A 72,089-nucleotide genomic window follows, 5' to 3' on the forward strand; every position below is an offset into this window, starting at 1 on the left:
CCCGGCGGGAGTGAGAGGGGCGGCGGGCCGGACCTCGCCTCCGCCAGATCTGGCGGCATGGAAGCGGCTGTGGTCCGGCGAGGGCAGGAGAGGCGGCGGCGTCGTCTCTTTCTCTCTCTCTGTGCATGGTGGGGAGGTGCGGCAGTGGTGGTGGTGGCGGACGTCATGGAACGCCGGTCGGGCCTCGCCTCCGCCAGATCCGGCGGTGTGGAGGCAGCTGCAGCCCGGCGGGGGTGGGAGGGGCGGCGGGCCGGACCTCGCCTCCGCCAGATTCGGCGGCATGGAGGCGGCTGCGGTCCGACGGGGGCGGGAGAGGTGGCGGCGTCGTCTCTTTCTCTCTCTGTGAATGGTGTCGGTTCTCCTGGTGATGCTAACCGAATAGGACTTGGTATAACAGATGGGAGTTTGTTTCCTATTTTTGTGGAATCGGACATATTATTTTTTTTTCCCGATGCCCGTGCGTTGCAACGGGTGAAAAAATTCTAATGATAATATACGTTTTTCATAAATAATCATGTCAATGACAATGTTTGTATTTTAATGAGCGGTTTATTTTTTACAAACGGTGTTTTTTTCTTGCGCGATTTTCTCAAACCATTCAGAAATGACGCATTTCTTTCTAAAAGATTTTTGTAACATGATCTTTTTGCTTTTTTATTTACAATGAAAACCATATTTTTCTCCATTTTTTGCTTTTCTTTTCTCGTGTGTTTTTTGCCTTTTTTTGCCAATTATTTTCTCGCGTGTTTTTTTGCTTGTTTTTTTTCAAATGTTATTTTTGTTGCTTTTTTTAAAAACAAGAGAATATAGACGAAATAAAAGCCGTGTAGTAGGTGGCAAAAAATCGATGGATCCTATCCGACTCAGAGCGATTTTTTTAATAGACGGTGTTTTTTTCTTGCGCGGTTTTTTAAAACCATTTGTTAAAATGGCGCGTTTTTTCTGACAGTTTTTTCCTTGCATGTTTTATTTTTTAAAAAAGTTACCGATGATGGAAATAATTTTCCTCGCGCGTTTTTTTATTTATTTATGGAAGATGGAAAACCTTTTTAGCGTGTTTTTTTGCGCTTTTTCTGACTTTTTTCTCACGCGTTTGTTTGAACCGTTTCTATTCTCTCGTGCATTTTTTTTAAAAAATAGTTAGATTATATTAGAGATAGAGAAGAGATATATATTGATTAGAAATTTCGCCCTTTCCATTTTTTTCCTGTGTGCATTTTTTATTTTATACGAACAAGCGTTTTATTTTTTACGAACCATTTTTTTCGCCACTTTCTTATGGAATCGGACAAACTTTTTTAGATTTTTTTCGCCTTTATAGTAATCCGACTTTTTTTCCTGTTTTTAACGGAATCGAATCTAGTATTTTTTTTTCACTTTTTTTTGCCTTTTATAGGAATCAGATTTTTTTTCGTTCGGATCTACGCTTTTTTTTTCCACATAGGGGAAACGGAACTTTTGTTGTTGTTGTTTTTCTTTTTTTTTTCAGCTTTCCTTTTTCTTTTTATGCACCTTTCTGCTTTTGTTCTCTCTTTTATTATTATTTTTAACAAAAACGGCCTCAAGTACCTTATTGCAAGATTACAGGAACTCAAATATAAATATAAAAATTATAGGGACTCAAAAGCAAAAGTACAAACCCAAAAATTAAAATCATATAAAAATGGAATGCTCTCGACCTGTAGGTTCTGTTTTATTAAACAGATCTCTAATCCGGCACATCATTTTGTTTCACCAAGATATGTGAGATATCACGGTATAGATTAAGAATCGGATATATAGTCGGACTTTTTTTCTGTTTCTGAGAGGGAATCGGATAGGAGTCGGACCTTTTTTTTTTTAGCTTTTTTTTTTTACAGACGAAGGAAACATCTTTTATTATTTTTTAAGTAGTAGAGACAGAGACAGATATAGAGATTTTTTTTCGCTTTTTTGACATGGAATCGGATTATTTTTTCGCCCTTTTTTTGGGATCGGACATTTACGGTTTTTTTTCTCGCTCGTCCGTTTTTTTGGGGCGGTTTTTTTGTCGCCCTTTTTCACAGAATCGGACTTTTTTTTTGCCCTTTTTTATTGGACAGTTACGGTTTTTTTCATTTGGTTTTTTTCGCCGGTTTTTTGTCGCCCTTTTTTTCACGGAATCGAATTATTTTTTTCACCGGACAGTTACGGTTTTTTTTGCCCGGTTTTTTTCCTCGCTCGCCCGGTTTTTTTGACGGACGATGGAAGCATATCTTTTTAAGTAGTAGAGAAGAGATAGAGATATATGGTTTTGATCTCCTGATGTGTGCTGAATAGGACTTGGTACGATTTAAACCAACTCCTGTTCGGTTGATTTACAGCCAATTTGGAGTGTTGATTTTTTTTTCTATAGTCAGATTTTTTTTTATGTTATGCTGAACCTTTTTTAGATGGAAACTTGTTTTTTTTGTCATGGTGGGGTATCGAATCGGTTTTCAAAGGCGGTTAATTTTTTTCCGTGTTGAATAGAAATAGGACTTTTTTTTTTTGCTGCGCCTCTTTTTTTTTTTGCATTTTTCTGCCCTTTTTTTAAATTTTATGGTACGATAGGAATAGGAATCAAATGATTTTTTGGGGCGCTTCTTTTTTTTTTTTTGCCTTTTTTACGTTTTTTTTGCCGCGTCGGAATCGGTCTTTTTTTGCCGTTTTTTTTTCTCGCCGCCCTTTTTTTCACCCTTCCTATTTTTTTTCGCGCTGGCCTTTTTTTTTTACAGTCGGACTTTTTTTACACGGACGAAGGAAACACTTTGTATTTTTAATAGTATATATATATTTTGCCCTTTTTTATTGGACAGTTACGGTTTTTTTCATCCGGTTTTTTTCGACGGTTTTTTGTCGCCATTTTTTTCACAGAATCGAATTATTTTTTTCGCCGGACAGTTACGGTTTTTTTGGCCCGGTTTTTTTCCTCGCTCGCCCTGTTTTGGTTTTTTTCCTCGCTCGCCCGGTTTTTTTGACGGACGATGAAAGCATCTCTTATTTTTTAAGTAGTAGATATATATATATATATATATATATATATATATATATATATATATATATGATGTATTTCAGCCAGGATAGAATATATAAATATATGCATGGAATAGATGGTTGAATAAATGGCAGCACAACTATAAACGATATCACTGACGAAAAGAAGAAACGACGGTGGATTGATTTTGGAAGCATGCCACTGTAGTATCATCATTAGAGGGCAATAATCACGTCATTTGCCGGCAGTTGATTTCCTATCGATGCTTCCATGGAAACCATGGACACGCACGTATGCTTAGAAACCAGAAATTGCTATGACAGGAGAATTCCACACCACGTACAGATTGCACGTATATACGAATATGAGGAAAATGATCCCTCTGTATCATTCCAAATTGGAAAGGAGATCGGCCAGTGTAACTCGGACGGAATCATGCTGAATAAAGATCTCTGTTAATTGGAAGAATCACATAGCATATGGAAAGAAATGCTAATCGCTAAATTAGGCAATTGGCTGATCACGCATGCACTGATCGAGCCATGCATGCACGTACTGGCTGGAACCGCCTTTCTTCACTATAAAAGGCCATGCCATTTCACACAACGAACACACACAGAAACGGAGGAACACACAGACAGAACAGACACACACGAAAGTTTCAGAGAGAGAGAGACACGTACCATTTTGGCCGGAGAATCTCGGCATCCGGCGGGAACACGTGTGCTCGGCGGCCGGTGACGTTGGCCGCAGTGCCTCGGCGTCCGGCGAGGAGGCGCGCGGAGGAGGAGACGATCGCCGGAGCATGTACTCAGCCATTGCCATGGGTATAGCTTATTAGCTTTCTTTTGTTTTTCCTGCTTTTTTTCTGTTCAGATAGTCATGCATGCACCACACGGCGACGAGGCGAGTTTCTGGTGCTGCCCGGCATGCTGGAGATAGCGTCCTCTCCGCCTGTCGGAGGCACTGCCGGCCGGAGATCGCGTCGCTCCCTCTCATCAGAGACGTCGGTCGCCGGTGACACATCTACCTGTTGCCGCGACGTCCTTGCCTCGCCGGCCACAACCTCTATCCCACGACGTCTTTACCTGGCGATGTGATGTCGCCGAGACGTTGGACGTCGTCGCCTTGCCGGTCGCAGCCTCCCCTACACTACATCACTGACGTCCGCTCGCTCTCGTCGACGTTACCATCTTCTTCGAACTCATCGGCTGGTTGCTCGAGGAGAATGCTGGCCGGAGCGTCACTACTCGGTGCCCGCAAGGCGTCACCAGCTCCAGTTACGTCGCAAGCCATCTTGTCAGAGTTGCCGGGGACGTCGTCGAGCCGCCTGAGTCCGTAGACGACGCAACGCTGCCAAGCGATGCTCGCCATCATCCGCTGCTTGCCGGAGAAGGTTTTTGTCATTTTGCCTCACCGGAGCACGCCAAAGGGAGTCGAGGCAGCCGCCAGGGCGCTACGCCGCAGAGCCGTCCTATGTCGCGGATGCTGACTGTCTTGTGCATGCTATTGTATACGGTGGCAAGCCAACAAAAACAAGACATGCATGCATGCTACTGTACACGGTGACAAGCAAAATGAGTTTGCAGATTCATACTCATTTGGGGCTGCTCCGTATTAAACTTCCGAGCCACGACCAATTCGGCTATTTTTCGCGTTGATCATTTTACTTTTATAATCTAATTCCGATGCAATTCCTACGTCGTCGGGTCATCTAAGCTACACAATTCCATGCATGTCTTCAACAATAATATAAACCAACACGTCGTCCAAGGCCGATGAGGCTAGACGACAGGGCGGGCGGAGTCGACATCAAGACGACGTCACCAACACCGGCGTGCGAACCGACGAGGCCGCGAATACCGCCAGCGCCCACTTACATACATCTACACCACCATCACCATCATGCATGGGAGAACGTGAAGCGAAGACAGAGACGACGACGACCAGCGTAGCTTAATCGGAGGTATCTGACGGGTTTAACCCGCGAGAGTAATTAACCAGGTGTCTTCCGAGACCCCGAGAACCAGGAGATCACAATCGCCAAGTCAGATCCACCTTGCTTATGAGCCGTGGAGCGCATTTGACCAAGGATTCTGTATTTTTGTAATTCTTCGAGAATTATAATAAAATGCATTTTTTCTTCGTCCACTTTATTTTTTTGTGTACTTAGTACACTGGCACGCCCGCACATTTTTTTTTATTTCCCTGGGCAGAGGGATGAAAAATTTAATTTTTTCTCTCTAAACACTCATCAGATAATTGATCTAAAGGATCAGCTGCAGATATTGTATTGTACTCATGGAAGGCTTGCTCAGACAGAGGGAGATTAAAACGCTGCGAAATACTCTTGGAAGAGGTTAAACTCACTGAATCCTTCAAAGAAACAGCATAAGAGTGAATCCTTGGGTACATTACTGACCTGACTTTATTATAAGTATAAATATGATTTATACTTTAATTTGATATATTTTGCTTTTTATAATAATTGGTCAAACGTTATTTTGAAAGTCGACGATGAAAGGGAGGTAATAGCTGCCTGCCTCCGCAAGGTTTTCCTGACCTACCGGAGACTCTGGCTCCAATTCTGACTCTGCGCGGGTTCGTGCACGGACACGGTACATATACACCGCGCAACCCTTGCAACTGTTACATCGATCGCCGCCGGCCCGTGCGCGCGCGTACGTGTTCCGGCCGTCGTGTGCGCACGGCACAATCTGTTACACATACACCGCGCGCCATGGATCCACCTGCCACGGATGCTGCCGGCCGCAGCGAGGGAGGAGGAGAAGAAGCCAAGGAAGTCGTCATCACCTGCTTCGCCGAGTTCGCGAGCGAAGCCAACCTCAACGGCGACGACGGCGGCGGCGACGCGGGGAGAGAGTACCGGCGAGGCAAGCGGGAAGACGAGCTGAAGCGGCGGTGGATCTCCTCCGTGCTGGGCATGGCCGGCCGCGAGGTGGACGCCGGCGTCGTCGACCCGGCCGATGGCTTCTACTACAGAAGCGTCTACCCCTCCATGACTCGTCCAGGGATCTCCGCCACGTCAGCAAAACCTATTCCTGGCATGATTTTTATAACATGAGCAACCTCTCACCAAGTAAGTTAATTAGTTCTCTCTCTCTCTTTGTTAGAGTAAGGTTAATATAATCTTAATTTTGCCGAAAGTCTATGATCAATTTTAAAACATGCACTACCTCCGTCCCATTTAGGATGGATGTAATTTATTACTCGTGCCGTTTCATATTATAAAGCATTTTGGATTTATCTAAGTTAAACTTCTTCAAATTTGTAAAGAAAATATAGCGATGTTTGTAACATTAAATTAATTTTACTAAATCCATTATATTACATATATATGCTATTTATGTTATACTCCATCTGCCCCAAAATATAAGTATTTTAAAACTTCGACATAGTTTTCGAGATGCTACTTCGAACAACAATATTTATAAAAGTATGATGTTTTAAATAAAAAGAGTTACATATTATGATAGTTTTTATAATGATAAATCTAGTAACATCAATTTTATATGGTTGATTTTTTTATTTTTTCTATTAATAGTTAAATTTAAAAATATTTGATTTGTCACTATTCTGAAAATGCTTATATTTTGGAATAGAGGGGGTATTTGTTTTGAGTTAAAAATTGTTTTTATTTTCTATACACTTATAACCAAACTATACAAACGGAAGATGACTTGTGGGAACGGAGCGAGACTAAGTCAAAATCTGTACGTTTGACGAAAAAAATGGCGTATGTTTTTTGACAAGTGGATATTGCACATAGATCGAGTCACTTTACTTATAGCTTGTACCACTTATGATGGAGAAATTGTTTTCGTCCCTTCTTTTTTTAATGTTACCTAAATAATTATAAATAAAAAAACAGAAAAAAATTGACGATATAGATTAAAAACTTTACATAAATTAACCTAAGAGATGACTTGGTCGCTCATCATTGATTTTTTTTCCCTTGTGCTATAGCTCCTCTAGGACCTATGGATCATTGGAATAATTGTAGTTATAAGGGTGACGGATGCAAGGAGGAACCATATGCAATGCTGCAAATATTTGATATCAAGGTTCTGCCCTTCACGCTGGATGTGACCCGTCCGGTGGAGGTTTATGGCATCATCGCTGTGCGGGACGATGTCGACGAGTATCGCCGAAATTACCTCTTCAATCGATCCAGAGAGAACCCAGTCATCATCACACCGGTAAGTGTACTGTATACTCTTTGTTTTCCTCCCTTTCATATCACAATATGTTCCGATTTTTTAAAAGATTAAACTTTCAATAAATTTATTGCTGGATATATTTTAAGACTATGTTTGTTTTATATTGAAAATATTGCTATATTTTTCCATAAATATATCAAAATTAAAATAATTTGACTTTTTAAAAAAGACAATAATATAAAACGGATGAAGTACTAACCAATTACAGTCAATGGATAATAACGACACTATCAATACAACTAAAGAAATGTGACCAAAGTTACTTTGCGGGTTTTTTTTAATCCACTGCACACTGAGATACACAGAGTCATGTTATAGTGGATATGTTTTGGTTTGTTTCCCAAATCAACTCTACCAAAATTTGGTGATATTGAAATATGTTTAGTTTATCGCTTTACTAAATTTAGGCATAGTTTTTAATCATGATAAACTTCCGGATACATTTTTTTTACGGGATTGCTATATGGTATTCGAATGAAATTTGGGAATGAAATCTTACAGATTTTAGACCATTGGATCCATGCCAAGATTCGTGCATCGGCTTCTCTCCTCCAACTCCGGCGGGCTCCCCTTCTTCTCCGGCGCCGGCGACACCCCAATTCCGGCGGGTTAGGGTTTGAGGTTAGGGTGAGGGTAGGAGGGGGGTTGGGGGAGGGGGAAGAGGGGGGGTTTCCTCGGGGCTTAGAGGGATGGCCGTGGGCGGCGGAGGACCGACGGTAGGCAGTGGACTCCATTGGGCGACGAGGCGGCGGCGGCGGCGCCGAAGCCGCGGGGATGGAGGAGGGCGGTGGGCCGGCGTCAGCGGCGAGGGCAAATCAAGGGTGGGATTAGGAGGCGGCGGCCGGTGGTGGCGGATCCGGCGGCGGGGAGCCGCCGGAGACGGGGAAGACGGCGGGGTGGGGGCACCTCGTCGTTGCGCCATGAGGAGAAAGTGAGGGGGGAAGGGGAGGGGGAAGGGGGAGGGGGAGGGGTTCGCCGGGGGGGCCTCGCCGGCGCCGTTGACCTTTTCCGGCCAGCCAGCGAGGCGGGCGGCGGCGCGGTGGGGCGGTGGCGGCAGCGGTTCGCGCGTGGGACGGGAGGAGGAGGGTGGCGGCGTGATCTGGAAACCGAGGGGAGGAGGAGGAGTTAGGGTTAAGGGGCTGCACGAATCTTAAAGCACATCCAATGGTCCAAAATTCGAATGATAGGAGGTGGGATTTTCTGTCACATGATATATAGACAGCCCCTTTTTTTATGGGGTGGCAAGGCTAGGATATGTTTGTTGATTTGTTGGTCCACCCAAAATTTTTTTATGGGGTGACAAGGCTAGGATATGTTTGTTGATTTGTTGGTCCACCTAAATTCGGTTGTTAAAATTTAATAGGGTTTGAAGGTGGCAACAAACCAAACAAGTCCAATAGGTTATCGATGCATCTAAGATTAGAACTATACTCCCTCCGTCCAAATAAAAACTAATTTTAGAACTGGATTTGATATTGTACTACTAGATTACGTCAAATCCAATCATAAATTGGTTTTTATTAGGACAGAGGGAGTAGCTTTCTTCATCAAGATGATCCATATATAACTCATGATCGTCCAAACACAATTATTTTAAGTACAGGCTTACGATTCACTGCCCCTGATGAGCCCAACGAGGGGGATGTCAATGTGGGAGGCCTGCTTGATCGAGACCGACATAAGAATCAAGGTGCAAGGAGAAGACGCCGCACGAGACCTGACAATGGTGGACGGCTGCGTGGACATCCAGGAGCACCGCTGCGGCTACGACAGCCACTTCAAGAACCGGATCGACGGCGAGCTCGGCGCCGTCCTCACCCACTCGATGGTCATCCAGGCCGCCGTCGAGGCCACCATACAGCTCGAATTCCGGCGGCTCCCCGCGGCGGCGGCCGGCGGCGGTGATTTCCGCGTGCGGATGACGGGCTACACCAGGGCTCGGCCGTCGGACCACCACAACCCCGACAACACCTACGTGTTCGCCGGCGATGGCCGTGAGCTGCACGAGATCGTCGTGCTCGCCGCCGGCGAGCTGGAGCACAGGTTCGTCGCCGCCGTGAGGCTGGGCGACACGCTGGAGCTGTCCTTCATGGAGGAAGGGCGAGAGCCTCTGGAGTTCTTGTCAGCTAGGCATGACAGGGAAGTGAAGCCATATCGCTTTCAGAATGGAGCCTTGGTGCTTGTTCAGGTCTCATGGTCAGTTATGGAATTAGGGCCATAAAAGAATAATGGAGCATTGAGCGTTGGTGAAGTCTTTATTCTTGTCAGTTACTTCACCGGATTGTTACCATAGAGTTACATATAAGGTCACTTCGACACAAACAAATTTGTGAAAAGATTACACTATGTCAGCCTTATAAATAAGGCATACCCAATAGTCTTGGGTTAGACTTAGCGGGACCCACCATAATACCAAGTTTTATATGGAATCATGCCTTATATATGAAAAGTGTTCCGGATAAAAAATGAGAAACATAGTTCAAGTTAGAAACTACATGGACGTACTCAGATCATGTCTATACTTTGTCTTCATAGCTCTACTTGAACAAGAGGACATCACAAGAGCCCTAGGAGGAGAGGGAAAGACACAGCACACACCAACATACGTGAGATGAGGTATAAGCCTACACAGACTCAATCGGGAGCCATAGAGGCCACATGAGGGATCTAGCGCTACCCTCTTTCTCGCCGAGTTCATATTCGAGGAAGAAAACCACCCTGCCATCGAATACGTGTGGAGGTCCATGTCGCCAAGTCAACGACAACTAATTAGGTTATCCTAAATATTATACTCGAGTGCTACTAATATATAATAGCACACCGATTTCTGTCAATAAGAGTAGGGATATTACCTTCCGAGGGGCCCGAACAGGAGTAGTGATATTACCTTCCGAGGGACTGAGGGATCTGAACCTGTGTAAAAATCATTGTCTTCATCTATTTTACTGATATCACGTACACCCTGTCACAAACGATCCATACCAGGGTGGTATCTGTTGATGTGGTCGTGTCCGGTTAATCATGGAGCCATGTGTTGAAAACGGACCGATTAAGAACGGGCACATCGAGTGTCGATCCAATGTCGCGCATGCGAGAGAGCAACCTAAACGGACCCAGCGTGTGCAGAAGCCAACTAAAATCAGGAGAGAGACGAAAATCAAAGGAGAATAGAAAACAGAATCCGATTGGGATACAGACGATGTATAAATACGAGATTCCTAATAGGCGATCGATCGCCTCTAGTGATCAGCCCTCCCCCACGTTGGTTTCCTTTTTTTTTTTCACCACAATACTTTCATATTTTAGTAAATTTATGCATCTAAAATTTGTACACCTTAAATTTACACATCTAAAGTTTAGAGACCCAAAGTTTATATATCCGATACAAATTTGAATTTGAATTCAACTATTTTTTATATATAGTATTTTCTATACATTTAAAGTTTATACACCTCAAGTTTATAGACCCAAAGTTTATAAATAAAAAAGTTTATATATTCGATTTAAATTTGATTTGAATTCAAATGTTTTTTATATATAGTATTTTCTATATATCTAAAGTTTATACACCTCAAGTTTATAGACCCAAAGTTTATAAGTCAAAAGTTTATATACCCGATTCAAATTTGAATTTGTATTCAAATATTTTTTATATATAGTATTTCTATACATAAATTTTTCTAACTTTGTTTTTATTTTTTAAAATTTAAGGTGTTGTAGGAAGAGAAGAAGGGGAGGAGGAAGGAGGAGAGTAGCATGTTAGTGGGAGATGGGGGTGATCGCTGTGGGCGATCACCCGCCCATTAGCAACGCCCGTATAAATATCCAGCGAAAATATTTTTAATTTTTTAGTAGTAGGGATAGGATACGTGTGTTCCCATTTGTAATGAGGGGCATGCACATGCGCTTAGATTAAAAAAAATCGGCATCAGCAAGCTGGAGGCACACGAGTCGGAGTTGGAGCGCGTACGACTTCCGTTCCGCAGCTGCGGTTGATGGCCTTCTTTAGTTCTAAAAACGTCACATTAAATCTTTGGACCCATGCATAAAGCATTAAATATAGATAAAAAAATTAATTGCACAGTGCACATGAAAATCACGAGACGAATCTTTTGAGCTTAATTAGTCCATAATTAGCCATAAGTGCTACAGTAACCCACATTTGCTAATGCCAGATTAATTAGACTTAATAAATTCGTCTCGCGGTTTCCAAGCGAGTTATGAAATTAGTTTTTTTATTTATGCCCGAAAACTTATTCCGACATCCGGTCAAACGTCCGATATAACTCCCACAAATTTTTCTTTCGCGAAAAACACACCCAGAACGGTCGAAGATTTCATCGAGGTGATCAGAACTCCGGTTCGGGATCCAAGAAAACGGCTCCGACTCTGACTCAGAGACTCGCGCTCCGGCTCAGCTCCAGCTACATATATGTAGATGCGGATCACTTTCGCCGCCGTACCTGTGCGCGTGTTCTGTCTAGTGCGCACAATCTGTTAATTAACACCGTCATGGATCCACTGCAAGCTGCCGGCAGCGTGGCCGGAGGAGGAGGAGAAGAAGCCAAGGCAGTCACCACCTGCTTCGCCGAGTTTGCGCGCGAAGCCAACCTCGACGTCGACGACGGCGGCGGCGACGACGAGGAGGAGAGGGAGTATCAGCGAGCCAAGTGGGAAGACGAGCTGAAGCGGCAGTGATCTCCTCCGTGCTGGCCATGGCCGGCCGCGAGGTGGACGACGGCGTCGTCGACCCGGCTAGTGTGTACTACTACAAAAGCGCCGAAGTCCTCTACGAATCGTCCAGAGATCTCCGCCACGTCAGGAAAACCATGGATTGGCATCTGTTTTATAACATGCACGTCCTCTCACCAAGTAAGTTCTTTCTCTGACGGTGTGTATATGTTTAATTGAAGGAAGCATTAATTTTATTCATCATCATTTTTTATTAGAATAATGTTAAAACATCTAAAAAATTTATGGAAATATGTTTCATGATAAATCTCATATACATACGGCGTTTATGTTTCAAACTATCAAGTTTTAAAAAATAATAGTCAAAGTTTTAAAAGTTTAATAAAAAAAACAGACCGATCATGTGTATAGAGTGAACTTTACATATAATCCCTAGTTTTTCGTGAGCATGCTTATCAATTCTACTAAACACTGTATTTCTTTAAAACTTCGTTTTTAAGAAGTCATATCATTTTTTAAAAGTTTATTTAGCTACTACTCCCTCCGTCCCAAAATTTATTTTATATGATTGATTTTTTAATTTTTTTTACTACCAATAGTTAAAGTTAAAAATGTTTGACTTCACACTATGCTAAAAATACTTATATTTTAGAACAGAGTAGTAATTAATCAATCGTACGTTAATTAGCTACCCCGTCTTACGTGGATGGAGAAGCTCCCAACCGTTGTTGTCGAACGCAGCCTAAGATGATTTGGCTGCTTAATTATCATATTGACATTTATATTTTTCTCATATATAACAGCTCCTCTAGGACCGATGGATCATTGGAATAATTGCAGAAATAAGGGTGACGGATGCAAGGAGGAACCATATGCGATGCTGCAAATATTTGATGTCAAGGTACTGCCCTTCACGCTGGACGTGACCCGTCCGGTGGAGGTTTACGGCATCATCGCTGTGCGGGACGATGTCGATGAGTATCGCCGAAATTACATCTTCAATCGATCCAGAGATAACCCGGTCCTCATCACACCGGTAAGTACTGCTCTCTCCATCCTAAAATATAACAAGTTTTAGTTCTTAGAATTTATCATAAAATATAAAAAATTTTAGATTTTGACACGGTATTCGAGATGCTATTTTGACCAACAATATCTATAAAAATAAAATATTTTAAATAAAAAAAGTTGCATATTATGATAGTTTGTTTAATGATAAATCTACTAGTAACATCAATTTACATGATTGATCTATTTTATTTTTTTGCTATTAATAGTTAAAGTACTATGTTAAAAATGCTTATATTTTGGGACGGGGCAGAGTATATCATTGCATCAAACAAATTAAATGATAACGGCACCTTTCTTCATCGAGATGATCGATCCATATAACGCATGATGATCAAAATGCAATAATTTTACAGGCGTACGATTCACTGCCCCTGATGAGCCCAACGAGGGGCATGTCAATGGCGGAGGCCTGCTTGATCGAGACCGACATAAGAATCAAGGTGCAAGGAGAAGACGCCACGCGAGACCTGACAATGGCGGACGGATGCAGGTGTCTCCAGGACAACCTCTGTTCCTCCTTCGACTACCACTCCAAGATCCGGATCGACGGCGAGCTCGGCGCCGTCCTCACCCACTCGATGCTCATCCACGACGCCGTCGAGGCCACCGTACAGCTGGATTTCCGGCGGCTCCCCGCGGCGGCGGCGATTTCCGCGTGCGGATGACGGGCTACACCAGGGCTCGGCCGTCGGACCACCACCACCACCCCGACAACACCTACGTGTTCGCCGGCGATGGCCGTGAGTTGGACGAGATCGTCGTCCGCGCCGCCGGCGAGCTGGAGCACAGGTTCGTCGCCGCCGTGAGGCTGGGCGACACGCTGGAGCTGTCCTTCATGGAGGAAGGGCGAGAGCCTCTGGCGTTCTTGTCAGCCAAGCATGACAGCGAAGTGAAGCCATATCGCTTTCAGAATGAAGCCCTGGTGCTTGTTCAGGTCTCATGGTCAGTTACGGATTTAGGGCCTTAAAAGAAGGGAAAATTGGATCCGCCATTATAATTTTGTAAAATTTAAGATATACCATCCTAACTCATATGTCATTGACTCATGTGGGTCCTATATATCAATAAGATACCGATAATATATCTCAAACTTTACAAAATTATAATGGTATGGTTCCAATTTACCCTTAAAAGAATGGAGCATCGAGCATTGGAGAAGTCTTTATTCTTGTCAGTCAGTACTGCACCGGATTGTTACCGTAAATTATTTTCTCTGTCTCTAACAGTACATTTTATAAAAAATAGTTTTAATTTTCAAGGCATTGTTTAGATCACTTGTTTTAAACTACTCCCTTCGTTTCATATTATAGACTGTTTTGATCTTTTCTCTAATCAAACTTTTTTAAGTCTGATCAATTTTGTAGAAAAATATAGCAATATTTTTAACAAATATATTCAACATTACATCTAACAAAACTAATTTGATATTATAGATGTTGCTAAATTATTTTATAGCTTGGTCGATCCTAAAGAAATCTGAGTATAAAAAAAAGGTCAAAGTGATTTATAATATAAAATTATTTTATTAAATTAATTTATTAAAATATTTAATCTATCGCTACGATGAAGTAAATAATCCACAACAATAATTTTTCTAATGTATCTCAAATGGGGCCTTAGCTCAGCAGCTTGTCTGAACCTGTATTTGTTTTTATTCACCAATATCTGTGTCAACCTTTTTAGGAATTGCATTATTATCCTTTGCTTTTAAGGAATTTTGTCAACTCCCTTGGTGTCTCAGTTAAATTAATCAAACTTGTCAAAGACTGAAATAAAAGCACAACGCTAGCTTAGCCCCCTTGTGAATTTCACCACAGTAATTAAAGCCCCAAATCATCTCGAGAGTGTGCAGCTTTGCCAGAATGTTCAGGATTATTTTATTTTCGAGAGTGTGATGTAATCTGTCACACCTCAATCTGATACCGCCATACAATGGTACCAGACAGAAGCATGTCGTTTTGAAATTTATCATATACTTTTAAGAATATGTTAACCTTACTCTAACAAAGAGAGAAAATTTACTTGGTGAGAGGATGTGCATGGTACAAAAATAATGCCAGGGATAGGTTTTTCAAGAGAAATTTGCATATATGCCATCGCAAAAAACTGGCTTTGCCAAAATATCATCGTTAAAATGGGCTTCAATAAATTGCCACTATCGATCGAAGTGAGTTCGCTAAAATACCATCGTGGATGGTATTGCTCTTAAATATTCTTCTTCCTCCCTCCAACTCCGGCTATTCCCCTTTGCGTTAGAGGAGAATCAACGGTGTTAGAGGGAGAAAGAAAAAGATTCAACGGCAATACCGTCCACAATGACATTGTAGCGAACATCCTCAATTCGACAGTAGCAATTTATCGAAGCCCATTTTAACGATGGCATTTTAGCGAGACCAGTTTTTGCGATGGCATATATGCAAATTTCTCGTTTTTTTCTGACATGCCGGAGATCCTTGGACGATTCATGGAGGACGTACAAGCTTTTGTAGTAGAAGTCGTCATCCGGGTCGACGACGCCGGCGTCCACCTCACGGTCGGCCATGGCCAGCATGGAGGAGATCCACCGCCGCTTCAGCTCGTCTTCCTGCTTGGCTCGTCGATATTCTCTCCCGTCGTCGCTGCCGCCGTCGTCGCCGTCGAGGTTGTCTTCGCTCATCGCGAACTCGGCGAAGCAGGTGACTACCTTGACCTCTTCGTTCTCCTCGCAGCCGACGCTTCAGCGATCCATGGCGCGCGGTGTAACAGACTGTGCATGCGTACGCGGCGGAACATGGCCGCGGCGGCGGAAACATGAGCCGTTTTTGGTTGAGTGAACATCACGTACGGGTTCTAGCTAACATTTTCCATGGCCCATGGGCCGGAAGTTAAGGACACAATTATAGATTTTAGTTCTGATAAAAATGAGTGGAATAAGTTGAGTCTGAAATTCGTCCCTACACTGCAATACCAGATATGACAAGTCTCTCAACTCTAAAATCAGTGCAAATAATTTTACAAGACAGTTTGAATTGTGGTTTCGGCTAATGTGGCGTCTAGGTGGTGTTGACGTGGTATTTAAAGTAAAAAAAAACATAAGAGCCACATGCCAGTAACTGCGCAATTAAAAACAAAAAAATGTAGTGGAACCTATGTCTCCTCCTCCCCGTCTCCTCCGCCTAAAGATTTCGCGATCGAGCTAGTCATCGTCAACCCGAAGGATGAACCAAAACATCAGACTGCAAAATGATGGATGAGACCGCTCCATTTGCTAGGCTTAACGAGCACCGATTCCCCGCTGGTGCGGGCAATTTGCCGCTAGTTAGGCTCAGTTGAAAAATACACAGCAAATCATGTCATAGAACAACAATCAAACTTGCATGAGCAGATGGGAAATATGCTATGCAAAATGAGTCGGTGTAGTAGCTCACGAAGGGAAAGAAGCGGCCTTGTGATGGCCTTGTGATTTGCCCAATTCGCACACACTTTCCTAACGCGCAGCGACTCGAGCTCGACGGCGAAGGGAACAGCTGCCTATGCATTTATCGAGTGATTTTTAATAAGAAATCATCTAGATTTTTTCTACCCTTGGATTTATATATATCCAACGGATTATAAAATAAAATAACTAATACAAATTTACTTACACAACATTTTTATCAAAATTATTACTTACATGTCATATCAACTAAATTTACATATGTAATTTTAGTTATATAGGACTGTAATTTTATATTTTAAATAAAATAACTAATACAAATTTACTTACACAATATTTTTATCAAAATTACAGTGCACTTATATGTCATATCAACTAAATTTAAATATGTAATTTTAGTTATGTAGGACTGTAATTTTTTTTAAGATAATGATAGAACTGTAATTTTATATTTTAGTTTTAAATGTCTTAATTTTTCAATAGTTAAAGAAATCAATTTTTATTTAGAAAAGAACCGGGCCTAAGTATCCAATGCACGGCCTTATCCACGCATGCAGCCCCACCACTAATTTTTGCATAAATCTTAGCACACATATGGTGCGGCTAAAAAAACGTGAAATGCCTAAGAAAAAAAATCACACGACAGATATGTAGCAAAAACGTATGGGTAGATCCAGTTGTATCTCTAGGTGCGGCAAGGCAAACCACGACACGAAAATCTATGGGTTACCACTTATTCGACATATAAATAGGTTCGCGAGTCGGCCCGCTTGCATCCCTACTCTAGATCGATGGCCCCGCGCCACACCTACCGCTATAAAAGTTTTGTATTTACGCAAGTTTTCGCTCTTAAAAACTATACCAAAATTTGCTAAGACTACAAACCAAACACATTTTAATACCACCACAATTTATTTATTTTTTGAACGACTCGCACGAGACGGTGCGAAGTTCTATTGATAGAGCAGGAAAAAAAAACAAGATTACAACCCTGGAGGTCGTAACCAGGAAAAAGGAAAAAATATACCACCACCCACACATCGACAGCGCCAATACACAACTCAGGAGAAGGCTAGCACCGGAACCAGCCGCCGCTAACCGTGACCGACCGCCGCTAGACCAACAAAGGAACACTGACGAGATCGCCCCCTAGGGGATGCCAAAATGACGTCTTGAAGAAGAGATGCGACGGAAAAAACCGCCGTCGCCGTCCATCGGGGCTCAAAGAAGCCAAGACTAGGCTTTCGCCCGGCAACTGCCGTTGAGGGGTGAGACAACACGACAACACCCTCAGGAGGGGGAATGTACCATCGTTGTCGGCCCGGCCAAGGCCGGGTTGGGTTTTCACCCGCCGCTCACCACCAGCAAATCCATGACTGACGCACCGATGCTCCACCACCACTCCAGCTCTGCCGACATGTGGGACCCCTATACCGGCGTCCACCACCGGCCAGCCTTCGTGCGCCGAAGACCGCGCCACACCCATCATCAGCTCCTCCTCAAACCAAGGTCGCCTCCTCCACCGCCGGCCGTGCCTCTCGCGCTAAGCCGGCCTCCTCCACTGGACGCGCCAATCAGGCCTCCCTCCATCGGTCGCGCCTCTCGCGCCAAGCCGGCCTCCATCACCGCCGCCCGCGCCTCTCGGCCGAGCCAGCCTCCGCTGCCATCAGCCGCGCCACTATTCGCCAAGCCGGTCTCCGACCCCTCCTCCAAATGATGCCGCGCCAGCCAGATGCACCCGTCTGCCACGCCCTCAGTTAGCCGTCCGAGGCCGTGTAACATCCTGAAAATTCCCAACAATAAAAATCACTAAAATTTCAAACTTTTTAAAACTTTTGCATCATGCTGGTTGTTATGATTCCTATTGCTTGCCAAACCGTAAATGATCACCAAGAAGGTAAAGAAAAGAACTACATTTAAGCAATAGATATGATTTATGAGAATATAATATTGTTAACCCTACAAATAATTACGCACAAGAAAATAAAGCCAGACAAACGGAAGGTTAATTACTAATTTAAATTAGGGATTAAATACTAAATACGTGAACCATGTGTTGCGTGCTATGACGTCTAAATACACATGAAATGATGACCATTTATAATGGAACTCTATCTATAACATAGTTTCACTAGGAGTAATTAATGGGATATTACTAAACTCTAATGGTCTATATAAAGGTAAACCAATTCACATGAAATAATGGTCATGTAAACAAATTAAGCTTTATACATAAATAAGAATGCGTTGGTGTTTAACTAAACAATTAGATTAATAGTGTACCGAGTCTAAATTTGCTATTTGTAGAATAAATAGATTAAAAATATCCGTGTAAAATATAATGCTACACAAAGAAACTCGACCAATATGCCATTGAATTAATAAGGACACATCGTTATATTCCGATATTACCCGAAAGTCTTCAAAAATATATAAGTTCACTTTAGGGCGAATAATCTAGATTAATCTAAAAAGGACTCATTTGTGCGATAAATAAATAAATATGGGTAATATTAATCTAGGGTGAATACATTGGTTAGAATAACACAAATATTGAGTAAACTTCATTTGTGTAAAAATTAGGATTTATAGAATAAAATTTATATAGGAAATAGGCTTAAATAGGGTTAAATAGCCGGCTAGCACTGTTCATTAGCCCCTAGGTGTTCGACGTGGTCCCCTAGCCCTAGCCCCTCCTCTGCCACGCTGCCTCGCGCCCCACGCGCCGCGCGCCGCTCCGCCTCCCCTCTGCTGCGCCGCTGCCTTGCGCCCCGCGCCGCCGCGCGCCGTCTTGTCGCCGCCGTCGCCCTGCCGCGTCGCCGCGTCATGTCGCCGTTGCCGCGCCGTCTCCATCCCGCCGCGCGCCGACGCCGTCGTCGGTCGCATCCTCTCGAGCCCCACTCCTCCGCGCGTGCCGTCGTCGTCGCCGTCGCATCGACATCATCGCCCCGCCGCGCGCCGTCGCCATCGCCGTCGCGTCGGCTTCACTGCCGCGTCGCGCGCCGTCTCGTCGCGCCTCGCGCCCCGCGCCGCCAAGCCATGTGCCGCTGCTGCGCCGTCGTCCGTCGCGTCGCACCACGCCGAGCCCCGTGTCGCGTCCCGTCGCCGCTTCGAGCTGCGCGCCGCCGCTACCCCGCCGCGTCGCCGTCGCGTCGCCTGTCGCCCCGCGCGCCCCGCGAGCCGTCGCCATCGCCGTCACCGCGCGCCGCGCGCCATCGTCGTCGCGCTGCCGCACCCTCGAGCCCCGCGACCCGTCGCTGCCGCGCCGCTCGCCTGTCGCCGTCGGCCTCGCGCCCCGAGCCGCCGCGCGCCCGTCCCATCGCGCCGAGCCCCGTGCCGCCGCGCGCGTCGCGTCGCCCCGCCTGTCACGCCGCTCGCCGCCTCGAGCCCCACGCGCCGCGCCGTCGCGTCGCCATTAGGGCCGGCCACCCCTCCCCCGCGCCCTATAAAACCCCCCGGCCACCCCCCCTTTCACCCCACACCATCCCCACCCATTCCCCTCTTCCTCTCCTCCTTCCCCTCTTCGTCCCCTCCACCGCGCCGCGCCGCCGCCTTCGTGTCGCCGCGCCGTGCGCCGTCGTCGCGCCGCCCTCGCGCCGCCGCACCGCCGCCTTCGTGCCGCCGCGCCGTGCGCCGACGTCGTGCCGCCGTCACCGTCGCCGGTAAGCCGCCGTCCCTTCCCTCGTTCCGTCGCCGTCGCCGCCCGGGTGGGAAGGAGCCGAGAGAGAGAGGGAGGAAGGAGCCGGGAGTAGGAAGAGAGAAAAGAAAAGAAAAGAGAGAGAAAGAAAGGAAGAGGAAAAGAGAGGCCGACAGAGAGAGAAAGAGAGAAGAAAGGAAAAAGGGAGAGAAAGAAAAAGAAAGGAAAAGGGAAAAGAGAAAAGAAAAGAAAAGAAAGAGAGGGAGAGAAAAGAGAGAAAAAGAAGGAAAGGAGAAAATAGAAGGGAAATTGGGGGAGAAATTAGGAGGATTTAGGAAATAAAAATGGTCGGGGTTAATAATAGATTATTTTTGGAAATTCCTCGAGCGTAATGGTATTTCGATCGAAATTCCGAGTTAATTATAAATATATGTTTCTTGATCAGATTAGATTAAAATTGGTAGTAATTTAGATATAATTAATAACCAAACAATTAGATGAATTCTTATAGATTATTATAGATTATTTTTGGTAATCTCTATAAGTCATCGGTTCATGGTAGAAATTCGGATTCAATTACTAGGAATCTTAGCCGTGTATTATATTTAATCGTTTAGTCATAGACTAAATTAAATTCTATAATATTTCTAAGATTTCGTCCGATATTTAGCTCGTAATAGAAATTTCTAACCTGTTATATGGATATAATGCTCGGGATGAGTAAATTAAAAACTTATGACAACAAAATATTTATACCCGCAAAATAGTTTAAATCGAAATTGGGTTTGCCGTAGTTCGCAGATAGTAAAGTTAATAAAAAGGAATCGACTTTCGCATTCGACTTTTACTCGGATTTAAGTGAAACTTGAACCTAAATTCATCTAAATTCATAAGCTTTCCAATGATATATAATTCACTATTTAACAAAATATATTTATAATTATAAATTAATTAATATCAAATGATTAGATAATAGTTAACCTAAATAGTGTGCCAATGAATAAAAATGGATATTGTACAGTAGCATAATTATCTTTAACATGTATTGTATAGCTTACAGTAAAAAGCAACTACTCAAATATATGATCCAATAATAAGATATTGTTGCTTACACATATACTATACATCCCATTATAGTGGTACGGTATAGTATTAATTTGCGTGTTGCATAAATTAAATTAAGAGGGAGAGTATGACAAACATGTATATTAGATAAATACTAGTTATAAATCTTGACCTCATATAATTATAATTATAGTTCAACTGTAAATTAGGATTATTCATTGTAAAATTATGTGATGGGATAATCTGTACCCATAATATGATTAACCTGAACAACTCTAACATACAAAGCATGGATAATTATTAACCTTTTATAATTTATTGTGACAAGTAAAATATGTTCATAATTAAAGTAAAGCTTCCATCAATAAAATAATAATACAAATGATTCACTATAACTATTTGATTGATCCTAAATCCATCTAACAACAGAACCTCTAGTAAATAACCGTCCTATGTAGATAGATGCATGCTTAGCCATAATCCTTCCATAGCCACTTGATAGACTAAACCACTGATTAGCCAAATATATATGTATCCCATAAATGCTATGTAGGTTAACTCCTAAATAGGCCACGATGACAATAGAAAGATTAAGAAACTTTAGCCTTAGCATGATTGGGATCCATTAGCAAACACGAATAGTACATTTTGTTGTGCATATTTGATTGTTGTTTGAATATTGGTTTTTCTCGCGTATTATAGACCTTGTGTATCGGTTAGTCGTGAGGCAACGTCTGCAACTTCCAGGAGGTTAAGGTTGATCAAGATTATATCAATAATAAGGATTATCCTGAGCAAGGCAAGTCATCACTATTCTTTGAACATGTTGATCCCAATTGCGAAATTATTTTGTTTACCAATAAAATTGCATACAATGATGAACATCCTACTTGTGATTATACCATGCCTTGATTATTGTTCACCTTTAAATCTTTGTAACCATAGATACGTACGAGTCCCTAGTCAACTATGACACTTGCTTAGAAATGCTATTTTAGATTCATGCATACTCATATTTATCAAATGCTATATGCTTGGGCAATTACCTTTGGGAAGGTAATTGAGATGCGGCATGTGGAGACATGAGCGCTACGTTGCCATGATATTGATGACATGATTTATGAAAGGAAAATAAAGTAAAACAACTGTTTTCGACTGGGCGGCTGGAGGACTTGGGTGGTGTCCGGAAAAGGCTAGTGCCGTCCCTGGTCAATTAAGGACCGAGCCATGAAGTTAAGCATGAAACGACCCCCGTACAACCGTACTTCTCGAATGGGTATAGACCTAGCGGATTAGATAGCTGAGCGGAGGCAGTATCCATGCATAGTGGTTTCTTGATGTGTGAGGCAGGGGCTCTACGGTGGGGCAGCCATTGGTAGAACCGCGAGGCGGGTGTCTACAGTGGTGTCGTCATTGGTAGGACTGCCATGTGAGAATCTAAAACATAACTATAACTTAATGCATGTGTGAGTCTTCCCTTCCCGGGTGCACCAGAACTCCTCTCACTGCTAGAAACCGTGTACGCCTAGAGTGCATGAGGATGAAAAGTTCATGGAGCGGGTACTGCCAATGCGAGGTTATCGAAAAGCTTTGCCGTGACGCGTCTCATGTGTTGGGACGAGGCTCATGTGTTGGGCAGTCGCGGAGTGCGGGTAAAGTGTACATCCACTGCAGTGTGAGTAAACCAAATCTATTCGAATAGCCGTGCTCGCGGTTATTGAGCACCGGGACATGTATTACACTTGGCTAGACTCTAAATTCTTAACTTGTGGGGGATGGGATATTGCATGATGAATTTTATGCTGATGGAGCCACTTCCCGAGAGGAGGGAAGGTGGACATCCTCAGAAAACCATGACGATTCAATGGCGGGAAGCTATCCTTGGGATCACAATGGATGGTGGACAGAACCGTCGTTGTTTAAAGTGAACACTGGTACTAAAATTTGATCAGTCTATGCTAGGTCTTAGGCTTGTGAAAAGAATTGTAAAATTAGCTTTATGCAAAAGAACCTGAAGCCATTCCTTGAAAAACCCCCTATCATATGCATTGTTGTTGTGGTGGCTTGCTGGGTACGGTTGGTACTCACCCTTGCTATTCATATATCTTTTAGGAGAGTGTTGAAGAGAAGCCCTTGTCGGTACGCTTGCGTATCCCACAAGATGATCGGAGTGCGGTCTTGTTCTAGGTCTCGTTCCCCAGTCGACTGCCTGTGGCATGTTAACCGGGCCCTTATATTATTTTGTCTTCCGCTGTTGTTCTCTGATAGTTGTTGGCCTACCTGGCCCTAATGTAAGTATTTAACTCTTTTAGCCTAAATTCATTCGTGATATGTTGTGATCCAACTATGTATGTGTGTACCAACTACTGATCCAGGGATTGGTACGGATAAACACAGAAGATTTCCGATTTCCAAAATCGGGGGTCTACAGGCCGCCATGCCTCCGATGACCACGGTCACCGCCACCACAGCCGCTGCTGCCGAAGGCACCACCGTGCCACAACAGCCGCTGCTGCCGTCGTCCAGCCGCTGACGCCACCGCTGCGACGAGCTCCAAGACCTCTGCCTCTGCACCGTCAGCCACCGCCGCTGCCACCACGGGTGTTGCCGCTGCTGCCTCAGGCCACAGCCACGGCTGCCACCGGCACCGCCGCCGTTGTCCATCACCAGCCGCGTGGCCGGTCACCGCCGTCCGTGAGCCTCGCACCGCCATCGCCGTCGTGCTACCGCCGTCGCTCGCCCCACTGCCGCCAGGCCCGGCGGCGCTGCAACCGTTGCTCGCCCCGGTGCTACCAAGGCCCGGCGGCGCGAGCTCTGCCACCTGCGTGCATCTCGCCGCCGCCAGCAGCTGTGCAAGCATCGTCACTGGCGCGTCGTCACCGCCGCCTCTGCTGCCAACGCCGCTTCCTCGTCGCGCCGGCGTCGCCGCCCTTGTCGTGCCGCCGCGCCGCGGCCTCCTCCGCCGCCAACACACCCGCTCAGGCCGGATCCAACCAGGGGATGGCCAGATCCGGCGAAGGCGGCGCCAGATCCACCGTCTCCTAGCAGTGATGGGCCGCCGCAATTTATAGGCGTACATGTACAAAAATCTAATAAGATGCTTGTAGCCAGGGTCGTCCCTAGGCCCATACGGGCGTGTCACCGCACAGGCCCCTAAATCCTAGGGTCCTCCAAGTTATATTATGCACTCTAGGTATGTAATGTTATAATGTTATAATGAGCTTCCTTTCTACTATTTTTACAGTTCAATTGAGTTTTTTTTAGCTTACAATTAGCCCAATCTCACTCCATCTCTCATTGTCTCCTAATCCGTGGGTTCTAATTCTACCCTCGCTTGCTGGTCGCTTCGCTTATGCTCTTTGTGTCGGGCCGATTAGTATCGCAGCACAGGAGGGATGCAGCAGCAGCAGCAACACTGAGCACTCGTGGTCGTCATCACTGCTCTTAATTTTCTTAGAAACTAGACTGTAGCCGACACATATACAAGCAAGAGAAAGTTGCTACTGCAGCGGTCACAGAGACAGGTGGGAGATTGGCCGTGGGAGCGACAAAGCTTAGCTTCAATGTTCCAGTATATAATCGAGTCTCCAACTTTGAGTCCAAGCCTTATTTTTCCACCATTGCTTTAGCATTTTATTGTTCCAACTTGCAAGAAAACTTAAATTTAGGCCCCTTTTAAAGTTTCGTATAGAGCCCACGGAATTTTCCAAGACGGTCCTGCTTGTAGTTCAAAATGAGAACGATCGAAAGAAGCTACAGCTACATCTAACTTGAGAATATAAATCATGAATAACTCTCAAGTTGTTGTGTTTGAAAATATAAAAATTATATGAATAGATTTGTCTTGAAAAATACTTTCATAAAAGTATATATATATATATATATATATATATATTATATAGAAACAAGAAGTCAAAGTTGTGTTTTGAAGACCGTGTCGCTGTCCAAAACAATATCCTTTACGAGTTCGGTGGGAGTACATATTTACGAGTACGGAGGTCGGAGGGAGTATATGATTGTAGCCTGTATGACTGTCAATAAAATTTAAATGTGACAAGAAAACTAACAGGCACACTAACATACAGGAAAAAAATAATCAAAAGAAAATCCTATTACTAACTTTCTTCCATCCATATTTAGCATAGATCTGCATGAGTGCATGTCCATCGTCTCTAACCACGGTCATGCACGACACGAAGTCACTGTTATCCTCAAATTGGAACCTTGTGATCAAACACTGCCGGTTCGGGCAACAGTGTTGCCGGCCTACTAGCTGCCGGATATATAAACCGGCATAACGTACAGGCAGTTCCGTGGTAGTGACAAACATCACTTTTAGGGCATGCATTCAGAGTGCACACACATGACGTGTGGGAATGTCTATCCACGTAGGCAGATTGCGTGCGTGGAGGAGAGAGGGGGTGGGGCCCATGTTTTCACCGGGTTCGCGTACGTGTATTCTTTTGGCTTCGAGAACCTCATCAGAACAGAACAAATTTTGTCAGATAAAAAGGAATCATACCGCATCCACCATTGGCCACAGAGCGAGAGCAAGAGAGAGAGAGGGGAGAGGGGGAAGAAGCTCGCCGGAGAAGCCGCATTCACACCGCTGAGTTCTTGCCTACTTCAATCCGTGCCGGAGAGGGGAGAGGAGTAGGGGCGCAGAATCCGAGCCAGATCCGCGTCGAGTTCACCATCCCATCCGGCGGCGACGACAGAAAAGCTCGCCCGCGGAGGTGGTGAAGCGGTGGCGCCATCACTGGTCGATGCCTCCTGATCCACACCGCCGACCTCCCACCGTCCCCGCTACCGCGCCGCCAGCCTCGCTGTCCACCGCTAACGCCGCCGCCAACCCATTCACCGCTACCGCGCCGGCCGCCGACCCGTCCACTAGTACTGCGCTACCGACCTCACCGTCCCCCGCTACCGCTCGCCGTTGTTTCCCGCAGCCAGGGTGTGGGGGTGGGGGTGAGAGGAGGGTGGTGCGCTGGCGAGTGCCAGGCCCCACCGGTCGGCGCCGTATCTGCCTGACACTCTCTGCAGTGGGGAAAGGAAGACGGGAGAGAGAGGGCCAGAGGGGAGAGAAAAAAGGTGGTAAAATGATAAAGTTGGTACTAATGGAACCCACTATAAATAATTTGCACTGTATCACATGTATAGCTAAATATATATTATTCCTGATCCAGGTGACGTGCGAGGCTCTGTGCCGCACTGTGAACGCCCTTACCAGGCCGAACGATTGAAGTGCAGATGCCACTATTAAAATCTGTCATTTGATGTTAGAATCAACTCCCGTAAGCCACGACCAAACATGTGAGTACTACTATTGGTTGGCATGTGGCACAGGAGCTGGAGGTAACTTTTCGTAATTAAGATTCCAAAAAAATTTCATGGGATTTATAAGCACAACCTAAACCCAAAGCTTAATAGGAATATCTCTTGTCCTTTCTTAGCCTACGCGTTTATTTAGTGCGTCAACATGGCCGACATGGACGTTCTGGACTAAAGCATATATTATGCATGCCACTAGCTACTGGCGCACATGTCAAGGGCAATATGTGAGAATTGTACAGTACTATCTTTTTCTTTTACCTATGACAGTACATGGTCATGTGATCCCTTTTTAGTTTTTATGTGTGTGTCGGTCTTAAAGCTTTTAAGCAGTAGATGGACATGTGTGCACTAAAATATATATATAGTAACAAAATAAATAGTAGTAGTACCGTTTAGAGCAAGTTTAATAGTGTATAGCCAACTACTAACTCCAATTCATCTATAGCCAATCTAGTAGCTCATTCATAAATAGTTACATACTACACTATTAATATCTGGTCCTACCTGTCATAAACACATTGCGTCTTGGAGTCCGTGCTACAGCTGATTACAAATCTGTAGCCCGCTGCTCTTCTCTCTTCTTATTAATTTATCTCCTTAAAATATGTTTGCAGCTGGCTTATAGCCTGCTATTGTACCTGCTCTTAGTGATGCTTATATATAGTATCATACAAAATTCAAATGAAACCAATTACTCCTCAATATCCTTCATGATACATCCTCCATACCACACCACCGATGCTTCCTACGTGATTATTCATCCCGGTATCAAAATATGTTACCAATTTCATTCATATACGTATCTAGATTTTGAACCTGGTAGCTAGGTATCAGGTTTGGTACAACATGTACCATGTTTAAAACCTGAATATATGTATTAGACCCGGTACATATAGGTATCGGTCTAGTACGTAGTTATCTGATATGGTAGGTATCAAACCTGATACAGGACGTGTATTAATTACTCGGTACCTCAGAGTATTATCGTGATATGTTTGAGGTATCATATCATCATATGTAAACATGTCAATACACGCATACTAGCAATATGATTTTATGTTAAAAAAATGAATTTGGCCTGACCAAAGAAGCTGAGCTTCTCTCATGTATCAACTTTCCTCATGTGATGTTCCTTCATTTGGTTGGCCTAATCAAATGATGCATGCTCTCTACCTAGAAGTATACTATCTCCGTCCCATAGATTTGCTTTTTATAAGATGGAGGAAGCAGTAGCTAGGTGGGCGTAGTCACCTGTGCCTACAAATGTGTACTCCTACCCTAGATCCAAAAGAAGGCAAACTAATGTGCTAGTGGTTGCCCTAGCCTGGCTATGTGTGTCGCTATAACAGAGTTGTAAGAGCCCAAGTGTCACTGGCGTATGTGAGGTGCACCGCTCGTGAGGTCGTCCCCATTATCTATCCAGTTTGAATGAGACTAGTTTTTCTATAACAAGAAAGCCATTAACACATGATTGGTTGCGTTTCAATTATTTTTAACTTTAAAAATAAATTTATCTGATATTTTAAAACAACTTATACATATAATTTTTTTCACGAAACACACCGTTTAGAAGTTTGAAATACATGCTAAAACAAACGAAGGTAAAATGTGTATATGCGTCGGAGCAAGGAGCTCTTCTAGCGGGAAGGCAAAATACCCTCACTTGAGAGTTCAGCCAGGATGCGGGTCTAAAGTCTGTGCTCAGGGCACACAGGAGAACGTGAATAGAGAATGTATACAGGTTTGAGTTGCTTAATTGGAAGTGTAATACCCTCCTCCTTGATCTTACTATCTGAGTGGGAGTATACAAAGAGATTTGGAAATTGTTTCTGAGTGAGAGGAGATGAGCCCTTCTTTCACTGTGTGTCGCTAGAACCTAACTCAGATAAGAGTATGTGAACTCACTGGTTTCCAACCCCTTATTTTGTAGCATGGATCCTCCTTTTATACGTCAAGGGGAGTCCACAGTGCTCATGCATGTATACAAAAGTTAGACCCATGCCAGCTTACGGACTCACCTACCAGCTAGCATGTGGAGTAGGGTAGCTGAAGTCTTCGTTCCCATAGTCGTCGGGCACACCGGTCAGCCCCCAAGCCGATTTTTTTTTTGGGGGGGGGAGGAGGGGGGGTGTCCCTTAGGTGTGCATGGAGCAACGTGGGTGCATAAGGGAGGGCATGCAACACCACGTCCCCGATGTCGCCCGTGATCCGTTCACAGGAACCGTATCCCATGCCGCAATTAATGCGGAATGATAGGGTGCAAAACCAGGTCAAATATCCTTAATGGAGAGGATTCACTCCGAGAGACCTCATGTTGGATTACAGCTGCATGCGAGGAGCCGAGGAGGAAGACGCCACCGTCCCATGCCAACTTTTGCCGGATCCAACTGGCGATGGCCACAGCAGGGGGCAGGGCTTCCGATCTTCTTCGTCACGTAGCTAGACCGCCACAACAGCAGGGTGCTTCGCGAAGGGGGATAGGCTTTACTCCCTCCATCCCAGTTTGTTCATCCCTTAAGCAAAGGGCACCAAGACTAAGAACACCAAAATATTAATCCTTGTTGGTTAAAGTGCTCCATTGCTTCTTGACTCGTGAATCGCTCATGTTTTAAATACTGTATACCATTTGAAATTAATCTTAATTAGTTAGTTGCGTACAACACATTCAATCACATTTACTCTTTTTATAAATAAACAAAGAAACACTTGCTAAATGATATTATTTTGGGAAGATCTTAAAAACCTTGGATGCTTAAAATGAGATGTTAGGAGTATTATTTGTGTGTCACGCTGTGTCTTTCGTAAAACAAAAACCTCTGGTCTTAATTACTCCATGCCTCTACTGTGTCTATGTGGGTGTGGACTCGCAGACGTACGCTTGCGGAGTGGCGCCGTGGCGGCAATTAAGGCGAGGTGCTCGATCTGGTAATTAAGCTACTGTGATTGATTCATGACTGCATCGTTCGGCCTTTAGGATTTGCATATATGCATGCTGAGGGAGATGAAGAAAATGAAGTTCAAGGAACATAGCACGTTGTTCATCATGGCAACATACGCGTCGGCACCTTGCCTGAACAATGCGGTGGGCGGGCATGTCAAATATAAGATTTGAACACGGATGAACTGGTTCCACTAAAAAACTTCGCTTCCTTGTTGAGTTTCGTAGTTTCTTTCTGTTAGTCGGAGTGCAGGGGAATATTGAGGTGAGTGGTTAAGTAATCTTCGGTCTAGGGTATTAATTTGGCGTAAAAATAGGTAGCACGGTTCACTACTGGAGAAACTATCTTTGGTTGGTTGGAACCGGGACTAAACATTTTTTTCCCCGGTTGAAAAGCCCAACGCCACTTTATGATCTTATCAACCGGGACTAAAGATCATTTTTAGTCCTGGTTTAAAAAACGTCTGGCCCCCTACTATATTTAGTCCCGGTTTGTATTACCAACCGGACTAAAATTCAACACGTGGTATATAATCCCTCGCACTTATCCTCTCTTCCTCCTCCTCCCTTTCCTCCTCTCTCTTTCCTCTCTCTTATCCTCTCATTTTCTTTTTCTCGCTGCCCTCTCTTATCCTCTCCTTTTCTTTTTTCTTGCAGCAGCAGCGAGGAGCGAGTGGCGGTGGCGGCCCTGCGGGGGGTGGGAGGGGGTGTTAGCGGCGCGAGGCGACAGCGGCCGGCGCGGCGGTGGAGGGAGGCGGTGCGAGGAGACGGTTCCGTCTGTGATTTTGTTGATTTATCTATGAATTTGTTGATTTATGTTGTCTTTGGATCTATAAATTTGTTGATTTGTGATGTCTTTGGATCTGTAAATTTGTGATGTGAATTGTGATGTGGATGTGGATGATATGTTTTTATGAATGTGGATGATTTTATTGTTGAGTTTGGTTAGAAATCAATATGCAAAAAAAAAACAATGAAAAAAAAACTTTTTTCACCAACCGGGACTAAAGATAGATTTGGTGTCGGATTCGTGGTCTTGGTTTGTAACCCGGGACTAGATAGGGTTGCAAACCGGGACTATAGATGCATTCTCCATTAGTGGTTTACAGTGCATTAACATTAATGTGGTGCTTATTCTGCCATAAATATAATAAAAAAGCACCAATGAATTTAATCATTAAGTTTATTCTAACAGCATGCTTTTATAAATGTTGAAAAGGACATAACTGAAAAAAAAAAGAACACCGGACAGATCTTAGTTTCATCGAGTGGAGATATATGTTGTGTCTGATCCAAATTTTAGTCCTCCCGTTACAAAGCACGGTTACTATGCTAGTGATATCTTAAATTACAAAACCGAGATATATATTAATTCATATGATCATATCCCCATGCGGAGAAAAATGCGTCGTCACCCTGGCACAGCTGGCGATACAAATTGCTGAAATCGACGAGCCTGTCTGCTCGTTGCCTCGATCGTGGGGGGAAGCCAACACCCATGAACTCTCTGCTGCCAGTAGAGGTGGCCAAATGGGCCGGGCCAAACGGGCGGCCCGGGGCACGGCCGAACCTGTAGCAGGCACGGCCCGGCACGGCCTGCTACAGTAACGGGCCGTGCCGGCACGGCACGAGTAGCCGTGCCGTGCTTGGGCCGCTGGCCGAGCCCGCGGGCCGGCACGGCACGGCACGGCTACTGTAACGGGCCGGCACGGCACGGCCCGCGGCACGGCACGCCGGCGGCCCGTCAGGCGCGGACAGGGCGGGCGGCGGTTGAATGGGAAGGCGCCACGTGGCACTAACGGCTATTTGACCGTTCAAATTTGAAAATAACCGTTGGGAGGCTAAAAAATTCATAAAAATTTCGAAAAAATTCCAAAAAATCTCAAATTTCGCCCTATAAATAGGGCATGAACCCCAGCCATTTCTCCTCATCCCACACTCCTCATCTTGTGCTCTCAAGTGTTTTAAGTGCTCTCTTTGTTCTCAAGTGTGCATTTTTTTTGATTTTGACAAAATTTGCTCAAATTTTGTCAAAAATCAAAATTAGTTTCGTAGTTCAACAGTTTGATCGCAGAGGTTTGAAGAGCTCGCGGTTGGAAAGATGTAAGTAATATTCAAATTTGTGTATTATTTGTATTGTGTTTGTGAATTCAATAAATATTCGAAAATTTGTTTATGTCGGTTTAAATTTTCAGAATGGATCCGAACTTTCCATACCAGTCGCCGTCGTTCACCTTGGGTGATTTCGACCCCAACTACATGTCGGGGTTTGACGATGCCTCCGGATCGGCTCCAACTCCACCATCTGTGGAGGAGGTACCGGTTCATACGGCTGTCGTTGAGGAGGTACCGGTTCAGGCGGAGACAGCTTCGGAAGGATTTTTCGGAACCGCGAGCGGAAGTGTTTCGACACACACCGGCTCGAAGAGATCGAGAACCTCCGGTGTGTGGCAAAGCTTCGACGAGATAAAGGAAACATGCCCCGACGGAAGGGAGGTATCGAAAGCCCGTTGTAGAATATGTAGGCAAATTTTATCTGCTCGTTCTTCTGGTGGTACAGGTCACCTCAAGCGCCATGCGGAGTCGTGTGCCAAGAAGCAAGGAATACAACTCCGGCAGCAGCAACTTATGGTAAACCCAGACGGTACGGTACGCAGTTGGGAGTACGATCCCATGGTTGCTCGGGAATCTCTTGTCCGGTTAATCGCCAGGCAAGATTTACCCCTGAACTTTGGGGAGTCCCCTGCTTTTGAACATTACATTCAGCAATCTCATAACCCTAGGTTTAAAGCTGTGAGTAGGCAAACATCAACTAGAGATTTAGAGAATGTTTATCACAAGGAAGCAACTGCACTTAAGGAACTGTTTAGTACATGTACTTTCTCTGGTAGTGTTACTTCAGATATATGGAGTAGTAGAGCTAGAGAGGATTATCTTAGCGTAGTTGTTCATTTTGTTGATGATGATTGGCAATTATAAAAGAGAGTTTTAGGGCTTAGGTTAATAGATGTCTCACATACAGGAGAAAACATAGCTGAAAGAATTAGGGAAGTAATTAATGAATTTAATCTTGCTGATAAAATATTTGCTGTCACCCTAGATAATGCATCTGCTAATTCTAGGGCTATTGAAATATTGCAACCTTTATTTTGTGTGTATGCTCAATCTTTTCTACTCCATTAGCGTTGTGCATGTCATATAATTAATTTGATTGTTAAGACTGGCATGAAGAGGGTAGGTGACCACATCGATGCTGTTCGTCAAGCAATCGCGTGGTTAACTGCTTCTAACCCGCGGATTGCTGCATGGAAGAGGTTTTGCAATGCGGCCGGTGTGAAAGCTCGTAAGTTTGCCACCGATGCAGAGCATCGGTGGAATGCAACGTATTTAATGTTAAAAGTTGTTTTACCTTATAGTAGTTTACTTTCTGATTTTGTTCAGTCACGTGGTGGCCCAAGAAACAGTGACGGGTCTTCAGTACTGAACGAGCATGTTTGGGCAATTGTCCAAAATTTTTACCAATTTCTAGAAACTTTTTATGATTGTACTCTAACTTTGTCACAAGTTTATTATCCAACTGCTAATATAATTTTGCACAACCTTCTTGAAATTGCTACTTTATTTAAAGAATACGAAAATGATGACGTTCTAACTGAACCTGTCTTTCACATGAAACAAAAATATTTGAAATATTGGAAAAATATACCTATGTTGTATGCTCTTGCTTTTGTTTTAGATCCTAGGTGTAAATTAAGGGGATTGTCTGCTATTTTATCACTTGTTGGAGATACTATAGGTGTAGATTATAGTTCTTTTTATACTGAGGTTAGACGTAAATTATATGAGGTTTTTGGAAGATATGAAGTAAAGTTTCAGGAAGTTCGCCAGCAGAGACCCCCTCCTATCCCCACTACAGGTAAGAAGAAGATACAGTGGGGTAGGATTTGGGGTGGATCGTCTTCAAGTTCAATCCAAGGTGGTGGCAGTTCGTCGGCTACAAGTGGAGACGCCTCTTCGCATGTTGTGGCCGAAGAGTTGTCTGGTTATTTGGACAGCGACGCCATCCACCACGAAGCACAAGATTTCAACGTCCTCGGGTGGTGGAATGACCACAAGATAACATATCCTGTGCTTTCAAAACTAGCACGGGATGTGTTGACGGTGCCCGTGTCGACGGTGTCCTCCGAATCGGCCTTCAGTCTATGCGGCCGAATCATCGAAGACCGGAGGACGACTCTGCGCAGCGACCACGTCGAAATGCTACTAAGCGTTAAAGACTGGGAGCTTGCTCGACAACATGCCCAATACACTGCGGACAACCAAGAATTGGCCGCCCAGTTCGAGCAACTCTACCTGGATCCAGACCAACCCCAGTAGAATTTTGTTAGAAGTAGTTCTGACCTTTGAGCTGTACTCTTTTCTTTGTCATGGTTTTCTCATTTTCCCCTATGAGTTTTTACATGACAAAGTTTTTAACGAGGCAGCATGTATCATTGTATCCTGTAATGATATAAACATCAATAAAGGTCATTACTATTTTTAACAAATTCTTTTGCAATATTTTCGCAAGTGTGGATTTATCTTCAAATTATTTCAAAATAATGAATCACAATCTATATTTTTAAATTTTTCAACACAACAAAAAAATACCATTTTTTCTTTTTTTTAACATTAGCAAATCATTACTTTTTTAAAAAACTTTTATTTCCATTTTTTAAATACCATTTTTTCATTTTTTAACATTAGTAAATCATTACTTTTTTTTAAACATTTTATTTCCATTTTTAATTTTTTTTCCTTATACATTTCCTTTGCTTTTTTTTTTAAAAAACACTGTGCACTGCAGGCCCGTGGGCCGCCGTGCCCCGAACGGCCCGTGGGCCGCGGGCGTGCCGTGCCGGCACGGGCACGGCCCGGCCATCCATGGGCCGTGCTTGGGCCGGCGGCTCGGCACGTGGGCCGGCACGGCACGGCCCGTTTCATCAGCCGTGCCTAACGGGCCGTGCCGAAACGGGCCGTGCCGGACCCGTGCCCGTGCCGGGCCGGGCCGTGCCGCCCGTTTGGACACCTATAGCTGCCAGTGGCATCTTCATCTTCATTCATACTGCTAGTTGCATTTATTAGAGTACTGGTTGCCGTGCAGATGCAGCGATCCTGTCCGGGGATCCTGATATGAAAAAGTACGAATTACCCCCTTAACTATCCCCTAAACTATAAAAATAAGATATATTAAATCTCGAACTATTGATACCAGACAAATTACCCCCCCGACTCAATCCAGACAGGTTTTTCTCATACGTGACATTAAGTGGCGCCGATGTGGAAACCCAATCAGCAAAAGAAATAAAAGAAAATATAGGGCCCACATATCAAATTATATCACCCCTTTCTCTCTCTGTGTGCTTGGAGGCGAGCGGACGCGGACACGACCGTGGGACTCCGGCCGACAGCGGGCACGACGGCTGGGTGGCTCCGTCTTCGGCAAGTGCGGATGGGAGAGGGGAAGTGCGCGGTAGCGGCCGACCTGCGCACACGCTCACCACGGAGTCCGCTTTCTCTCTGTGCTTGGAGGCGAGCGGACGCGGGCGCGGCAGTGTGACTTTGGCCGACAACGAGCGGTGGTGGACGCGGCGGGAGAGGGAACCAGTCAGCAGCGAGCGGCGGAGGGCGCCGCGGTTAGGTGGCTCCGTCTGCGTCGGGCGCGGATAGGAGGGGGAAGCGAGTGACAATGGTGGCCGAACAGCGCAGACGCTCGCCATGGAGGAGATAAGGGTGGGGGACGAGCGCAGCGGCCGTTCACAGCGCCAGCGGGGGAGAGTCGCGGGAGGACCTCCGCTGCCGGCCGCGGAGAAAGAGGAGAGAAGTGGATAAGAAGAAAGAAGGAGGGTCGCTGGGGTAGCTCGAGACGGCAGCAGACTCGTCGATTTCTTCCCGCGAGCTCCGTCGTGGGCTGCGCCGCATGCTGCCACCACACCCGCTGCCGGCCTTGGGGTCCGGTCTCTCGACGATGACACACACACACAAAGAGAAAGAGAGAGAAGAAGTGTTGCTCGTTGCAGTTGTCGCCGTTCGCCACAGTCGCTGTTGTGGGCCGGGCCACGTGCCCTCGCCGCCCCCACCACGCCCGCCACCGGCCACTTGGTCTCCGCTCCCGATGGCCAGAGAGAGAGAGAGAGGGGTGGGCAACGATGATGTCATTCACTACTTAAAATAGGGTTTTTTTTCTAGCGTCACCATTCTTTTTCTTAGGCGGACAAAATATAAAACGCTAGTGAAAATACAATCGGAGATCCCTAGTTAGTAATCGCTTGCAAAAATATGACTATTTTTACGAGCGGTGCTTTAAGAGAGCCGCTTGTGAAATCGATTTTTTTACTAGTGGTCCTCTTAAGCAGCCACCATAAAATAATAAGTGGGGAACAGGTACAATACTATAAAACCCTTATCCTTCTTCCCTTATCACACCGCACATGGATCTCTCTCTCTCTCTCTCTCTCTCTCTCTCAAGATACAGGGGCTAGCGGCAGCAAAGGGTGGCGGGCCCGGCAACGCCGTATGGTGGCAGCAAAGGGGTGGGGGTGATAGCCGGCGGCGATGAAGGGGAGGGATGGCACGGTGGAGGGAGCGATGGAGCTCATCAACGGCGGTGACAAAGCCGTATCCCCTCCCTGTCCCAATTATAGCTGATAGGGATAGAGGAGTCTAGCGGCCGCAACGACAACAGAGTGAGCAAACGGTGCCAGATTCCTTGCTCTTCTCCCTTCCCTCTCCTAGATCTGGCTGGAGGGAGGAGGCAGGCGACGACGGTAGCAGCAAAGGGAGCTAGATCTGGCAGCGGACGGCTCAAAAACGATGACGACGACGGCAACAACGGAGAGGGCGGGACGATGAGGGCTACCACTGCAAGGGTTGCAACCGAGGTTGGGCAAGGCGGATCTGCCTTCACAAGGTCAGGAGAGGTGGATCCACCATCGCTGAGCTTGGGAGGGGCGCATCCACTGTCATCGGGCTCAGGAGGTAGGAGGTGATGGCGGTTAACGATGGTGGAGGAGCCGTGCACCTCGGCCTTGACTGCTGGGGAGGGAGAGGTGGATTCGGGCCTCAGCGACGATGTCGATGACGATCGGTGGACGATGATGGCTGCTGTGACAACGACGACGGGCGGTGCACGGCGATGAATCTACGACAACAACGACTTTTGTGATTTGTGATTGGGGATTTTGGGGTTTTTCTTTTGTAGGAATGTGGATTTGTGGGATGTGTGGATTTGGGATTTTGAGGGAGATTTTGAAATGGGAACATGAATTTGGATAATTTTGGTATAATTCTTTTGCCCCAAAAATCCCAAATCACTAGCAATCAGCTTAATTTCTCTGCTAGTAATGTTTCGTTTTCAATGGCGGCCATCATAAGCTGGCCACTTATGAAAAATGGATTTCACAGGTAAAGAGGCACCTGCCAGTGAAAAGTTTGTATTTTCACTAGCCCTTGGTTACTAGTGGTGTTGTTGGCCACCAGCAAAAACCAATTTTCACCGCCGGTGTAAACCCATTTTGTAGTAGTGATTAGGCACTGTGCTCCCCTTTTGGGGTGTTATTGAGCTGCCACCTCTTCCTCCCTGGCATGACTATCCTGGTAAATACTTAGTCCAAGGATGGACAAGCGACGGTGGTGCCTTCAGCTCATGACCTCCCTGGAGGCACCACCGTCTAGGAGGTCTCGTTTCCTTGCCTTTATTACATTTTCTCAGCTTGGTTTTCACTGTCTCTCGGTTATTGTCATCAGGCCGGCTTGAGGATGAGCGGATTTTTCTCTCTTGCGCTCACCCTCCTCAATACTTCTCCGTGAGGATGGACGGTCTGATTCTTGGAGTTGCCTCCCTCTTGCCTTCTAGTATTCTGTGAGAGAAGTTGCTTGCGCAACTCCTCTTTCTCAGATTAGCTTTGTGGTTCTTCCCCTAGGCTCCCCTTTCTCCTTCCGCCCCTCTCTGCCCTTGTTCATCTGGATTTGCTCGTTGTGCGGTTGAGCAAGAATGGTGATCCATCACCACTTCAGCAATCGATTGATCTCTAATCTATGAACTCGCTAGACCCTAGCTGTAGCTTAAGCGCTTTTCCCCCTTAAAACGAGATTTGAAGGGTGAGACATCCCTCCAAACATTTTTTAAAAAGAAATTGTGAGCGTGCTGTGGATTGAACATAGGACCTTGAGATTAAAACTACACATCCCTTGTCGCTGCAATCAAGTGTATCTCCCCTTACCCATTAACCACCTGGGAGAATCTAGAGCAGTGTGGACTTGACTTACTTGACCGTGGGGCAAAGTCCTCCAGAAAAAGCCATATGGCTGGCGGCTGGGTATCACAATAAAGCATCCAAGAAATAACCATTTGAATCACGTGTTGGTGGCATCATCATCGTAATTGGATAGTTGCATTTATTTATTTATTGCCTCAACTACCTAGGATATATAAAATGTGTCGTGTAGATATATGCGCGCCAATCCATAGGTGGATTAAGAAATTAACCAAATGCCATTTAATTTAGCACTCCATGACAACGATCTAGATCTGATCATCTTCCCTATCGCTCGCCTTGGTAGCTTGATGTAGTCTGATGAGTTGACCGCTCATCAGTCATCACTGTGTGGCATAACTGTCTACTCTAAGGGCTCTCCATTGAAATACATGATTAAAAAAATAAGAATAGAGAAAAACACAGGATATTACATAAATACAAATCCACAGTAGAGGACTGTAAAACTTTATATGAATCTGATTTGCAAAACATAAGAATAATATAGGAATGGTTGTTTGAATAAACTGCAGATAAGAATTGGATGAAAAAATAGACTTGAATGAAAATTTCTAAGATGTTGGAGCTCTTGCTACCATTCCTTAAAAATCTCTATAGATTATTCATTACATAGAAACTTGAATTTTGAAAGAAAAGGATATGATTCTATCATTTGTTTTAAGGGTTAATTGTATCCATGACATTACAACTTCTTTGATTTTAAAAATTATCATTATCATCCATCTATTTGGAGACATGTCATTACAGTTTGATAAAAATTAATGATATAACATTACATACCCCTTCAATGTATTTATATAAAAAAAATAGACCAAATTACCGCTGCTTTTACCTTCACCACTTCTTCCTTCTCCCTCTCTCCTCTCTTAACCAAGATCCAAATAATGAGGCCACGACCACTGGTGACGGAGCTAGTGGCGGTGTGGTTACCTAGAAGGGGCAAGTCCTTAGGGCAGTCCCAACCCATAGTGTCCATAAGCGGTGTCTATAGTGCCAAATCAATAAGACATCATAAAAAAAACTACACTTTACAACCTATGGTTTTTTAGAGTGGGCAATTAATAAATACATCATCTCTCTTCTCTAGCAATCATATTTATTCTTCATCTATTATGAAGACACTATTATCTGCCAATGCAAAACTTGATAGTGTCTAGTGCATAGGTTCTCGTGTTGAAGGTGTGTCTTGCATAAGACCCAGTTTCTTCCTCTCTTCACTCTCTCTCTTAATTAATATATATAGTGCCACATAAGCTAAAAGTCCTACATTGCAATGTAGTTAATGCCATAGATACCATCCTAGGTGGAGGGTTGGGACTACCCTTAGTGTCCGGTGGGAATCGGAGCTTCTCACACCGACTGTGCTGCAGCACAGTGGATGAGCTGTGCGACGTACTGGCTGTCATGCCCCGAAACCCCGCCTCCCACGCACCAATGGAGGTAGCCAGGCTGGCGGGTTCGATGGGGATTGGACCGGTGGAAGAGATGTCATATTAGAGAGAAGGAGAAGGAAGGAGGAGATAATTTGGTCTAATTTTTATTATAAATATACTGAAGAGGTATATAGTGATATATTTTCAATCTCTGACAAATTGTAATGACATGTCTCCAAATAGACAAATAGTAATAGTATTTTTCAAAATCGAAGAAGTTGTAATGGCATGGATCCAATTAACCCTTGTTTTAAAGGCATTCCTATAAATTTTTTCTATAGGATTAAAATCCTCCGAGTTTACCATGTCTTTCTACAAATCAAAGTGGCCACCTAAGAGGTTTTTTAATTAAACCCGGTTATTTGTAGTTTAAACGATTCAATGATGTGAAGCAATGGTTATATTGAGAACAATTATGTCCTTAGATAAATCATTTTGTTTATACTTTGGATTGAATATAAATATTTAAATTGTTTTAATTTAGTATATAGACTTGTTCATATACAAGGTGAGTCTCAGAACTAAATAAGTATCAAATGGGGGCACGGAGGCACCTTTTAGACCAAGTAAAGTAAAGGTTTAAATGGTACTGATTAGATAACAAGGTGAAAGAGATAAGTGAGAAGAAAGATGATGAGCCACCTCTTATATAAGAGATAACAACTACATAAACCTTAAGAAAAATGTAGAGAGAGAGAGCACGAGATAGTGTAAGAGTAATTCAACAAAAGAAAATAATTAGGATTTACTCCCTACGTCCCAAAATATAAGGGATTATATACTCCTTTCAAAAATATAAGAGAAATCCCTTATATTTTAGGATGGAGGAATTAGAAGTATATATTAGAGATAATACGTTATTCTATATGTTGCCTCTTAATTGATGAGTAAACTAGTAACAATCTCTCTATATAAAACTCGCTCTTAAAATATTCATACTGTAAAAGATGCTAGGAAGCATGTGAACGGCGCGCTCTGACTACAATAGCTCGTCCGTCGTCGAAGTCACATAATCAATGGCACAAAACGGAGGTTGGCAGTAGTATAGACTCACATCCCGTGCGGAGAAGAATTCACCGCCACCCAGCTAGCTAGCAACTCCCTCCCCCTAATTAACTGAAAACCACCACTCCAAGCAGCCGCCGATCGAGCACCCAGCCGGCGGAAGAAGCAGGTGGGGGGCCATCAGCCATGACTGAGCTCGCGCCTGGCGCCGTGAGCGCACTGCTGGTGGTCATCCGCAACGAGGCGGTGCTGCTTCGCGGCGTCCGGGACGACGTGCAGACCATCAAGGAGGAGATGGAGAGCATGGACAGCTTCCTGGCGCACCTGGCCAGGAGCGCCCCGCCCGGCGGCGAGCACAACGAGCAGGTGCGCACGTGGATGAACCAGGTACGGCTGCTCGCCCAGGACTGCAAAAATTGCATCGACCTCTACCTCTACTACAGCGGGAACAAGGACATCTACCGTGCCAAGGGCAGACTCCAGCGCGGCCTTTGGTGGGTTTACTGGTCCATGCGCAAGATGGTCGCGCAGCACCGCGCGGCCGTCCAGCTAAGCCAGCTCAAGGACCGGGCGCGGGGCGTCGGCGACCGACGGCTGAGGTACGGCGTGGAGGTTCCAGCCACGACCAAGGCTGCAGCTGCACCTGATGCAGCAGGTGGCTTTGCTGCTGGAGACGATGGAGGAGAAGACTGTGAAGATCAACTTGCTGTGGCAACGGTGATCCATCATTCTGCTCGAAGGGCCGTCTTTGAGGCCCCTACTTTGGACGACTACCTGAAGGCAAAACTATTGGAGTGGATAGAAGAAATTCCTGGAGGAGCCACCGAGACGTTGTCCATGGCCATTGTTGTACCAAATGCACATAATAAGGAAGTCATTGCTCTTGCACATGAAACTTTGGTTGCTCCAAACTACTACCGTCGCAGTATCATTGTCAACGTACCGGCCATGCACCTGGATTCTTTACCTCTACGACCCAAGGAGGTTCTCTACTACATCTTGCAGGAGCTCATGCGTGCCAAAGTGGCCGGATCACAGAAGCAGGCCACTGATCAAGGACAATGGGAGGAGGATCCTGACCCTTGGAAAGATTACGTGAAAAAATGTGGTAATCACCGTAGCAAAAAAAGGATGCTCCGTAAAATTAAAAGGAAAATAGAAAAGATGAAAATTTATGAAAAGTTTGAGAAGATTAAGAGTGATATTCAAGATGGACAGCAGAAGGGCGATAAGACGCTGCTGCTTCAGCTACAGAAGAAGGGTGTGCATCGGGTGGACCTGCATGTACTCCTTCAGCTGTTGCTGTTCCAGTCTCAGCAAGACCAAGCGTCAGCAGTAGACATGTATAAATTATCAGAGTGGAACGGCAGCATCATCATGAAAATAGCCAGGAAGCTTAAGAGACATATGGAAGCAGATGAAAAGACTAAGGAGTTTAACAAGCAAATTGGAGTAGTAGAAGAAATAACCAAGCAAGGAGGAGAGAGGAAGGAGGAGGAGAAAAATGAAGGGGAAGAAGAAAACGGAGAAGAAGAGGGGAAGGAGAAGGAACTCAAGGGGAGGAAGGACAAGGAGAAAAAGGAGAAAGGAGGACGAGAAGAGAGGAAGGAGGAGGAGCATCACGAGAAGCAGGAAAAGGAGAAAGAAGAAGAGAGGAAGGAGGAGGGGCAAAACGAGGAGAAAGAAGGAAGAAAAGAAGTAGGAGAGGAGGAAAAAGAAGACGATGATGATGATTATGATGATGATGATGACTACGACGATGATGATTATGATGATAATGAAGAAGAAAAAAAATATGATGATGATGATGATGACGACGACGACGACGATGACCCTATTCATCTTCATACAGCTCAATACATGCAAATCCTACAAGAAGTGTTCCTAAAGACCATCAGCTGCAAGGCCCAGCAGCAAGAAAGATTGGCGGCCAAGCAAGCTACAAAGACTGCAACGACTACATTGGACGAGGAACGAATCAAACAAATGATCAACGAGGCAAAACAAGATATCTTAAGGGAGCTGCAGGGAGGCAAACCTGATAAGAATCAAGCAACAGGTGAGCATACAAGTGTTTCAGATCAAAACGAACAGGCTTATTTTGAAGAGATAGAGCAGATGATCGAAGAATTCAAGCGAAAACTTAAAGATCAGCTGAAAATAAAAGGGGTCGTGGACAAGATCAAACATCACTTACAGGGTGAGTGCCCCCTTATTATTCTAAAAGTTGACAAGATGATGGATGGATCCAGATGGGAGGAGATAAGAAAGGCTTTGAGCCTGTTAGAATGCAGTGCCGATGCACTGATCTTCACCACAGAGAGCACCGAACAGGCTAAAGGATATTGCTATCCACCAAGAGAACCTATAGACTATTCTCTTGTTGGTTTATACCATTATACAGTGCTTGAGATAACTAGCAAGCAGATAAATGAAGACAACTATAACCCCCAGATTTTTCGTGACATCTTGGAGAAGTGTGAGGGGCATGAATTCTGCATGAAGATCTTCACTCATGCTCTCTATGCTAACCCCAAGAGGAGCAATAAAGAGTTAAGCAAGCTACACAGCACCTTGCAGGCTTCACATAAATCACTTGACGCCATAGCTAAGACGATGTTCATGTACTCTTACAATGATCTGCCTAAAGAATACAAGTCCTGCTTGTTGTACCTAGCTATCTTCCCCAAGGGTGAGAAGATTAGGCGGTCAACCTTGGTTGGACGGTGGGTTGCAGAAGGGTTGACATTCAGGGAAGATTGGCCCAGTTCAGTGCGTCAGGCTAACCGATGTTTTGATGCCCTCATCTGTCGATGGCTTGTTTGTCCTGCTGATATTGGTGCCACAGGAAAGATCAAGAGCTGTGTGGTAGGTGATCCAGTTCATGGGTTCATTACCACAATTGCCAAAAAACAACACATTATGCATACACGCCTATCACATCACTTGGCTCGTCATTTCTCCATTTTCAATGATCTCCAAGTCCGTAGCTCTGATAGAATTGACACATTCTTCCAAAACCTCTCACGATCATCTCAAGTATCCCTACTTAAGGTGCTAGATCTAGAAAGTTGTCAGTGCTTTGGTGGCAAGAACCAGCGGTACCTCAAGGACATCTGCAGCAAGATGTTACTGCTCAAGTATCTGAGCCTAAAGGGAACAGATATTACCCAGCTGCCCAGTGAAATCAACTATCTCAGTGAGCTAGAGGTATTGGATATCCGAGAAACCAAGGTGCCTGCAAATGCAACAGTTAAAGTCCTGCTCTTGAAGTTGAAGCGTCTACTTGCTGGTCACATTGATCCAAGTCCAAGTAATTTTGGCAGTAGTGTTCGGATTCCTCGCAGGATAGACAAGATGATAAACATAGAGGTATTATCTAATGTCAAGGCCCAACGCCATGATGATTTGGAAGATATTGGAAAGCTATGGCAGCTGAAGAAGCTAGGTGTGGTTATTGATAAGAAAAGTCACCTTGTGAATTTGCTTAAAGCAATCAGTGACCTACATGAGTGCCTGCTTTCTCTGTCAATCACTATTCCCACAGCCACACCCGAGGGTTCTCCTTCAATCCTAGAGTTACCAGATGATATTGGCTCTTGCCTAAGACACCATGCCAATATTCTTGAGAGTCTAAGCATCAGCGGAGCCATGCATCTTTTTCCATTATTGACCAAAGGTGGCAATAACAAGCTTGCCAAGGTAACTCTATGTAGCACACCACTGAACCAAGATGATCTGGAGGTCCTCGCCAAGCTACCCAAGTTACAGTGTGTTAGGCTCCAACACATTTCATGCACAGGGAGCGTGCTCATCTTCAAGGAAGATGATTTCAAATGTCTCAAGTACCTTCTTATTGAGGGTTTTAACTTGACTAATGTCACTTTTGAGGATGGATCAGCCTGTGAGCTCGAGAAGATGGTTTTATCTTCCACCACCATAGAGTCTATCTCTGGAGTTGATGGGCTTCCAAAATTCGAAGAGCTTGAGTTGAACAACAGCCCTGTCCCGAATGAGGTGAAAGAAGCCATTGAAAACAATAAACGGATAAATCTTAAATGTAATGAACCATGAACTCAAGACCAGGCAAAACGGAGATGAACAAGAGGATGAAGACAATGCTGCAACATCCTCATTCTGCTGGAAGAAACAGGTTTGTCGCCAGAGGTGCATATCTCCTTTGATCCTATGGTGTGGTTTGTGCGTGCTAGTGTGGATTGCCATCCGCTGCTTGTCTGTTTTATTTCTTTCTGCTGTGCGTGTCTTTATGTTCTGCATGATGTAATAATTCTTGCTGTACCCTGTTTTTTCTTCCTTACTGTGTTTTGCTTATTTTCCTAGTTCGAGTCAGTGTAAGCTCGAGGCTTGCTTGTTCAAGCCGGAGCGAGTCCTTAGCAAGTTGGCACGACATGCACTGGCGTGTGGGATGGCACACGATTCAGCGGGCATGGTGGCCAAGTTAGTTGTGTCGTTGGTGCGGCACGCCCCGACGTGCGCCATCCCGCCCCGACGTGCGGGATGGCGCACGAAGTGGACGGGCGAGGTGCGCGTAGTGGCATCAAGGCCACAATTTCGTTTGTGTCTTGTGTATTTAAGTTTCAATACAATCCAGAAAATGCTGCCACTTGACAGCACCAAAAAAATCTCTTCCTTTTTGAGTTCTTCATCAAGTTCAGAGCAAGTTCGTTTGTTTGGTTTGTTTCTAACACTCCATGTGTTTCAACTGAGTGTGTCGGGTTACTTGCTATGCATAAGTGCCTTGTGCCTCTAATTGAGCTAAAATGGTTGTGTCTATGCTCGGATTTGAATGTGTGGTTTTCATTTATCGAACACCATATGCATTCATGTACATTTTCGTGTAATTAATATGATGTGTGCTATATTATACAGTATTCTTATTCCTGAAAAAGGAACATTATGCAACATGCTTGACTGGATTCTGCAACTCAACGATGAACTGGGTAAATTAGGGAAGCAGAGTTTTATGCAGATTAAGTATGCATGATCCACCAGGCGCAAACTGTCTGCACCTTCTGATTGAAGTGCCAGCGGTAGCTCTCGAGGAAAACAGAAGTTGTTTTCAGTCGTATGCTGCCGTGCATTTGGTCAATCCGTGTGGTTTCTCCCCGTTGTTTGCTGATAGAGAAGTCAGTATGGTTCAGAAATTAATCTACCCTATAGTTCACAATTTAGCAAGCTGCATGCCTTGATTGATGGGGAGGCCAGTTCTTCAGACAAAAGGAATGATTTGTGCAGGAGGACAGCCTCAACCGAGCATTTAGCTAGCGAAGCAGTGGATTTATGCATGTATGCATGCATACCGGAGCTATAATAGCGAGCAGGAATAATTTTCAAGCAGTGAGACTACCGAGTGGCAATTACCTTGCATCAATGGTTGTCTTGGCACGGTCGACAATGTCGAGGAACTGGAGGCTTGGGTTGTTGGAGACGCACGTCCTCCACCATGTGTTCACCATTGAGTCGATGAGCACCCAGCCATTACAGCCCTGAACGGTGTTTAAGGTGTTATGTGTAATCAGCTACAAGTACTCGCTCTCCTCTGCTCCGGAATAGACGTTCCAGAATAGGGACCTGACCTCCTTTATATAGATGAGAACTCGACAGTGATGCTTCTTTCTTCACCTTTCCTTCCATGACCACTTTGATCTGAGTTCCTCCCATTCTCTCCGCCAATGAGGGTCTCTGTTGCGCCTCGCCCCCACCCTGCCTTCCTCCTCCCATCTCCAGCGGCTCTGGCTTTACACTTCCTGCTGCACTAACCCAATGAGCTGCGATGCCCCTGCCCCAACACTGCTCACACGATGGTTGACATGATGCTAGCTATAGTTTAAGAGGTTTCCTTATTAGAACCATTTATAAAGATATAACAAGATTGGAAGCAAGCAATAGTCAAACTGCCATCCTAACTGGAGTGTAATTCACTAGTAGGCTAGTAGATGCTAGATACTAGCTACAATAATTTAGTAACAGGGCCAAGTACAACATGACATCATAACCAACCATGGGTCAGCTTAAGCATGGCTCAAGTCAGAAATGCAAAATATCCCAAAAGAATTTGAGAAGGTAACTATCAGGATTTCACTACAACATAGAAGAACAGCTTTGATTGTCAGGTAGCCAAACAGAATAAAAAAAAGGGGAAATTACAAAGTATACAAATGAAGTACAAATGGAACAATGGATACTACAAAAACTATAGTAGATAAGTAGTTCATCATGTGCCCAGTCATCATGTGTTGAGTGTTGACAAGAAGCAGAAAGGAGTAGCAAGGAGATGAAACTGCAGATTATATGTATAGTTACTACAAATTTTATAATTTTCAGTGCAAAAAGAACATTTATATTATCTGAGCCCAAGAGATTCTTTGCATCTGTGTTTGCAAAATTTATACATCAATTTTCAAGTAAAAAAAAAAAGACAAGCTCCTACACTTTCAGAAGAACCAATAGCCATGTCTCTCCTAGACCCCCCCCCCCCACCACCACCACCCTTAGTTTAAATGGGGAATAGTATGGTATGATGTTCTATGCACATATACAAAGAGAAGAACAAGGTCACATGATGAAAGTCGTTCAGTAAATAATGTAGCATCTCATGGCTATCGAACCTTCTTAATCAAGGTATCCAAAAATACAGAAAACTACGGTTCATCAACCTAAGATGACAGAACTAAAGTCTAGCAACCTAACATGACAGACTTAAAGTTTAGAAACACTTTAAATATTTACTCCACATGAAACGCTGAGAAATCACCCATACTTGACAATTTTCAAGAGAATTCCAACAGAGAGTACAAACTCACTGTTACTGTCAAAACCCAAAGTTGACGCCTAGTGATTTAACTGAGCTCCCTTTTCTTTTGTGAGGAACTAAAGCTCCATTTTAACCCATAGCACTAGTTAGGAATCTTCAACAAGACCACTAATAACAGGGAACCAAGTCCACAGGATGATCAACACATTAGTCCATAGATCAGTATAAACATCAGATTTCCATGATCCCAAAGTACACAATCAGTTGTTGGCTGCAGGGCAGGAGTTACATTGCCAATATCTACAGCAAGGAGCTCCTCTGATCTTCACCGTTAAACAATTTACTCTTAACACATTAATTAAGGGTGGTAAACTACTTAACCACTGAAGACATCATGATTGCTAGTTTACTACAAAAGGGCAGCGCCTAATGTAGCAATTTCCAATCCCAATTCACATAACTTAAATGCAACCACATTATAGAGTTAATCTCGGATAGCAAACTCTACTGATTATTCAAAGCTATGAAGGATCATTCTAAAGCAGAAATATGGAAGACGGCATCCAATCCACTCATCAAACGTCACTAATTTCACCATAGAACCTACAAAAACGACATTTCTCACCAAGCAATGCACGCTAGTAAATCATCACAAGCTCAAAATTAGGATCAGGAAACCAAGCTGACTAAATCGGTCATTGCGAGGGCACCCTTCTAGTTCTAAACTAACTCAATTCCTCTAAACCAAGCTGACTCAATTCCTCATCAGTCATCACAAAAATCTATGAGATGCGGAGCAATTAAATTGGCACAAAAAAAAAAGGCGAGACGCCTCACCTCGGGGAGCCACCGGTCGTCCTCGGCGTCGGCGATCGCAAAGCCGGTCCACCCGCCGGCGCCGTCCTCGAGCTCGCGTACGAGCCCCTGCAGCGACGCGCACTGGCGGAGCCGCGGGGAGTAGAACTCCAGCACGGCCGCGTCCCTCCCGCTCGCCAGCGCCCGCTGCTCCGCCTCTGCAGCCAATCCGGGGCTCCTCCTCCTCCTCCTCCTCCTCCTCCTCCTCCTCACCCCCACCACCGCCTCCTCCGTCCGATGAGTGGGAGGGGAGGTCCCCGGCGACGAGGCGGCCCTGCGCCGATGTGCGGATGGACTTGAAGAGCCAGGGGAGCTCGAGGTCGCCGCAAGGCCATGGCCACTTGAAGCAGACGAAGGAGGGTGGGCTTGGCGGCGGCGGCCATCTCTCCGGCGAGAGAAGCGGTGGTAGCGCCGGCGAGGCGGCGGTGGCGGATTGGTCGAGGACGTGGGGATGAATGGACGGCGCAGCGCGAGATATTGAATTCGATCCAACGGCTACAACTCGCTGAGAGAAAATGGACATTTTGGCCACGTTGAAGACTGAGTTTCGCTATTATACCATCATCAAAACATGATTCGATAAAGAGCCATTTTCAAGTACAGACTCGCCACAATTGTGTCATTTTTGCTGTTTTAGTGATTTCCGAAATGATTTTCGCTCGGTTGTGTGGTGATGAGATAAAGATGTCCTTGCTCACCGGCGAGAACTCCCCGAAGCCAGTCACTGATGGTAATCGTCGTCCATGAGGACAGCCTTCAGCTCCGGCGGCACACGCATCCCCCACTGCAACCGCAGGCTTGCCTTGCTCCACAATGGCAACATGCTCCTGGTCATGAGGCGCATCCCGGACAGCATGGCGCTGGCCCAGCCGCCGCTCTTCCCCGTGGCGGCCATGTTTGCCGCGCCCCGTGGTCGTCGTCATTGACGAGCGAGAAGTAGCCAATACCGAGGCCAGTGCGGACGGAGAGGGTGGAGAGGGTGAAGGGATGGAGCTAGCCATTAGGGTGGTACGGTGGTACGAGAGACGGAGCGCCGGTCTGGAGGCGAAGGTAGAGATCCAACGCAGGCATCGCCACGGCGCCGTCGAAGGCAAAGGCATCTCCCATGCAGGCATTGTATCTCCACTACCACGTTGTGGAGGTAGTTATCGATGGGTCCAGCTATGCCGTCGGCCTTGGTGGTTCGCCGCACGCACCCATGATCACAGTCGCCACCGGGGGAGTTCAATTCCGTGCGACGCACGCGACCATGACTAGATGAGAAGCGTGGTCGCGCGGGGACGCCATCGCAGAGGTTCGGTGGAAGGAGTCGGTCGGGGACAATGTGTTCCGCCTCGTGGCCGAGCCCCACCTAGGCGCACCGCTGGCCAATGGGCATCATCATCGCCATGACGCCATCAACGAGATGTAAAGAGATCGATTGAGCTCGCTGCAAGGGGATAACAAGCTCGGGGTCCCACCTGCCACTAGGGGCATAAGGCATTTCCGTCCCATCACCCCGCAGCTGGGCAAATTTCGTTTTGGAAACGGGCAAAATTCATTTTGGAAACGAATAAATCAGTGAAAATGGCACTTTGGCTAATAAAGCATGCTCGAAAATGGCATTTTATTGAATCACATTTTGAGGATGGTATAATAATGAAACCCAGTTTTGAATATGGACAAATGTTCGGCGCTCACTGGACGCGGCCTCTACTTTTACAATATTTTCAAAAAAAAAACCCCAATGTAGTAAACATTTACGTATATGGGTCGCTTCTCGCTACCATTTGGCAGCGATCTGAATAATAATATTTTCATAAAACCCCCTAACATAGACCGCTGCCAAGTGTGCTAGCTGTCACGCCTTTTTTTTTTCTGAAATGAACCCTGGTTCGATCTCAATTCATACCCCCAACCCTTTACTCCTGCTCTGGCGCCAGTGGAATATTTTGCTCCCTCCGCTCGCGTGGCTGGAATTCTTTGCAGAGTCCTTTGGAACAAGGTTCGAGGGATTTTGGTAGGATTTTTAAAGGATTCAATTTTATAGGAACATTTTCTACATGGTCCTTTGGATTGAAGAGTTGGGCCGTGTTTAGTTTGGAAGTTTTTCTTTAAACTTCTAACTTTTGCATCACATCAAAATTTTCCTACACACACAAACTTTTAACTTTTCCGTCATATCGTTCCAATTTTAACCAAACTTCTAATTTTGTCGTGAACTAAACACGGCCTTGGGCTAGTAAATTTTCTGTGGAATCATTCATTACCTTTATTTGCCTTCCAGAGGACCAAATATCTTAAAAGTTCACCAGCTACAGTTAACATACGGCGACATTGGCTTATAAAGCAGCACAATAGCTACAAACTTCAACAATCTAATCTGGAAGCTGTGGGCACGAGAGATCTCGATAGTTGGCTTTCTTTTTAATTGCTCAGACCAAAGGTCCTGAGCCTTGGTTTTTTATTTCACATTTGTAAAGTTTACTCCTCTGTTCAAAGAAATTGGCAGCTTGTCGATTCGCTAAAAAAACAAATTTGCTGGATTTGAATATGAGCTCTAACCTTATGTTATTGATTTCCATGGAGAAGTCCAAGGCATTTTTTTTTCTATTCATCTTTCCTCCTAACTCTGTTCTAAGGACTACTTCGGTTCATAGTAATAGGAAAAACATAGAAATTGCCAAAGAATACATGGGCAAAACAAAGAGTAGGAAAAATGTAAAATAGTCTTTTGGATGGTTGGTAGGAAAAATGCAGGAATGCTTAATATTAAGTTAACATGATTTGGATTTAATCTATAAAACTTGGTGCTAAATACATATAAAAGTGAGTGCTTTGCTTCGATCCTATGTGTAGCAATAGTAAATAAGGAGAAGAAAAGACTACATGTTATAACTAGCAAAGGCCTGGTAGTAATTTACATAAAAAAAAAAGAGAAAAGACTACATGTGGGGATGGGCCTCTGGCTGGGCCAGTTCGTAGCCATGAGCAAGTTTAATCTATACATATGTAACGAATTTTTTTCATTTTTAATTTTAATTTTTTTAATATTTACAAAAATATTATACCATCCAAAATATTTACAGAAATGACCATGCCGCCCAAGTGGAGGACAGCAAGTGTGCACATTTTGTACTTAGGTCCCTTGCTGCCTTCTACAAGGGCTGCAAGCAATGGTGAAGTGCTTTTTACTCCCAGTTCGTAACCGGGACTACGAATTCGGGACTAAAGATCGCTATCTTTAGTCCCGATACAAATAACCGGATTAAAGATGGATCTTTAGTCCCGGTTGGTGTTCATTAAAGATCCCTCTTTAATAGCGGTAGTTCCAGACGGTCTCTTTTTCCTTTTTTTTATTTTCTCCCAAATCAAGTGGGAAGCATATCTATTTTCTCCATGGGAGCATGGGACATATGGGAGTAGGAGGCGAAAAGGCAGCCATCTGCGCTATCTTTCTTCCCTCCCCACCACGGCACCACATACCACCCAATATAGCACTCAGCCTGTGTGACTGTTCTGGGTCCACACCTTTGTTAATCGTCGGCTGAGAGCAAGCTTAAGTCTAAGTTTAATAGTATAGCCAACTTAATAGTCAATATAGCCAACTACTAGCTCCAAATCACATATAGTCAACTTAATAGTCAATTCATATAATAGTTACATACTACACTATTAATACCTGGTCCCACTTATCATACACACACTGTGTCTTAAAGTCCGTGCTACAGCTGGCTATAAATCTATAGCTCGCTGCTCTTCTCTCTCCTTCTTTTATCTTCTTAAAATAGATTTATAGCTAGCTTATAGCCTGCTATTGTACCTGCTCTATGCTCTAAGATCGTTCTAAATAGCGCATGTCGTCTAGCGATGTGCTATATGCTCCACAGCAGGGACGGATCCAGGAAAGATTAACAGGAGGGTCTGAACAAACTATATAAAGTTATAGTCCCTTCGTTTAATAGATGTATGACATAAAATTTTAGTGGGGTCTTTATGGGTTCTCCCATGGTTACAATACAGGTAGTGGGGTCTCGAGACCCCAGGGACCCCATGGTGGATCCGCCACTGTTTCGTAGGCTGCAGCTGGAGATAGATAAAATCAAGCTGCCACTTGGGCCTGGTTTAGTTCATAACTTTTTCTTCAAACTTCCAACTTTTCCATCACAACAAAACTTTCCTACATACACAAACTTCCAACTTTTCCATCACATCATTTCAATTTCAACCAAACTTTCAATTTTAACGTGAAATAAACACACCATTGGTTGTTTGGATTAACACTGCTCGAGCTGTTTGGAATCTTCACCTCGAGCTAGCAGGCCTGGTACGCTTCTATAGGAGTCTAGTCAAAATTGGTTATATAGCATTGAAAGTTCATGTTTTTGGTTTTATAGCACCAAAAGTTACCAGTTCACTTTAATAGCATCCAAAGTTCACCATGTTCCTATTTTTAGCACTTCCGTCAATTTTTCCATCCGTCTTGATCGTTATTATCCAGCCACACACATGATATGACATTTCTACCCCTCATTGACATGCATTATACTTGTACTTGTGAGGGGTAGAAACGTCATATCGTGTGTGTGGCTGGATCAAGACGGACGGAAAACGATCGAGAATTGACGGAAGTGCTAAAAATGGGAATATGGTGAACTTTGGGTGCTATTAAAGTGAACCGGTAACTTTTGGTGCTATAAAACCAAAAACGTAGAAACGTCATATCGTGTGTGTGGCTGGATCAAGACGGACGGAAAACAATCGAGAATTGACGGAAGTGCTAAAAATGTGAACATGGTGAACTTTGGATGCTATTAAAGTGAACCGGTAACTTTCGGTGCTATAAAACAAAAAACGTGAACTTTCGATGCTATATAACCAATTTTGCCGAGACTCGTCTATTTCTACATGCTAAATAATCTTCATCCATATAATCTGAACCACCATGATATAATGACAAACAATAAACACTTACTCTTTTCTCCATTGATATGGCGATTTATATGCCTCTAATCTAAACGTGGTGATATTTCTTTTTTATACCTTATGACAACACTAGAAAATGGACGCGCCACTTGGTGCGCGGGATATTTATTGCTCCTTTGTAGCATATAAATATTATCGGGTTCTTTTATAGAATTAATTATTTAGTTTATATTTGAAACAAAAGATATATATTCAAAATGGCTGATGCTTTATTTGTTAGCTTTTACTTATTTTTTTTAAGCCAATGATATTTTCTATTTGAGCAATAATATTTTTAAGTGATGTTTTGATAAGTATTGTTATACTTACCATGCAAAGTATTTTGATGGTACATCATGTTTTTTAATATTTATATTTTCTTTTAAACAAATAGCGATCAAGGATAAAGTGAATGTTGGGGGTATAATACTTTAGAGTTTGCAAAATTGGGGGTATAATACTTAAAGGCAATTTATATTTTCTTTTAAACATTAGCACTTAATTAATTATTATTATTTCTTTAATTAATACCATTACTAATTATTAATTCTAATCAGTATGATTAATTGCGTCATTAGTGGCCATTCCGGCCATCTCGCTCGATCGGCCAACCAACACTGGTGGAGAAACCCTTTGTAGTCCCGGTTCGTAACCCCCCTTTAGTCCCGGTTTCCAAACCGGGAGTACCAATCCGGGACTAAAGATCGCTATCTTTAGTCCCGGGTGAAATAACCGGGAGTAAAGATCGATCTTTAGTCCCGGTTGGTAACACCAACCGGGACTAAAGATGGCTCAGCCACGTGGCCGGCTGAGCCATCTTTAGTCCCGGTTGGTGTTACCAACCGGGACTAAAGATCGAGCTGACCATTTTTTTTTTTGCATGGCCCTGTTGCTGCATGGTTTATATATATATATAGTTTATATATATATATATATATAAACCATGCATATATATGTTTCAATACATATATATGCATACATATATATATATGTATATATATATATATTATATTATATTATATGTATATACATGCATAATATATATGTATTTATACACATATATATGTTATGCAAATTAATGCATATGTATATAGATATATATATATGACCAAAATATATTTACATTATAGAAAATGTGTACACATGCATATAGAAACATATGTAGTCATGTATTAATTACAATCCATTATATGTCCTAGCTAGCTAGCTATCATTTCGACGTAGTAGTACTCGCTGCTAGCTCAGAAGCTAAGGACCGGTGAATTGTGTTTCCGTCGTAGTAGAATTCACCCTTGGGATTAAGGATTTCTTCGTTGATGAATCCCATGAGTTGTTCTTGAACCGCCGTGATAAATTCCTTGTGTGTGGTCAGGTTATCCCTCATGCGAATAAACTATATGAATGTATGAAATTGATTAGTAATTAAACAAGAAATCGCTACGTAATGAAATTTTGAATTTATTTGTACGTACATCGAGCTCTCTTGTGGTGATGATTTGGTTTGCAAGGCAGTGGCAATACTCGCACACGTAATAGCCGCACAAGTTATTTCCCTGCTTTTGCTTTGCGCACTACAAATAAATGACAAACAACGAGAGATCTAATTAATATACACTTGTATGTATTTGAATCGGAGAAATATAAATATAGAGCATGTGTACTCACAGGAAATTTGAACTTCCGCCTAAGTCTTTCTCTCCATTTGCCGCGGACCAAATGACGGAACCGATACCAAGCCCTACATGGAGTTTAAAGCTATGATTCGTAGTAGCAATTAACATAACAAGATTTTCTTAATTAACAAAGGAACTTATGACGGTACCTGTCTATAAGTTCGAAAACCTTGTCAAACGTAGACTCTTTTTTATCCATTGAGTCATATACGTTGACGGTGCAGGCCTCCAGGTCGAAGAGTAAAAGCACCCAGTGGAATCTGCAATGTGCGTGGGATGCATTACATATGAAACACTTAGCAAGTTCGTACGGGAATGAAATTTGGTATGTAGGAAGACAGTAAAATTAAACTAACTCTGTGTTGTATGGCAACAGTATGAACGTCTTGTAATGCTGCGCCTTCAGGAGATGGACGAGATTGTCCTCTGTTTCTTGTGGATATTGGTCGAGCATTGCGACGTTTACTCTCCGAGGGTCGATGAATCCAGTATCGAAAACCCTCCGCCGTCGGGCCCTTTGAATCTCCATTCTACAACGATAAAAGGGAGTATATTATTTTCTATAGTCTACTTATATACAAGGACCTAATTTATTAAAGGAGACGTATAGTAAGAAATCTAACCGAACGATATACTTACAAAATCCAGCAACTCATAATAGAGACGTCGAGGGCGTCCAGCTGGTATAGTTCGTAGATTCCCTTGAAATTGATCCAGAGAATGTCATCTCCTTGCAAGAAGTCCGTGTCCCTGATCCTCGCTCCGATCATCTCTCTACCGGCGGCGCTCATCTCCATGTACAGCTGATGGAACTTGTACATTTGTGTGGGTAGGGACTGCAGCAGCTCAGGCTTGACAAGCGGTTTACCGAGTTCGTACATGTATTTCACTTCCGCCTTTTCGATTGGTGCGACTCCTAGCAATTGATCCGTAGTTAGACCGGTGTCAGTAATAAATTGTTCTATCGTCATTTCTTTACCGGTAACCAACGGCTCGATCTCCTGTTTTGGTTGCTCTCCAAGCTGAGGGACTGGTTTGGACTTTCCAGAAGATGCTTTCTTCAGCGTTCGCTCATAGTCCGATAGCTTGATGGCCTCCTTGACAGATGCAGACATACCCCTGAAGAAGTTCCTGACACTGGGGTCTATAGGAATCTTCTTTTCTGGACTTCGAGGCTTGAATTGTCTCTTGACTTCTGATGCAACGTAAGCGTCAAGCTCCTCTTGCGTGCAATCGTACCCCGGGTCCTTGTTCTTGGCGGCGTCAACTTTCGCCTTCTTCGTTGCCCTTGTGTGGGCAGGCGGTGCAGCTGGGGGGGCCCTTGACTTTGAAGGTGCCGGAAGAGGAGCTTGCGGGGGAGTAGGTGTAGGAGCACGAGGAGGAGTCGGTGCAGGATCCTGAGGAGGAGTCGGTGCAGGATCCTGAGGAGGAGTCGATGCTGGAGCCTGAGGTGGAGACGGTGCTGGCGGAGCATGAGGAGGAGACGGTGCAGGATCATGAGGAGGAGATGGCGGAGCCGGAGGAGATGGTGCACGAGACGCCGCTTGTCGCCCAGGGAGGATGATGTACCGCCTGCGCCATAGAATAATGGCATGGCTTGTGTCTCGTAGATGCGTCTCACCGTCTCCTCCAGGGTAATCCAGCTCGAGGTCCTCGTACGCGCCTTCGACCAACTCAACTTCGACCTTCGAGTATCCTGCTGGAATCGGCCTGCAGTGGTAAGTACCTGAAGGGTCCGTTGGGATGGCCATGCCCGACGCCACCTTCATGTTGTGAGAGATTATTTATTAGTAATCAACATATATAAGCAGGAACTAGCGGAATGGCTAAATCTTACCTTTATTGATAAGTTCTTGAAAGGAATATGCAGCTCACATGGTGTCCGCTGAGTGATGTCATCAACGGGACAGGTCGATTCGTCCTGTGTTTGCATGGCGTCCATGCTCTGCGATCCTACCTGCCCCGTTGAGGCGCAGCTGCTACGGTTTCCTGACGGGCTCACCATTGCAGGAGGAATGGTCGGCTGGGGATCATGGGACCGATGTGCGGCCATGCGTTCATCAACCTTCCTTGCCACCTCCTCTTGCATGTTGAGTTCGTAGCTCGATACCCGGAACTCTAGGTCTGCAATCTTCGCCTCGGTATCTCTCTTGCTCCTCATCCGACTCCTGTACGTGTGGATGTCCTCCTTGAAACCAATCTTCCAAGGAATCACCCCTTTCCCTCGTGTTCGTCCTGGATGCTCTGGAGTCTGCAGGGCGAGTGTCAGCTCGTCCCTATCTCTGTCGGGTCGGAACGTGCCCTGAGAGGAGGCTTCCACTGCATCTGTTAGTCGTTGCGCAGCCTCTCGTATCTGAACGCCGAATACCAGTGAGCCATCAGCTGGGTTGAGCGTTCCACCGTGAGCATAGTACCAGAACTTCGATCGTTCCGGCCAATTGGCTGTTGCCGGTTCGATACCCCTCTCAATCAAGCTAGCCTCCATCTCCTCCCACTTCGGCATCGCGACGCTATAGCCTCCTGACCCCAAGTGGTGATGGTACTTCTTCTTGGCGGCATTTTCTTTGTTTCTTTCCATCATCGCCTGCCCTTGTTCACCTGTCTTATATGCAACGAACTCGTCCCAGTGATCCCTTAGCTTTGGGAATGTGTCGAAGTTCGGTGTCTGCCCCTTCAGTATATACTTCTTGTACAGATCTCCCTTGAAGCTCTGAAACTGTTCTGCCATTTTCTTCAGAGTCCACCTTTTCACTTTGTCCTCTGTACCCGCAGGAAGGGTGAATGTCTCGAGCATTGTGGTCCACAGCATCTCTTTCTCCGAATCTGGGACAAAGCTCTCATGATCTCCTCGTGCCCTTGTTCTTCGCCAGTACACCGTACTGACAGGCACGTTATCCCGCACAACCCAACCGCTGTGACGTACATAGTTCTTGGCGGCTTCGGCCGGGGCACTAGGACGTCCATCTTCTTCCACTTCCGTTATGATGTGCCGACCCTCAAGCTTCTTCGCTGCACCTCGTTGCCCGCGTGCCCTCTTCTGTCCAACGGAGGGTTGACTACCACTAGCCTCCTCCTCCTGGTTCCCCTCCACATCCCTTTCCACGTGCCCCTGCTGGTTCCCCTCCGCATCCCTCTCCACGTTCCCTTCCTCGTTCAAGTACTGGTTTGGATCCTCGTTCCCCTCTTCTTCATTCCAGTACTGGCTGCTTCCCTCCGCGATTGTATCGTACAATATCTGTTCCTCATCGCGGTCAGCCATCTGTTGATACAAGAAACATCTGCTAAGTCACGAGACATTTATGTTTTAACAATCTAAGTCATGTATGCTAAGTGTAAATGTCGTACATTAGAACCCTACACAAACTTACGTGCTAAGTCTAATTACAAATCGTGATATAAGCTAAGTCTAGGTGACGTATATTATACAACCCTAGCTAGTAAATAATTATATACTAAGTCTAATTACAAATAAAGTAATCTTATATTAAAACTCAAATAATATTACATGCTAAGACTAAAATAGTCATGTATGCTAAGTGTTTCGTGCATATATGCTAAGTCTAATTAAGACAACAATAGTCAATTGCTACTTGTCGCACCATTTCCGTAGTAAATAATTATATACTAAGTCTAATCTCAAATAAAGTAATCTTATATTAAAACTCAAATAATATTACATGCTAAGACTAAAATAGTCATGTCTGCTAAGTGTTTCGTGCGTATATGCTAAGTGTAATTAAGACTACAATAGTCAATTGCTACTTGTCGCACCACTTCCGTAGTCAATAATTATATACTAAGTCTAATTACAAATAAAGTAATCTTATATATATATTCAAATAATATTACATGCTAAGACTAAAATAGTCATGTATGCTAAGTGTTTCGTGCGTATATGCTAAGTCTAATTAAGACTACAATAGTCAATTGCTACTTGTCGCACCACTTCCGTAGTCAATAATTACATACTAAGTCTAATTACAAATAAAGTAATCTTATATTAAAACTCAAATAATATTAGAACACTACACAATCTTATATGATAAGTCTAATTACAGGTCTAATAATCTTAATTAATTGCATTACAAATATAACAATCATTTATATTATTACGTCACTTGCCTGCTCCAATTCCTTCTAGGGCTAGCTCTTCCACTCAGGCTTGACGGACGACTCCGACAACACGTCTTTTCTGCAAGATACAAAAAGATGTATATAGTCAAATGCGAAGTAACATATACATATATATATATATACATATATATATATATACATATATATATATATACATATATATATATATATATATATATATATTGCATTTCACGTTAACGTTCGTCCTCGTTCGTTCGCTCGTTCACGTTCCCTAGCTCGTTCACGTTCGTTCCCTCGTTCTCACTTGTCTTCGTTCGATCGTTCTCGTTATCGCTCTCGTTCGTTCGATCGTTCTCGTTCTCGTTCACGTTCTCGCGGCAACATACATTGACGTGTTCGTTCTCGCTCTCGTTCGTTCGATCGTTCTCGTTCTCGTTCACGTTCTCACGGCAACGTACGTTGACGTGTTCGTTCTCGCTTCTCGTTCGTTCGATCGTTCTCGTTCTCGTTCGTTAATGGCGGTGTGGCGGCATCGGGGCGGCGGTTGGCGCCGTGGCGACGGCGGCGGCGTGGCGACGGCGTGGCGACGGCGGCGTGGCGTCGGCGGCGGCGTGGTGACGGCGGGGCGAGGGTGGCGTGGCGGCGGCGGCGTGGCGGTGCGGGGCCGTGGCGGCAGCGGGGCGGCGGTTGGCGCCGTGGCGACGGCGGCGTGGCGACGGCGGCGGCGTGGCGACGGCGTGGCGACGGCGGCGGCGTGGTGACAGCGTGGCGACGGTGGCGTGGCGACGGCGGCGGCGGCGGCGTGGCGTTGCGGGGCCGTGGCGGCGGCGGCGTGGCGTGGCGGCGGCGACGGAGAGAGACGGAGAGAGATCGAGCTGAGATCGGAGAGATCGAGAGATAAAGGGAGATCTGGCGGCGGCGGCTCTCACCCCAGAGATGCGGCGGCAGCGGAGGAGGCGGAGGCGGCGGCGAGGACGACGAGCTCGAGACGACGGCGAGATACGGCGGCGTCGGCGCGGGGATTTGCCCTAGGCAGTGGCGGCGAAGGAGAGAGGCCGAGAGAGATCGATCGGCCGAAAACGTCTAAGTGTTGGTGAAGAAGACGAGGGCGCACCGGGAATATATATACCCCCGGATCTTTACTCCCGGTTGTTCTCAACAACCGGGACTAAAGATATCTTTAGTCCCGGTTGTTGAGAACAACCGGGAGTAAAGAAAAGATATTTACTCCCGGTTGTTGAGAACAACCGGGACTAAAGATATCTTTAGTCCCGGTTGTTCTCAACAACCGGGAGTAAATATCTTTTCCCGCTATTTCGAAATTCTTTTTAAACCCGGTTAGGGTTAAGAACCGGGACTAAAGATTATAGCACTGCATATGATTTTCGCTTACATATGTGTTTATAAAATAGAAGTTAATGCATTAACATTATTTAAAGTACTAAAGATTAATGACAATTACTTCGAAAAATTATTTTTGTCTGTAATAAATTAAGTGGATAAATCGTAATAAGCAAATATATGACTTATAATTAATAAAAATTCCAATATATATATATATATACTTAGCATATATATGAATGATATTATTATATTGGTAAAAACTCTAATTAAGATATGTATGTACATACTGCATGATTTAAAATTAATAAAAATTGTAATCATCATATATACTTAGCGTAGGAATTATATTAAATTAAATGCTAAAAACTCTAATTAACATATGTAAATGCCACATGCATGATTTAAACCTTTTAAAAATTCGAATAGTCATATATAAGTAGCATATGAAAGATAGTAAATTAAATTGTGAAAAACTCTAATATATGAATGATAGTTTTAAAAATATATTAAATTTAATACTTTTAAAAATTCTCCAGTCAATTATAATTAGCATATGAATGATAGTAAATTAAATGTTAAAAACTCTAATTAACATATAAAATTGCCACTTGCGTGATTTAAAACTTTTAAAAATCCTCTAGTCAATTATAATTAGCATATGAATGCTAGTAAATTAAATGTTAAAAACTCTAATTAACGTACATATGAAATTGCCACCTGTGTGATTTAAAACTTTTAAAAATTGTAAGTATCACATATAACTAGCATATACATGATTTGAACTTGTTGAAACCTCTAATAATCGTGCGTAATTAACATATGCCATACATCAATTGATTTATATGGATAATCAATACATCCAAAATAGTTTACATCGTGTACACAATAATTACGGCATTACATCGGCGGTGACGGTTGACCGCACGTACTTTCTCCTCACTATTGTTCCCTCCTTGTGATCGCTGCGTGAGTAAGGGGTGTCTTCATTTGATAGGAGGATGCTAGGGTCAATCGTCACCGTGAAAGGGGGTTGCCCATCCAACTGATCGTAATCCTCGTCAGTCTTGTCCTCAACTCCGACGATTTTTCTTTTGCCTGGGAGAACCACTTGACGCTTAGGCTCATCAGGCCCTCTGCCCTTCTTTCCTTTGCTAGACATGTCCTTCACGAAAAAGACTTGCGTTACATCATTGGCAAGGACAAAAGGTTCGTCCGAGTATCCAACCTTGTTAAGGTCAACAGTTGTCATCCCACTGTCATCAATCATTACGCCTCCACCAGTCAACCTAACCCATTGGCACCGGAACAGAGGAACCTTGAGAGGACCATAGTCAAGTTCCCATATGTCCTCGATGGCACCGTAATACGTGGCAGTTGTTCCATCGTGTCCCATGGCATCGACACGAACAACGCTGTTTTGGTTCGTGCTCTTCATGTCTTGGGCTCTCGTGTAGAATGTGTACCCATTGATCTCATATCCCTGGAATGTCGCGATCGACCCAGACGGTCCCCTCGCCAGGAAGGCAAGTTGTTGGTTGATCGACTCGTTACCCATGAGATGTTGTCGTAGCCACGCGGGGAAAGTATCAATGTGATGCCGTGTAATCCATACATCGGACTTACCGATGTTCCTGGCGCGAACTAGAGCCAAGTGCTCCTCGATGTAAGGAGCTACCAATGAAGAGTGTTGCAGAACAGTGAAATGGGCTTTACGGAATAAATTGTTGTCTACCGTCATAATTGCTTTCCTTCCGAGAGTTCCCTTTCCCCGTAGTCTCCCTTCATGGCGTGATTCCGGTACCCCGATTGGGCGAAGGTCTTCGATAAATTCTACGCAAAATTCGATGACCTCCTCTGTTCCATAACCCTTGGCGATGCTTGCCTCTGGACGAGCACGGTTACGAACATACTTCTTCAGAACGCCCATGTACCTCTCGAAAGGAAACATGTTGTGTAGGTACATAGGCCCGAGAATACGGATCTCTTTCACAAGGTGACAAAGCAGATGTGTCATTATATTGAAAAATGAAGGTGGAAATATCAACTCAAAACTGACGAGACATTGCACCACTTCATTCTGAAGGGCATCTAATCTATCCGGATCGATGACCTTCTGCGAAATTGCGTTCATGAATGCACATAGCTTTGTTATTGTTGCCCGGACATTGTCTGGAAGGATACCCCTTATTACAACTGGTAGCAGTTGTGTCATCAACACGTGACAGTCATGAGACTTTAGGTTTGTGAACTTCTTCTCCTTCGTGCTTATTATTCGCTTGATATTCGTGGAGTATCCAGACGGTACCTTTATGCTCTCCAAGCATTCAAACATACTTTCCTTCTCTGCCTTGCTAAGAGTGTAGCTGGCTGGACTCAAGTAATGGCTTCCTTTCTCCTTTGGTTCCGGGTGAAGGTCGCCGCGTTGTTCCATATGCTTCAGATCATTACGTGCTTCCAGTGTATCTTTCGACTTTCCGTATACACCTAGGAAGCCAAGAAGGTTTACGCAAAGGTTCTTAGTGAGGTGCATCACGTCGATTGCGTGGCGTACGTCCAAGAATTCCCAATATGGTAACTCCCAAAATATAGAGTTCTTTTTCCACATCGCCGCGTGACCATCTTCGCTCTCTATATGCTGGCTTCCAGGCCCCTTTCCGAACACTACTTTAAGATCTTTAACCATAGCAAACACTGTTTTCCCGCTGCGATGTTTAGGCTTCGTACGGTGGTCGGCCTTATGTTCGAAGTGCTTGCCTTTCTTCCGTACCGGGTGGTTTGCTGCAAGGAATCGACGATGACCCATGTATACAACCTTCCTACAGTGCTTAAGATACGTACTTTCTGTTTCATCCATACAGTGAGTGCAAGCCTTGTACCCCTTGTTGGACTGTCCGGATAGGTTGCTAAGTGCAGGCCAATCGTTGATGGTTACGAACGGCAGCGCTCGTAGGTTAAACTCCTCATGTTTGTCCTCGTCCCACACGGGGACACCTTCCTTCTTCCACAACTGTTTAAGATCCTCGACCAGTGGTCTTAGGTACACGTCGATGTCGTTACCAGGTTGCTTGGGGCCTTGAATAATAATCGGCATCATTATGTACTTCCTCTTCATGCATAGCCAGGGGGGGAGGTTGTAGATACACATCGTAACGGGCCAAGTGCTATGGCCGCTGCTCATCTCTCCAAAAGGATTCATGCCATCCGTACTCAAACCAAACCGTATGTTTCGTGCGTCCTTTCCAAATTCTTTAAATTTTCTGTCGATGTTTCGCCACTGCGAACCATCGGCGGGGTGTCTCAGCATCTCGTCCTGTTGACGCTCTTCAGCGTGCCATCGCAACATTCTAGCATTCCCCTTGTTCCTGAACAAACGCCTTAGCCGTGGTATTATAGGGAAATACCACATCACCTTAGCAGGAATTCTCTTCTTTGTTAGCTGCCCGTCAACTTCTCCTGGATCGTCCCGTCTAATCTTGTATCGTAGTGCTTTGCAAACAGGGCATGCTTCTAGGTTCTCGTACTCCTCACCGCGATATAGGATACAATCGTTCGGACATGCGTGAATCTTATGAACTTCCAGTCCTAACGGGCAGACTATCTTCTTAGCCTCGTACGTTGTCTCGGGCAATTTGTTTCCCCCCGGAAGAATGTTCTTGACGAGTTTCAATAAATCGCCAAATGCCTTGTCACTAACCCCATTTTTTGCCTTCCATTGCAACAACTCCAGAGTGGTATCCAACTTTTTGTGCCCCTGCTCGCAACCTGGGTACAACGAAGTTCTGTGGTCCTCCAACATCTTGTCCAATTTATGGGCCTCCTTTTCACTTTCGCAGTCCTCCCTGGCGTCCTGCAACATTTGACCAAGATCATCCGCAACGTCGTTACCATCAGCAGCTATTTCCTCCTCGCCCGTTTGATTTCCTTCAAATCCAACAAATTGAGCAAAGTCCGGAATATTGTCGTCTTCCACTTCATCTTCTTCCATTTCAACACCTTGCTCTCCGTGGGATGTCCAACAATTATAGCTTGGCATGAACCCCGACTCAAACAAGTGGAAATGAATAGTCCTGGATGCAGAATACTCCTTCTGATTCTTACACTTATTGCATGGACAACAAATAAAACCCCTTTTCCTGTTAGCTTCGGCCACTCTCAAAAAACAGTGCACGCCGTCAATAAACTCTTTGGACCGCCGGTCAGCGTACATCCATTGCCGATCCATCTACATGAGTCAAAAAAACCGTACACAAATAATTATTCTTACAATAATGACAGTCATACAATAATTATAAGATATCTTTATTCATACAAAAATCATAAAATATTACACCAAATAATTCTTAAAAACTATTTGTTAAGTAATAAACTAATTTTAATGTGTTTTACTTCTTTTAATTTTCATTTTAGTTTGTTTTCTATTATTTAAGATTAACTTTCACTAGAGTTTTCCTTCTCAACTATTTTATAAAACCTTGTTTAGCAAATGAACTAAATTTCTATATATTCTTTCTTCCCCACACACATTTTCTCTCTCATCAACTTACAACTACATTTTGGAGACAAAAAAAGTGTGCAAAACATAGGTGCAAATGTAGTATGACAAAAAAAACATTGGAGGATGAAGTTGCAAACCTTTTAGGCACCTCCGATTTGTATGTAATCACCAAAATAAATTCAATAGAAATTTTGGCATGACCTCCCCTCTTTTTTGAAGAAATTTTGAAGCTTGCTCGGGCAGCTGGAGGAGGAAGAAGACATATATATAGGGGTGGGACTTTAGTCCCGGTTGGTAGCACCAACCGGGGCTAAAGATCACCGGGATCTTTAGTCCCGGTTGGTATTACCAACCGGGACTAAAGTTACCATCTTTAGTCCCGGTTGGTGTTATCAACCGGGACTAAAGATACCGGGAGGGCCTGACAGACCCTGACAGCATTCGAACCGGGACTAAAGATCATCTTTAGTCCCGGTTGGTAACACAAACCGGGACTAAAGATCAAATATGCCCGTTACCCTTTTGAACCGGGACTAAAGAACATCTTTAGCCCCGGTTTTTATTGCATCCGGGACTACTGTGGAAATCGGCCGACCGACGAAAGATGGTTTCTCCACCAGTGCAACTAGACCGAGGCCATGTCCAGCGATACTGACCGGTCTCAGCGCTGACTCATCGTGCCGTTGTCACTATCGTGCGTTAACGATTTCGTCACCAACGTTGGTCTCTCAGCACTGAGTCATCGTGCCGTTGTCACTATCGTGCGTTGGTTTTAAGATTTCGTCGTGATTTCGCACTGTCGAACCACGATATACTATTGTCCCAGAAAGATAGAGCGAGACCACACGAATAGTGTGTGACACCACTCATAATAGATTAAAATGGTGATTCCCCGCGCTTTGCAACGAAAATTAGTAACTTTTAATTTTTTTTAATAATCGAGCTAAAAGTAAAAATTATATTAGTTATTAACGACAAATAAAACTGGATTGTCAAACTATGTTAAGAGAGAAATAAATTTAGTAGACTCTGTATGAGATTGCAGATGAAATATGATATCCTGTACTTTGATTATATGGATAAATATGCTTTAAATATTATAAAAACTAGTTGGGTGTCCCGCGCAATTGCGCGGATAGCATCAATTTAAAATTATCTATTTTTACACATGATTTTATTTAAAATTATCATTCCCGTTATTCTAATAATTTTATAGTTTTTAAAAGCCACGTCAGTCGCTACCCCTTACTTCTTTGACACATTTTATTTGGTTACTCGATCTACCACTACTTCTATTCATCCTCTTTAGAACTTTACAAATTAGGCCTTATAGTTGTTAGAGTTCATTATCTTGTTGGGTTTCATTTTCATAATTTTTAGAAGTATCGTCAAACATTGCCAATTTACTACTCTACGGCCCGTTCGCAAGCACCTCTCTTTATTGTCACTGGGATTTTAAAAGTTGAATATAATTATTGTTTGTGTTCTATTTTACTTTCTATAAGTCTCGCGAAATCCTTAGTGGCTTCACTACTATACTCCTCTACAGCCCGTTGCCTCCCCCTCCTTGTTGTCATTGTGATTTTAAAACTCGAACATAATTATTATTGGGGTTTATTTTTACTCTCCATAAGTCTCGCTAACCATCGTGACTATGCCGCTTAACGGCATGCCCATCGTCACTCCTCTTAATCGTTATTGGGATTCTATTTGGGGTTTGGTTTATAGTTTTTAGATATCCCATCAACTACCAGCACTCTACTTTTTTACAGGCCTATTGCTCCTCCCATCTTTATTGTCATTTGTCATCGTTATGTTCTAGATGGACTTTTTTAAAAAAATATTGTATATTATTCATTTCGATAATTTTTATTCATAAATTATATTCCTACTTGAACTATTATAATTATTTTTCTATTTTAAAATGTATTTTATTTGTTATTTCGAACTTTAATTAATCTTGTCATGTGTTCTAGATTGTCTCTTATTTCAATAGTCTTTATTTTTTTTATTACAAATTTTAGTTATTTATAAATTGTACTCTAGTTGAGATTTTATTTTTATTTTTCTATTTTCTGAATTTATTTTATTTTTTATTTCGAATTTTAATTAATCTCGTATTGTGTTCTATATAGACTATTCTTTTAATATTTCTTATTTTTTATTTCCAATTTCATTTTTTTCAAAATTGTATTCGTACTTGAACTCTCTTTTTTATTTTTTTCTAATTTTAGATTTAATTTGATTTTTTATTTTAAATTTTAATTAATATTGTATTGGTTTCTTATATGTACTCTTTTTAATTTCGAATTTTAGTTATTTTCAAATTGTATTCCTACGTGAACTCTTCTTTTATTCACTTTCTAAATTCGGATTTATTTTATTTTTATTCTAAATTTTAATTAATCTCGTATTGGGTTCTTATATGGACTCTTATTTCAATATTCCTTATTTTTAATTCCGAATTTCAAATATTTTCAAATTGTACTCCTACTTGGACTCTTATTTTTTTTCTAATTTCGGATTTTATTTTATTTTTATTCTGAATTTTAATTAATCTCGTATTGGATTCTTATATGGACTCTTATTTCAATATTCCTTATTTTTAATTCCGAATTTCACATATTTTCAAATTGTATTCCTACTTGGACTCTTTTTTTCTAATTTCGGATTTTATTTTATTTTTATTCTGAATTTTAATTAATCTCGTATTAGGTTGTTATATGGACTCTTCTTTCAATATTCCTTAATTTTAATTCCAAATTTCAGATATTTTTAAATTGTATTCCTACATCGACTATTCTTTTTTTTTCTAATTTCGGATTTTATGTTAATTTTATTTAGAATTTTGATTAATTTCGTATTGGTTCTTATATGGACTCTTATTTTAATATTGCTTATTTTTAATTCCGAATTTCAGATATTTTAAAATTGTACTCCTACTTAGAATTTTTTTCTAATTTTGGATTTTATTTTATTTTTATTCCGAATTTTGATTAATCTCTTATTGGGTTTTTATACAGACTGTTCTTTCAATATTGCTTAATTTTAATTCCAAATTTCAGCTATTTTTAAGTTGTATTTTTACTTAGACTTTTCTTTTCTTTTTCTCCGTTTAATGTGGGAATTTCTTGTCTCCACAACGAACGTGGTGTTTTCTTTCAAGACTGTTTTAATAATATAATAGATGATGGATATATATATATATATATATATATATATATATATATATATATATATATATATATATATATATATATATATATATATATATATATATATATATATATATATATATATATATATATATATATATATATATATATATATATATATGTCAAATATATTGTGAAATATAATATGAAGGTAGATGATTGGATGTTGATTTGTAGAACTAGATGATACCCCGCACGTTGTGGCGGGACATAGTGCATACCAACGAAAGAGGGAAAACTCAATGAGAACATTTGATCCATCACAGTACATGTAACAAAATTCTATGAGAATATTTGATCAATCACATTTAACAAATAAGTGAAATTGTGTTCTTACCCCTCTTTTTAGGGTTTTTGATTTTATCTCATTTGATCAACCATAGAAAAAGGAATTTCGCAACAACAAATGTTCCCTCTTTTTTAGGATTTTTTATTTTATCTTATTTGATCAACTATAGGAAAAAGAATTTCATGACAACAAATTTTGGAAATAATAACTCAATAAGTAGAAATTCACTGAGAGATCATGAAAGTTTCGAGTATTACTGTCGGATATAAAAGGTCTGAAAATGTGTAATGATCATAAACTTGTTTGTTGCACCTAGCTATAAATGACCACCTGTAATATTCTTTTCAGCTTGATATATATGGTTGATTGATGGAGATGGGTTACATTATTTGACTGAAATAAATAATACTGCAATAAGAAAGAAACTAAGTTACGGATACAACCTTGAAATTTCTAAAATAATCACTTTAATTGAAGAGGAAAACTGAATTCTCTTCTGAATCATAACATAAGTGAAATATGAAGGTACATATTAGTGATCAGATTTACATTCCCAATTGGTGAAGCATATAATGTATTGGCACGCTTAATATGATCTACTCCAATATGAAAGGAGGGGGAATGTAACATAAAATTTCATAAAGGATAAAATAAGTGATACATGGTGTCACCAATAGACAGGCAGACTGAAAGCACACCCAGTGAACTCAACAAAAAAAAAAACCTTTTGTTTTAATTTGGTAAGCCAATTAACTCAACATGAAAGAATGAGGGAAGAGAAGAATGTACCTTATCCAACTTGAAGATTGATGAGGATAGAAAACAAGTGAACTAAACAAAAAAAAACCTTTTGTTTTAATTTGTTAAGCCAATTAACTCAACATAAAAGAATGAGGGAAGAGAAGAATGCACCTTATCCAACTTGAAGATTGATGAGGACAGAAAACGAAAAGTTGAGACCGCGCAGAAACACGAAAACGAATCTTGATCAGCTGGTGTTTGCAATGGAACGATGTCGCTGAAGGACCAATTAGTAGTGGCCATTTGCTATAATAATCCCAAACCAAGACGAAGATCGGCCAATCTGCCATTTTTCTTAAATCAAAAGAGAAGATTTGCTAGTGTGCTGCCACAATGAGTTACTCCACCTAGCAAAAGGGGGAGGCCAGCCAATATATGATGTTGATGGAAGCTACATCTAAACGAAGCCACCGGATGAATCGGAGAGGAACCGAAAGCCACCCGCCGTGAAGGTCACCTATAATATAACGACGCAACACTATGATTTAAAGGTGGGTGTCATGACAGCCATGAAACGTAGATGACGGTTTCCTGGTTTGCCATACATGAAGAAGGCATGAAGGCATCACGCCGTGGAATCTCAATGATTTGGGGGAGCGATAACGATCACGACGTTTTCTTTTCCTGCTGTTCTAGTTGATGACTACGGGAAAAGAACGATCTGTTTTACATGATGGCTGGACTGGTGTGGTGGACTTCAATGGGCTTCATTACAGGCCCGTCCACTAGAAGCCTAGGGACATGACGTTAAACACTGATCAAACCACACAATTACAATCTAATGGTCCAAAACAATTAAGTTGATGTGGCAAAGCGAGAGAGCAGGAAAATAGAATTAGTGGGGATGACTTGTATATGTATATAGGATTCGGGGCTTGTTCACTTTGCTACCATTTTCAACCTTATCAAGTTTTGGCAAAGTTACCAAAAAAGTGGCTACATTTAGTTTGTTGCTAAATTTTAGTAACTACATATGAAATCTTTGCCAAAATTTGACAATCTTACCAAAATTTTGGCAACCTTACCAAAGTTTGGCAATGCCAAAACTTGATAAGGTTAAAAATAGTAGCAAAGTGAACAAGCCCTCAATGAAATATAGATGATGTTGCATGCTTACATAAATTTATATGTAATTATTGCTAGTGCATTATGAGGTGATATGTTTGTATGTTGAGGTTTAAAATTAGTGGATTATAACTTAAGATATGATTAGCGTCATTAGCACTTAATTAATTATTATTATTATTTCTTTAATTAATACCATTACTAATTAATTAATTATAATCAGTATGATTAATTACGTCATTAGTGTCCATTCCGGCCATCTCGCTCGATCGGCCAACCAACTAGACCGAGGCCATGTCCAGCGATACTGACCGGTCTCAGCGCTGACTCATCACGCTTTTGTCACTATCGGGCGTTAACGATTTCGTCACTAACGTTGGTCTCTCACCACTGAGTCATCGTGCCGTTGTCACTATCGTGCGTTGGTTTTAAGATTTCATCTTGATTTCGCACTGTCGAACCACGATATACTATTGTCCCACAAAGATAGAGCGAGACCACACGAAGAGTGTGTGACATCACGCGATCTCGCACGGCGAGGGCGCGTCACTGCACGAATAATAGATTAAATAGGTGATTTTTCGCGCTTTGCTACGGATATTACTAAGTAACTTTAAATATTTTTTTAATAATCGAGCTAAAAGTAAAAATTATATTAGTTATTAACAACAAATAAAACTTGTGGAGAGCAGTTCAGTTTTCTTTTGGTCTTTACCTTCCTCATGGTATATCTCATATTTTTGATAATTGGCTTTTGGGGGTGGACAAAAAAAAAAGAAGAAAACTTGTTCTCATAGGAGTATCTGCTATATGTTGGGCTCTATGGTTGAGTAGGAATGATGTCATTTTTGACAAGTCACCGTCTATTTCATATATGCAGGTAGTTTTCAGGGCAACACATTTGCTCCGGTCTTGGGCACAACTACAAAAGTGTGAGGAAGATAGTGAGCTTTTAAAGGCTGCATGCCGTATTCTTGAGACAACGGTTATGCAACTTTTTGTCAATTTTGGATGGAGGTTCACAAACAGAATTCAATAATTGTGTACTCTTTATCTTGGGTTGGCAGTCTTTAGGTTGTTTCTTTTTGATGGTTGGTTTCATCTTTTAAGTTTCTTTGAACTTCACTCATTTTGAGTGTGAGATTGTAATAATTGGCTGTAGCTCTTTGAGCGGCCAGGATGCTCTACTCCATTATCTAAAAAACAAATAAAACTGAATTGTCAAACTATGTTAAGAGATAAATAAATTTAGTAGACCCTGTATGAGATTGCAGATGAAATATGATATCCCGCACTTTGATTATATGGATAAATATATGTTAAGTATTATAAAAATGATGGATATATATATATATATATATATATATATATATATATATATATATATATATATATATATATATATATATATATATATCTATATATATATGTTAAATATATTGTGTAAAATAATATGAATGTAGATGATTGGATGTTGATTCCTAGAATTCAATGAATTAGATGATGCTGCATGATTACATAAATTTTGTATGTAATTTTGTAATGTTGTCTTGTGTTCTAGATGGTCTCTTCTTCTAATGTTCCATAGCTTTTATTCTGAATTGTAGTAATTTATAAATTGTAATTCTACATGAATTCTTTTTCTTCATACTAAAATTCCAATTTACGATTTTATTTTTTTATTCTCAATTTTAGTTATTCATAAATTGTATTTCTACTAAAAACTCTCATTATTCTTTTAAAAGACCTCATTTTCCCAAAAAAAATTAATTAATCTTTTGTTTTGTTGGACTCTTCCTTTTTTTCTATGAATTTCGGTTATTTCTAAATTGTATTCTACTGTAACTCTTATTTTTCTTTTTATCCGTTAATGTAAAATTTTCTAGCCTCTAGAGTGTGATGGATTTCTATCGAGTTTTCTTAATGATATCTATACCATCTAAAAAGATGCTAGTGGTGGTGGTGGTTCTGCCACATCCATCTATTTGACAAGTGGGGACCACCATCTATCTTGTGGATCCATCATTGTTGACCAACAATGTACTAGAGTGAGAAGCTCTATTTGTTTCATACACTGTACAACACAATATTTATCCTATCATCATTAATCAGAGCTTGAGAGGTGATGAATTAGTTTTAGTTAGCTCATATAATATAATTGGAGCTTGCTTCAACGCACAGGTATTTTGCTAGTAAAAGATAGATAGATAGATGAGCATGGCTTCCATGTTACCTTGTGATATTCTATGAGAGAAGTTTGCACAGCTCCATTAATGGCCCCAGGCTCCCCCTCCTTCCACTACTCGGCACTAGTTCATTTGGATTTGCTCGTTGCGTGATTGAGGAAAGACGGTGATTCATCACCACTTCCACAAATGATTGGTATTTGATCTTGAA

At 43.2% G+C, this 72,089-nt stretch overlaps 2 protein-coding genes and 3 long non-coding RNA genes across 5 annotated transcripts; 2 read left to right on the top strand and 3 right to left on the bottom strand.

Moving 5' to 3' along the window:
* The first annotated feature begins 31,170 nt into the window (after positions 1–31,170).
* LOC136353876 (uncharacterized) lies at positions 31,171–33,935 on the top strand. The gene is made up of 2 exons (XR_010737379.1): positions 31,171–31,491; positions 31,584–33,935. It is a non-coding gene; the product is annotated as an uncharacterized lncRNA (long non-coding RNA).
* An 8,030-nt stretch (positions 33,936–41,965) lies between these two features.
* Positions 41,966–44,867, top strand: LOC107278690 (disease resistance protein Pik-2-like). Its single transcript, XM_015762302.3, has one exon. It carries the CDS (start codon positions 42,002–42,004, stop codon positions 44,213–44,215), a length of 2,214 nt encoding a protein of 737 aa, XP_015617788.1. The 5' UTR covers positions 41,966–42,001; the 3' UTR covers positions 44,216–44,867.
* A 1,212-nt stretch (positions 44,868–46,079) lies between these two features.
* On the bottom strand, positions 46,080–48,327 carry LOC9268218 (uncharacterized). The gene is made up of 2 exons (XR_010737406.1): positions 47,754–48,327; positions 46,080–46,442 (listed from the first exon to the last, which is right to left on the bottom strand). It is a non-coding gene; the product is annotated as an uncharacterized lncRNA (long non-coding RNA).
* Positions 48,328–53,838: 5,511 nt separating this feature from the next.
* Positions 53,839–56,174, bottom strand: LOC136353895 (uncharacterized). Its single transcript, XM_066305203.1, has 6 exons — positions 55,028–56,174; positions 54,745–54,918; positions 54,538–54,648; positions 54,381–54,453; positions 54,188–54,286; positions 53,839–54,108 (listed from the first exon to the last, which is right to left on the bottom strand). The coding sequence occupies exons 1-6, from the start codon at positions 56,155–56,157 to the stop codon at positions 53,926–53,928; spliced, it is 1,770 nt and encodes a 589-aa protein (XP_066161300.1). The 5' UTR covers positions 56,158–56,174; the 3' UTR covers positions 53,839–53,925.
* A 12,102-nt stretch (positions 56,175–68,276) lies between these two features.
* LOC136353896 (uncharacterized) lies at positions 68,277–69,309 on the bottom strand. The gene is made up of 2 exons (XR_010737407.1): positions 68,739–69,309; positions 68,277–68,657 (listed from the first exon to the last, which is right to left on the bottom strand). It is a non-coding gene; the product is annotated as an uncharacterized lncRNA (long non-coding RNA).
* Positions 69,310–72,089: the final 2,780 nt, after the last annotated feature.

This window comes from Oryza sativa, chromosome 11 (assembly GCF_034140825.1).
Source record: "Oryza sativa Japonica Group chromosome 11, ASM3414082v1".
In the NCBI taxonomy this organism is placed as follows: domain Eukaryota; kingdom Viridiplantae; phylum Streptophyta; class Magnoliopsida; order Poales; family Poaceae; genus Oryza; species Oryza sativa.

What these genes read in the sequence shown, in the direction of transcription:
- LOC107278690 (XM_015762302.3), top strand. Translation starts at nt 42,002, where the DNA reads ATGCAAATCCTACAAGAAGTGTTCCTAAAGACCATCAGCTGCAAGGCC.
- LOC136353895 (XM_066305203.1), bottom strand. Translation starts at nt 56,157, where the DNA reads ATGAAGGTGGCGTCGGGCATGGCCATCCCAACGGACCCTTCAGGTACT. An exon ending in ATTATGAGTTGCTGGATTTT is followed by an intron (nt 54,919 to 55,027) that starts GTAAGTATATCG and finishes TTATCGTTGTAG; the next exon opens with AATGGAGATTCAAAGGGCCC. An exon ending in CTGTTGCCATACAACACAGA is followed by an intron (nt 54,649 to 54,744) that starts GTTAGTTTAATT and finishes CGCACATTGCAG; the next exon opens with ATTCCACTGGGTGCTTTTAC.